Raw genomic sequence first — 66439 nt, forward strand, 5'->3', positions numbered from 1 at the left:
CCTCCCTCATACTCCCTTCCTTGCTCCCCTAATGCTTTAGCTGTTCCTTGTAGGGAACATGCTCCAGTTCCTTGATCATTTCAGTTGCCCTTTTCTGTTCCCTTTCCAGCACTACAGTATCTTCTGTGAGCAGGGAAACCAGATGGGGGCACAATATTCTAAATCTAGTTGCCTCAGAGATTTCTGTCATAGATTTATGGAGCTGTTGGAGTCTAATGGCTAACAGTTCCTATTCTCCAGTTATGCTGCCACATCTTGTGGCATGATGGGCCTTCCAATTGTCACAAACACAACACACTAGAGCACGGCGTAGCTGCTGCTCCGCTCCCAGACCGGTCTGTGTGATGAAGGACCAGGAATGCTGCCGCTTCAATTCAGGCCACGTAGGAGGTCAAAGGGAAGCAGAGAGGGGGTGTAATGGGTGGGTACAATGGGGAGGAGATGGGATGGGAGGAGGGAAGTTTGGGCTCAGGAAGGGGGCAGGATTGTCAGCAGCGGCACCTGCCAAATGCCAACCACCTTCCTGGGCCTGATCCACCTTCATAGGTCAACACAGACTTGCACAAGCAATATCATTGGTTCAGCTCCACATTGATCCACTGGGCCAGGAAGAGGTTGCCCCAGGCCAGGCCAGCTTTAAGCCAATTGGTCCAATTGATTCCAACTGGGCACCACACCTAAGGGCCCCCTCACTAAGATAATCTAGTCTTGTATGTAATTTTATATTAAAATGTACTTGGATCCATTTGGTCCATGAACTCGCACTCATTTTTTAAGCACACATTTCGATTGCTTTCCATTCTATCATAAAGATATAAAGTCTATGACACATTTTATTTATATCTCTCTGATTGTACAGACCTTGGCTGTGAAGCTGGGGGCATGGCAAAAAAAATGTTGCCAATTGGGCCCCCTCCCCCAGCTCCGAAGGTTGGTCCTTGCCCCAAGGCAAGAGAACAAATGTTCCCTTACTCTGAAGGGAACTCCCAAGGCCAAAACTCCCTGACAGAATACAGCGGGCACCATGTTGGCACCTCTGCATTGCAGCACGGGGAGTTACCCATGGATTGGGCAGTAACAGACTAAACTGAGAATCAGAAAATTCTGGGTTCAAACCTTGACTCAGAAATAAACTCACTAGATCAGCCATTTTCAACCACTGTGCCGTGGCACATTGGTGTGCCATGAGTGGTCCACAGGTGTGCCACAGGAATTTGGAGGAAGGTCATTTATTAGTAGGGGCAATGAAGGATGTGAGTCCTCCACTGGCAGCATGGTGTGCCTTGTCAATTGTGAAAAACTTTATGGTGTGCCTCGACAGTTTTAGTGCCTTGTCAGTGTGCCATGAGATGAAAAAGGTTGAAAATCGCTGTGCAAATCACGCATTCTCCATCTCAGCCCTTCCCCCCATTTGTTATATGGAGATAGTAACACTGACCTTCCTAACAGGGTTGTTGTAAGGATTACAAGACAAAATGTATCGGAAGCACTTTGTACAATGTGAGTGATATATAGATATTATTGTTTACAAGTCATGCCAGTCACATAATTCTCCATTCAGAGCAATTGATACATGCCTTGCCTTCTAAAAATTTCAGCCTGGCATAGTATTTGTACCTAAAGTAGATCTATCACCTGTCTTTAATGTGGTTAATCACCTGTCTTTTAACCAATTAAAAATTGAAAAATTGAATGCACATTTGAAGCAAATGTGCATGTTAAACACACCATTGGGTCCTTTGTAACATAGATTTCCCTTCTAACAATATTTGTAGCATAGATTTCCCTTCTTTTTAAAAAATTCCTTGTTACAGTTAAAACACCAGAATGGAACACAGCCATAAAAATTAAGGGTACCTTTAACGTGCAGTCCTACTGATTTAAAATGTTCCTAACCATTGAATGAAATGTAACTGTGGTTGATTAATCTATGGATCCAATGTATTAAATCCATCTTGGAGTCCAAATTAAAAGCCAGATACTCACAGCTTGGCACAGTCATCCAGGGGTCCAAGTTCCAATGCAGTTTGACTGGTACTTCTGCTTTCAAGCTGGCCATCTGACTGGCAAATGATGCAAGGCAAATGGGTCTTTTGCACCATAGAAATGTGGAGTTAGATAGAATGATGGTGCCCTTTCCCTGCATCATGGTCCTGTCATCCAAATGGAAGTGTTCCAGTTCAGTACTGCAAGGTCAGGGCTATGTGCTCTATGGACACAATCTGGTCCACAAAGCAAATTTCGAACAAAAACTCCAGGGGCAGTCTGAGTTTCAGAAAGAGAGATCAGGTGCATTTGCCCAGAGGAGTGAAACCATGTGTCAGAGAATTAATGCCTGTTTGCCGGTAAGGAAATATATTCTGGAAATATAGCCTGTTTATTTTTACCAGGGTCCAGATGTATTACAGCATGCACACTTGTTTGTGAACTGTGGAGATTGTTGGCAAAATGCTTTTGTCAAATGTGAGAGTGTGTACATGACTCTTCCCCCCTCCACACACACACTGAGCACATCACTATGGGGCGAGTATCACAGAGACACCTAGTGGTTAAAAATATAAATGTATCCGATGGACATAAGATGCACATTGTTCATGCTTGAGGAAGGAGATGAAGATTTGTGGCTGAAATCCTATCAGCTTCCAGCTACTTTCAGTTTGGTTTCCTGCTTCTGCTCCATTTTTTTTTTTAATTTTAGAATTTTTCTGAGGTTAATTTCAACTAATTTCTTCAACTAATTGAATATTTCAACTAATCTTCTCAGGTGATGCACTCAAGTTATTATTTCTCCACATTTAAAAATGTCGAGGGCTGCAATCCAACCGGGAATTGAGCACCCTTTATCAGACCCACTGTTTTAGGGAATTTGGGAGTATAACAGTGTGCCAGATTGTGGCTAAAGCTTCTCAATACACTGTAGCTATTTTATTTATTTATATTGTATTTATCATTGCATTTTTTTCTCCAAGGAGCTTGGGACCCTCACAACACCCTTGTGAGGTAGGTTAGGTTGAAAGGGTGTGACTGGTCTATGGCCACCCAATGAACTTCCTGGTTTCATGGGGATTGGGTGACCCCAGTCCAACTCCTGCAATCTAGCCATTGCATCACACAGACAAAATAAGGATCACAAGTAGTATTCATATTCTAGCAGTATTCCGTTTCTGCAAACATTCATGCAGTTTATTTTTTTCAAAGCAAATGTGTCTGATGTTAGTGCTAGCAAATTCCCTGCCTCAAGTTTCTCAGGAAATAAATTTATGTTAGTGGATCAATTTCCAGCAAAAATCATGTAGCAATGCAGCCAATCAGTGACCAGCCGTATGCTATAAGGAGGTTTTTTAACCAATCAGCCTACATTTGAATATTTTCTAGCAATTCTTTGCAATCGTTAGACTGAAAAGAAAAATTACAAATCAAGTTGCTGAATGCCTGTGAAGACCAAACATTCACAGAAACCCCAGTCTGAATATTTATTCTAGGAACAGGAAATGTGTATACTACACTCCTTCAGAAAATAATTAGACAAATTTGCTCCTCGCAAGCTGTTGGTTCAGGAAAGTATGACCTTATGTGAGCTGGCACAGTGTGAATTTTAAGTAAGGATGCCAATATTTTTTCCTGGTTCTTCTTCTGCGTATTTATTTATTGTATTGTTTTAGTAGTAGTAGTAGTAGTAGTAGTAGTAGTAGTAGTAGTAGTAGTAATTTACATTAGCCCTCCCTCTAACTGAAAGCTCCTCTAAAGATGACTCTATCAGGTCTTATCTGACACTTTCCTCCACTCCCAATAACTCCCCCACCAAAATTGGTACCAGGAACACACAGCAACCGATAATAGTTATGGTGGGGTGGGACTTCTTCATTGGGCCACAGATCTAAGAATGGTCCCTAGCTGGAGATCTAAGAATGGCCCCTGGAGAGGACTGTAGAGACAAGGTGGCAACAGTTTTCACTGAAGCCTAGTTGTTTCTCGTCTGCTGCTGTTTGTTCTTAAAATACCTCCTCTGCCTGTGAAAAGAGCCACCAGGAAGGTACAAGGAACTCCCATTGCAGGAGGTACCAATTATGGCCAGGGGCTTCTCCTCCACTGGCAGCCAACGAATGGCCTCCATACCCATTGTTGCCTTGACAGGATGGAAAGCCCAGAACTATTTTTTCAGACCTTTTTCCAGGCTAGAAATGTACCAGACAGTGATGGGATATTCAGTCCACTTCTGCTACACAGTTTTTTTGGACCATAGTATCCAAAAATGTAGTGTTCATCTCTACCCTGTGCTACTTACTGCTTTAAATCTTAGGTAGACACATGAAACATACAATCACTGAGTGCAGTTTGATTCTTTTTGCTGCTGGCATCCTGTTCTTCTCAGAGACAGGAAACTGGGCAAAAGACATACACCACTGGGCTAACATTACATAGCTTTCCCTATGCATTTAAGAACAAAAATTATATAAAGCTGAGTTGCAACCATCCTGATCCACTACTCTTCTCCTTTTGGAATAGGTACACACACATTATTACTGATCAGGACCCCCCTCAATGATGCCAATCTTTTGAATCTTTTGAATCAGTTAACGTTAAGACTATTTTAACTAGCCATGTCATTTGTTCTTTAAAGGTAAATGTTTCAAGTCTGCATTGTTCCTAGTACAGCCCTAGAAAAAAACCTTCCTCTAAATGTATTTGTTTTGCATATTTTTCACTCCATGGATTTTTTTTAACTCATCACTGGAAAAACACTGTCAGATTTATCCATGTTTAATAGCATTTATTAGTCACTTTCCTGCTTGCTCAGCATTTCTCAACCAATTGGGTCTCATCTCTGGTAATTTCCATAAATAGCAGCAGCTTTGTTCTAATATGATTTATGTACCGCTTCTGAATCCTATCAGTGCGTATTCCCTTTTCTCAGCTTGCATCACATTTGCATTGTGCAGGCAGATATGGCACACCAAGCGAAAAGAAAGCAAAATCAGGACTAGTGAGGATCTGGGAACCAGAACATTATAGAAGAGTTCTCCTTGCCATCACTTGGCATTTCATCAGTGGTACAGTCAGATGACAAATATCACTTCTTTGTCATCTTATTTGGGATCACAGTGGTGTTATCCCATTATCAATGTTGGCCTTCCATGGAGTCAGCAGAGGAAATTGTGGTGGGGGAGGCTTGGGGGGGCAACTATCTGTTGTTGGTGGGAGTCCCCAAGCAGCAAAATAATCAGGGGACACAAACTCCCCAAACTCCTTAGCCCCCATGGGGAGTTGGTCATCCGTGTGCTCCACGCATGCACTATGCTGTTTTCAACCACACCTGTCTTCCATGTGGTTGCAATCATGTGACCATGCTTGAATTTCCATGTGAACTCCACAGATGTCTAGCATCCCATGCAATAGGAGTTCATTGTGTTAGATATCTGAACACATCAATCACGTGGTAAATGCTCTGCCTCTATCACCTTTGGTCTTGATTATAGTGGTATGCTTTAATTGGCTCAAAGACAAGAATAATGAACATGTTAATCAGTGAGGGGCATTTTTAGTTATTGGGGGAGCTGCAAGTCAGTTTTTGGCTATTTTTATTGGCGTACGTTACTGTGATATGGAATTAAAAAGAAAATATGAAAGACGGTCTTTCTGTTTATCTAACAGCAAAGTAACTCATACTTCATTCCATATCTAATGTTTTAAAAGGAAGACAATGAAGCGATTGAGAATAGATTCATTGGTCAACATTCTTCGCAACAGCAGCAGTCCTGGTCTTGATTCTAGAGTTGCCTTTCATTGAAGCTATTCCTCGAGATTGTTTATCCAACATGGCGTAATGTTGGAAAGTCCTGGACACTCTGTTAAAACCTAAAGATTGTTTTCAGTGGTCATCTGGAGATTGCTGCTGCTTCCTGGAAACGCCAGGCATGATAAACCCCTAAAATGTTCACAGGAGTGGACAATCCTGTAAATACTGCCTAAATTTATCTACAGAGGAATGCATAGAATAAGACTCACTCTCACACACATGTGCACACACACAAAATTTACATTTACTATGAGAAAAAGAATCCTTGGGTCAAATGGGAAAGATTTCATTTCAGAGAACATGCTCTTGTGTTGGCTCCCGCCCTACCCTCATGATACTCTTCCTTATTGTATGTAGTTTTATCACGTCCTCTTTCATTTTTATCCACATTTTTAAAGGAAACTTTTTAAGGTTCCTTTCATAGGAGGGGCACTCACTCTCACTGACCTTTCTGCATGCCCCGTGTTATTCTAGTTGTACAATTATCTAATCCTTTCTTCTTTAACTTGCTAAACCAGTTGCTCCAATGATTACTTGGTAGAACAGCTATTGAAGTTTGATAAAAATGCCTGTCTGTGTTAAAAAAGAAAAGAAAAAAGTAATTCCTTTTATCATACAGAATGCAGTTTAATGACCTTGCAGCCCAGCATTCAAGGGAGTGCTTCAGGGAGGATGTTCCTAAATGTCCTTCCACCCTGCTTTGCCATTTGGTTTTCCTTACTCTCATTGGCCATGCAGTAGCAATTAAAAGCTCTGGTTGGGTAGTAGGATGACCCACAAATGTAGGCAGTACCTAAGCAGGCTTTTATCCAGGTTTAACTGCCCCATGGCCAAAAGACAAAGACCATTTGTGCTTCTGCATCTCTGCAGAAGGGATGCTGTTCCCTCCTTGATTCATGGGCACATGTCTCATCCAGAGGCCATATGCCAGGAGCAAATCTCCATTTGTTTTATTGTTTTATACGTTGAGTGTGCTGGAGTCTAGGACTTCTAGGTCCTTCTACTTTTTTATCAGTTAAGGGGGAGGCCTAGGGATTAGCTGCTGGCCACCATTAAGGTGGACCACCCTAATCATCACTATTCAATCTCCTGAGGAACCACACAGTGGGAGAGGCAAGCATCTTCCACTGCAAGGGGGGGGGGGATTGTTTTTGCAGCTCACCAAGGAGCTCACTCCTTGTCTGAAACCCTGGATCAGACTACAGAGAACAAAGACTCAATCATGGTCTTGCACTGTGGCTAGAACTTAGAGCAGGGACAGGCAATTTAGAGCCTTCCCCTTCTCTTCTGTTTACTTATCAGAAGCGTGGTCTGCAGTCTGCCTGGTCTTCACCACTTTTGTTTATATGAGCAGAAGTGGTGCAGGCTAGGAATCCAGAAGGCAGCGCTTCCATTTCAAATAGAAGTGTCATGGACCAGGTAGGCTGCAGATCATAAGAAAGTAAGAACATAAGAACAGCTCCACTGGATCAGGCCATAGGCCCATCTAGTCCAGCTTCCTGTATCTCACAGTGGCCCCCCAAATGCCCCAGGGAGCAAATGCCCCATCATCCTGCTGGCAATCCAAATGCCCCATCATCCTGCTGGCAAGTACACTGGCACCACGAGTTACAGATGTCTGACTTACAGATGTCTGAGTTATGGACTGCTCCATCAGCACTTTAGCACAGGCAGAGTATGCCCTTTGTAGTGCTGTTTCAAGGTACATAAATTCCAACCACTAGACAGACCTCTGAAACAGAACTGGTACCCATGCTGGGGACTTAGTGTAAAGGGATGGGGTGTGTACAAATGTGTGCTTCCCCCTCCCCACACCCATGGGGATGAACATTCATGTGCATGCTGAAGTATCATGGGGGAATTGAGGCAGCATGCCCCCATTGCTGCCAAGAGGCATGGCCCTGTGACATAAATTCAAATTCAGACAGCAAGCTGACCCCTGCACTTATTTTGGGGGGAGCTAGGAGAGGAGATATAAACTTTCATTTAATTTGTGACAAATACTGCTTTGTTACCTTTAAAAGAAGCATCTAAATATTTTTACTATTACAAATAATAATAAATACGCTGCTGTGAGGTATCTTGAAGAAAGTTTTATCAGGCACATGTCCTTTTTAGTACTGTATGTGCCTGTGCTTGTATGCCTATATATGAATTTTTAACATTTACTATACTAGTAACGAATATACACATTAGTTTAATTTCCTAGTTTTTAAGGGCCGTAAAGTCGGCTATGGAGTTTGTAAAAGCCTAGCCACTGAGATAAATACATCTTGTGTGTGTAGTGGGACTTCCTCCCTAGAACAGTGTTTCTCAAACTGTGGGTTGGAACCCACCATGTGGGTCGTGAGCCAATTTCAGGTGGATCCCCATTCATTTCAATATTTTATTTTTAATATGTTAGACTTGAGGCTACCATGGTATGTTGCATTTGGGGAAATGTGACAGATCTGTACTTTAACAGGCTACTATGTATATGTTTTTAACAATGATAGTCAATGAGGCTTTCTCCTGGGCAAGTGTGGATAGGAACGCACCTTAGGATTGTTGAAAATGTTCCTGCTTGATGATGTCACTTCCAGCAATGACATCACTTCTAGGTTAATGACATCACTTCCGGTGGGCCCTGACAGATTCCCATTCCAAAAAGTGGGTCCCAATGCTAAAAGTTTGAGAACCACTGCCAAAAGTGCAGGGGGGGAACCAAACACCATGTGTAGGCTGTCACTCTTGATCCTGCCGCTGGGGACCGGCACATTCGCACCTGGAGAGGCTGATGCCAGAAACAAAAAAAGGGGAACGAACGAGAGCGCCTTTCGAAGCTGGCAGCCAGAGGGCGCTGCAGAGCAAGGGCCGAGGCGCCAGGCGGGCGGGCGGACGAGGCTGACTCGGCTGCGGCTGCCCGGAGGAGCCTCGGAGCGGCCAGGCGCATGAGAGCGGCGGCGCGGCAGCTCATGAAGGTCTTCGTGACGCGGCGGATCCCCTCCGAGGGGCAGGCTGTCCTCGCGCAGGCCGGGCTGTAAGTGCGCCGAGAGCGGGCCGCTGCTGCAAGCCTCCTGCTGTGGGGCTTCTTCCCTTCCGGCTGCTTCTCCTTCCGCAGCCGAGCTGCGCCCTTGGGGAGCCTGTGCTTGGGCTCCGTGCGCTCAGTGGCGTAGCTGGAGGGGGTGCAAAGCTCTAAGTTTTGCAGGGAGCCTCACCGCCGCGTGCAATCTGCGGTGAGGCTCCCTGCAAAACGTCGTGCTTTGCACCCCCACTGCATGCACTTGGGCGGAGTCGGGGCCTTCGTGCGAGTGCTTGATCGGGGCTCCTGTCCACTTTTCTTCCTGCCACCTTGGAGGGCGCCTGGGGTCGTGCTCCGTGGGGGCGGGCTGGGGCTGCCCTTGATGAGCCTCGGGGTGCAGGCAGTGCCCACCATCACGTTGAGGCTCACTGCCACTTGAGTCCCCTTCTTACAGTGGCGATCCATAAAGTCTGCTCTGCTGCACTGCGGGGGCTGGGGTGGGGGGGCAGAGTACTGTGGTTGGTTGGAAGGAGACAAAACTTTACTGGGGTAATGATTAAGGAGGGGGAAAGCATGTATGAAAGCAAGATGTGCTTGTATTTCTGCACAACGTTGCATATACACAACAGGGACCAAATGCCTACACCTGTGGGCTGTGCAAAAAGTGTTTCGCAGACTGTGGGTCGGGACCCACTAGGTGGCTCGCGAGCCAATTTCTGAACTTTTAACAGGCTACTATGTATATGTTTTTAACAATGATAGTCAATGTGGCTTACTCCTGAGTAAGTGTGGGTAGGTTTGCAGCCTAGGATTGTTAAAACATTTTCCTGCTTGATGATGTCACTTCTGGTCATGACATCACTTCCAGCGGGTCCTGACAGATTCTCATTCTAAAAAAGTGGGTCCTAGTGCTGAATGTGTGAGAACCTCTGAGTTAAAGGATAGCCACAAGACAATCTGCACTCCCCCCCATGCAGGTGGGCACCCGCCCTTCTCACACCGTGTTGTTATTGCTTTGTGGAAAGAGTAAGAGTAATCAAAGAGTAACTAATCTGTGATAAGTGATCAACTGTAGGTGTCCTCCGACTATATTTTTTATATACCTCTTATGTAGAGGTGGGAGAGTATACAAGGTCTGACAAGGCTTTGGGGAAGAGGGTGTTGCATGGTCCTCTGCACAGGGTAGACTGAGAGTGAGAACTTTGTTCCATAGGGCCATATCTGCTGAGTTGAGCTGGACTAAAAATGTTCTGGGTTGCAAATTTTTAGAGCAGCCTAGAGTCTGTTGATGCCTAGGAATTTGAGGTGGCTTGCTTAAACAGAGAGGCACAGGGGGCTCTCTCAGACAGTTGGGCACTGGTCACTTGGAACTTCTTTCAAAGAGTATTTCCATTATATATAGAGTCATACCCAATACTATACCCATACTATTATAGAGTTATACCCAATTCTGTCCTGTTCCACTCTTCAACCACTTGGTAGTAAACTGTGACCTTTGTCACTTTGGCTAGAGGGGGCTCAAGCACTGGATCTTCTGTACAGTTGTATAGTTGTCTCCTTCAAAATGCAGTGTCCACTTTGAAGGGTCCTTATATTTGGCTTCCTGGACAACTGAATGTGTAATATCTATTGTCTTACCCGCAAACCTTGGTGAGACCTCCTCCTCTTTCTCCTTGGGGCACCTTTTCTCCATAGATTTATCATCAAAAGACCTATAGCACATTGCCAGAGGTTCAAGGTGCACAGTCTCTGTTCACACAGAGCTCTGGCAATACCTGTTGGGCCTCAGTGATGTACTGCATGAGCTGCACGCAAGCCCTGGCCTCAAACAGACCTGGCACATTTCTGAAGGGTTGCCCAAAAAGCCATCATTATTTCCTAGTGTCCTGTTTAAAAGGTCATGCATCTTACTGATGAGATCATGTTAAAATAGTTAGAATTCAATTGTTTTTTTGCTGGCTGATATTTTAACAACATTATGTTAACAAGAAGTTCTCCCAGATTGTAACAATAGTTAATTGTTTGTGCAAACCAGGGTACCACAAATTATGGCTTGGTTCAGTAGCCAAGCCATTATTTATGGTTGCCATGGACACTTCCAGCACATGCAGAGGATTTGGGAAAGGTTGTTTTGACCTGTACTGTGTCTGCTATTCCAAAGCTTAGTGGAAGGGGCCACTCTTCCTAAATCCTCTGTGCCATGCTATGCCAGAAGCAGATGCTTCTGTTTCCTCCAGAGTTCAGTGCAATCTAAGATACTTCCTTCAAGTTCTCTGCAATTTATGGAAGATGTTGGAGAGGGGATCAGGTGTTCTTGTCTCTAACCAACTAAGAGCAGATTTCTGGAGGCGTGGGCAAACTCAAGTGGGATATTGAATATTGATTCATAATTGGGACATAGGCTGATTATCTTCTTAAATACAGAGCTGGACAGTGATGGCTGCCTGCCAGATGAGAGATAAAACTTGTGCTGGACAAGTTGAGAGGGTACAAAGAAGTTAAGAAATTCCTGCCACTTAAAAGGTGGAGAAGGTACCTTTCTTGCAAAAGTATTCAGCAAAATATGGGTGATCTCAGATGGACAGCAGCTGTAAGAGCTCTAAATGGCTGGTCCCTCCTTTGGACAAACAGTCCCATCATAAAGTAACAATGGCCACCCTCTCTCCTTCAGAGGGACAGTATTAGCAGGAAGGTGCAATGGTCAGTCTTCTTCAAGTAGGCAGCACTAACATGGAGGGGGTGGGCCACATCAACATGAGAACAATGACTGTAGTTTCATCTGAAGTTTTAAAATGATTAACAGTTGTCCTCGGCTCCATATGATTCAATGTTTTCTTCCTCCTCTGAAGCAGCAGTGTCCAGCAGTGGGATTCAGATGAGCCTATCCCGCAGTCAGAATTGCTAGCAGGAGTTGCTGGCAAGGATGGACTTCTGTGCCTCTTGTCTGATCGGATAGACAAGGAAGTCCTGGACGCAGCAGGTGAGCATAAATGGCAGTCAGATGGAATGAGTTTGAATGGCGAAGAAAAGGTGGATACAGGGATGTTGTAGGAATATTAATATGCCCAGTGTCTTCCTGTCACTGTACTGTGGATTGGCTGAGTTTCTGCACGCTCCCCAATATGGATATAATATTTCATCCAAATGTGGGTAAGTCTGCAGTTGGTTTCTCATTCCTTATTAGTTTTAGAAGTGCAGTCTGAATAAGTTCCTGGGATGAGAACCAACTCCATCCTCATTCGTCTTATCTCCTTCCTTCTGATGCTGGTGAAGGCTTGTATCCAGCTCCCTGGGATAATCTGTTTAAACAGTCCATGTCTCTGAATAACTGTAAACCAAACATGAGGTCAAATCCCTTGATTTTTGTGTTGCATTTATGTGTGCTGGGTTTTGTTTGTCTGTTCTCCAACCACCCTTCAAAGAGAGATATTTGGACCTTGACCGGCAAATATTGATCTTACTATAAAGGCTTCCTAGGAATTTGGACCCCCTTCCCCACCCCCAGTGTCATGTGCTGTACAAACACAGAAGAAAACCCAAATGATGTTTATGGTGAACTTTAACAGTTTGCAATGGAGAGAGACCACTGCTCTTATTATTTCTTTGGGAAGCGTGAGGACACTCCAAACAACCCCCACTTATCTTTGAAGTAGATGCAGTCAAATAATAATCAACTTCCCTTTATGGTACCAGCTTTGTGCGGATTATCCCTATCTTTTCACAGTAGGGCTTTGCACTGATCCTGTTCCCAAGTCTGCCTGACATCTCTGTGTTAGATATCATTATGTTCAGATAAAGTTTATAGAACGAGGAGCCAACCCATTTAGGCCTGGTTTTAATAATAATAATCTGGGCAATCTCAGATTGTGTTAGTGTATACCTGTTAGACCCCTATTTGAATACACATCCAGTACACAAACTTCAGGCAGGCCCAGGGTGGATGGCATGATCCTGATTTCCTATCATATGTAAATAGAGAACATCTGCATAGGGCTGGTTTTTAATGCATTATGATGGTATAGGCAGGCCCTCTGCAGGTAAGAAAACTCTAGATACAGGGTATACAGTACTCTCCCTGACAGTACCTTGTTACAGTACCTTTGTTTTTCATCCATAGCAATGGGAACATGGATGTTTTTGCTTAAACTGAAGAATTCTTGCTTAAACTGAAGAACATGATTGCAGACATAGAACCTGCATGTGAGAGGGAAACTAAGGAACATTGGCAGGGAGCAGGAGAGAGCTCTCTAGTTTCCATCTAGGGTGCAGGCTCCATGCCTGCAATCACATTCTACAGTTTAAGCAAGAAGTCTTCAGTTTAAGCAAAAAACAACCATGCTGCCAAAGTTACTGTAATGGGCACAGGGGTTGCGCACAGGGATCCCTAAAATCCACGGATAATTGAAACCGTGGATACCAGATCCGCAGATACAGAGGCCTGCCTGTACCGAGTTCTGAATTTCCTTATTGTCTTTGAATATATTCTGTGTTTAGTCTTGGAAGCTACCTTTGGGAATATTTTTTCTTTAAAAGCCAGGTTTAAATATTGTCACATGATCAGTATTTTATCTCTGTTGTCTTTACAGTCTTCAAATGTGTGCAGAAGACAGGCATTTGAGCATGTGTACTTGATGTGAGGTATCTGCCCTGGAGAGCAGAGGGCCACTAGTAATGTGGCTATTTACAGGACTGATGGCAAGCGGCCACCGGTCCAAATGCCAGAAAGGCCATACTTTGATAAAACCATGTAATCACTCCCTTAATTACACCATGGAACGTAACACTCCAAGTTTGAATGGAGACTTGTTTACTCCTTAATTTTGAATGGAACTTTCATAATTCAGATGAAGTCTTCAGATGAACAGCTTCATTGGGTGTCTTGTGACCATAGTTGCCTCCTAGGGACTCTTGAGTTCCAGGAAAAACAACTTTTGTAAAAGTTCTACATGTCCTCAAGAGCAAGCTAATGAGCCTCCAACTAAATTTCAGCCATAGATAGATTGATGATCAGTTAAAATATTTACTTGGTTGACTGACTATTCAGCATAGCTATACTTACATATTGAATAATTTAAGCAAAGTGGAATTTGAAATGGCAATTTGTTAGCTTTGGATACATCTGGACAAGAAGGAAAAAAAAACACACTTTTCCACAGTTGCTAATGCGGATGAAGTTATTGAAATGCCCTGCTTACGAGTGGGCCATTCTGGATCCCACTTCTGCTATATTTGCTTGTCACTTTGTTCACTTTGTTGTATGTGAATTTTATATGATTTGCTGCTGAGGCTAATTAGGTTTGTCAGCTGCCTTTTCTTTGATTGACAGGTCTTTGTTTTCCCATTAACAATTTTTATCTGGAATATGTGGTCTTCATCTTTTATAGGGCCAACCCTTAAAGTAATCAGTACATTGTCTGTGGGATATGATCATCTTGCTGTTGCTGAAATTAAAAAACGGTAAGACTGACTCCTAGGCCCAAGTTTTGCAATACCCACATCAGTAAAAAGTAACTTGGGAGTAAAGTGTTCTTCACTTGGCATACCTTTGTGGTTGGTGTACTTTGTTGTGGCTTTTTCACTGATAATTGCACCATCCCAGAGCTTTTCCATAAAAAATCAGCCATTGAGGTTTAAATACATACATTTGAGTGTGACATTCAACTCAGTGTGAGTTCAGCTCTTATTCCTTAAAGGAATATCTGTTCCCTCATGGGCCTCCTCACATGTTCAGGTCAGGGCTCTCCAGACTCTGGCCCATGGTCCGACCCATGGAACCCTGCCTAATCCCTTCCCCCCCTTGAGGGATTCCCCCGCCTAATCTCTTGTGCTTACTGTTCCGCTACAACAGTATTATTGCCCTCCATCGCTGTACAGGGACGCTTCAGGCAGTCATGTCTGCCCAGATATCCTGCTGCACAGCCTGCAGGGAAACTAGGCAATAGACACGACTCTCCAGAGTGTCCCTGTACAGCAATGGAGGGCAATAAGATGTGGCACTGTGGCGGAACAGTAAGTGTGGGACAGGGTTTTTTTTTCAAGACATAGCGGTCTCCAGTTGGAGACCACTGGTTCAGGTGATCAGAAGGAGCTGTTTCAGGTCCCTGGCTTTTTGACACTTGAAACATTGTTACAAACATCAGAACCTCTTCAGTCCTGGGTCTTTCGCTATGGAACTCCTTGCTGAAGAAAGCCTTCCTGAAACTTTAGGTTGTGGGTGAAAACATTTATATTTTATGAAGCCTTCAAAGGGGTTAGCTAATGGGGTGATATTGTTAGACATTTTCCCATAATGTTCCCTCTTAGTGTCTCAATCAAGGCATCATGCCAAACCATGGTTACAGAATGTAATGTCTGGATTGACAAACTGCATTTCGCAGGCAAATCAAATTGGAAACCATGATTTAAAGTGGGTTTGCAAACCATGGCTTGTATTAACTGAAGTTTGCCTTGATGCTTGAATTAGTAGGCCACAGTTACAGCTATAACTCCACCTCCAGAGTCTACTGTACTGTGGGGAAAGGTGTGAACTGACTGTGCAGTCCTGTGCATGTCTACTCAGAAGTAAGTTCCATTGTGTTTAGTGAGACTTACTCCCAGGAAAGTGTGTATATTATTGCAGCCTTAATGAAGTTGAGTAGCGATGGAAAATGAAAGTCAGGTAAGCCACTGTGACCATGCTTGGCTTCTTGTAAGTTTGGAAGCACGGACCATGATTTGCTATATCACTCATTTGGTCCAGCTCGTGGTTCTGATTTGATGTTTTTAATGGTCTTAAATTAGTTTGACAGTTCTTGCCTATTTTATGTAAAGCCATCTTGGGGGGCGGGCGGTTCTGTTGTGTTGAAAAGCAGAGTAGAATAAATAAAACCTCATGTTTATTATCCTATTTGCTGTGGCCTGATATGCGGCCTGATATTTGCTGTGGCCTGATATAAATCACCAGGTCAGAGATCATCCTGTTGTTCTTCATGCATAAGCATGTAGGGTGAAGAACTGTGCCAGTCTGTCCTATGTACTGTATGTTGAGGTGCTCAGGCACTCTTGCCTTAGAAATATTTGCAATGAAGAAGTGCCTTTCAGGAATGGATATAACACTTTAAGCAGGCTTGAGCAAAATGAAATGAGTACATTTAAGCCTTGTGGATCAAAGCACAAAAGGATCTGACTGCTTCGTTTAAATTCTAGCGGAATTCGTGTGGGGTACACGCCAGACATCCTAACAGATGCCACTGCTGAACTCACTGTAGCTTTGCTCCTAGCAGTGTCTCGCAGGCTGCCTGAATCGGTGGAGGAAGTGAAAAAGTGAGTGCCTTTAACCTGGTTCTGAAGTGGGACAGTGCACAGCAGCCCATATAGCACTGTTTTGAATCTTGGGGGGTGGTGACATATCTGGTTGTTCTCATTAAGGCATGTACAAAATTGGGGATTGGGAGGGGGGAGCTGGAGATGCTTTCAACTCCTTGCTCTTGTCCTTTGGGCTACTGTAGTGTGGTGGTTACGACCTTGTTCACACAAACTACGATGAACCTGTAAAACGGTTCCCAGGCTATACACACTGCAGAGGGAAGGGTTGTTTCAGTGTATACAAAAGTGTCAATGCCTGCAGAAAACTAGGTATCGGAGAGAAAGCTAGGCTCAAACTATTCTCTCTAGCATATGGTTTTCTTTGTGCAGAGAAAGACTTGATATAGAGAAATGTTCGACAGTGTAGCACCCACCTCTGGTTGTGAAACAACACATCCCAGATTCACCCTTGGTTGAGGTGGTTGAATGGACTGTTCCACATCAGGCTGCAGATTGGAGGATTCCTATTTTGAATGCTGTCTTGTGTTACCAGCAAGTAAAAAGCAGCACAAAGACAGCTAGGTTCTATCCCAGTCTTTTCTCTACTTTGCTAGTTTTCTTTTTTGCAGGAAGTTATTTTGCATTTTGTACCATTAAACAAAAATGCAATCGGACTGCTTGAGTTAGACTAACACTGCCCTGTAATTGTGATGTATCGGGGTGCCAAAATGTATGCTCATTAAACCCTTGCAGAGAAGTTGAACCCCACCCAGTTGGCAGAATTGAGCATCTCTAAGTGCTTGTTTTGGGGGGAGAAACAACCTTGGTTCCAGTGGCTGCTTGGCAAGTGTGTATTTTCTTCTGCCCACCCAATGAGTATAGAGTTGCCGAGGTGGAGAGCTAGGGACTGGACCGGCTGTGAAATCACTCTGTGCATGGTAAGTACTACAGTAACCAAGAACATAGACTGCCTCTGTAGTTTCCGTTGTTTGTGGCTGCTCAATTCTGGACTGCTCTCAGTTCAGTTCTCAGGCAGGAGTCTCTTAAGGACATGCAGCTTTTTCTTGACTCAGCTGCCTACTGTTCAGGCTGAGCTCCAAGGCCAAATTTTTGGCCTAACTTACCTAACGTCTCCTGTCATTTTGGTTCCTCTTTGCAGTGGTGGCTGGACAACCTGGAAGCCCCTTTGGATGTGTGGCTATGGACTTTCTGGCAGCACAGTTGGGATTATAGGACTTGGAAGAATCGGTAATTCCTGTCTTGTGCTAGTGTTAAATATTTTTATCTTGCCCTTCTACCATGATGCCTGCAGATGATTTTGAACTTTACAGCTCAGAGGTGGATGAATGAGTAGGTTAAGGAATAAGAAAGAAATGAACCAACCCTGTGAACTCTATGCCCAGACTTTGGCCTCCAGTCACCCCCACACACTATTACACCTTTATTTACTGCAGCAGGTGATGGCACTACCCAGCCCGACACAAGAACACAAAGACTTTTAATTGTACCACCTTTGCAGAGTTGGGCATTCTGAGTTCACCAAGTACAAATTATCATTCCTGCAACAACCATACTTTTAATTGTCTCAGAAATCTGGAGCAAGCTGGACTTTCTACAGTCAAGTGACTCTGTAAACAATCCACTGCTCCATAGCAGAATCATTCTGATCATTCTTTCCATGCCCTCTTTGACTCTCAAATTCTACTTCAGATTTGTGATGTCAAAATGTTTCTGGACCTAGCTGCTGCCATCAGCATGACAGTGCCCATAGGTACTGGCTGAGCTCAAACAAATGTGGCTGGGCAATACAAGAGATCCAGACTCAGAGAATTTTTAAAATCTTCTGTATATTAGTTGACAATCTGTAACTGGAATAGTGCTTGCTGTTGTTGGTTGTTGTTGTTGTTGTTACTGTTAACAACAACAACAGTATTTTTATATTGCTTTTCAATGAAAAGTTCACAGAGAAAATCACATAATGGCTCCCTGTCCCATAAGGGCTTAGAATCTAAAAATTTAGAAATATTTTGAGGATAGCTGTTGTCTGCAACTTGGGAAACATTTCCCTCAGTCATCTTTAATGGGAAGGTGAATACAGATGACCATTTACCAAGTGGCCATTGTGCAGTGCACATTGTGTACTTGGCCAGGGTGACCAGATGTCAGAACTGCAAAAGGGGACATGGTACCCCACGATGTAGGACATCAAAGAAAAATGTAGGACATGTCAAAAGCTAAAAACACTCCTATGTTGATTTCATGTGGTTAATTTAAAGACTATATTACTTATTATTAAATTTAAAACTACATTACATACGTAAAATTTATTAATCACAAGAAGGCTATGCGCTGCCTGCAAGGGCCCGCTTACAGGGAAAAGGAGAACATTTCAGTTGTTTTCCAGGACAGGAGGGTAAAAAAAAAGAGGACATATCCTGGAAAAAGACGACCATCTGGTCAACCTGTACTTGGCAAACCAGGTCTGTATCATCTTGCCAAGCAGTAAGGAGAACCTCGCCATGCATCTGGTTCAGATTAGTGATGAAATGCTTGTCAGCATCTGCCCTCTGCTGTGTTTTCCCCTTTCCCTCTGCCCTCATTCACTTAATGCTCTTGCTAGTACTTCATCGAGTGGTCACCCCTATGCCAACTGGCTGACCAGTTTAATTGGTGCTCGTATTGGATTTTGATTTGGACTGCTTCTGTGGAGGAGGGAAGCCTCCGGCTTTTGTTTTTCCCCACAGATATAGTATGTGTGTTTGGAAATGCTGATGCAGTTTCAAGGCCCCACCTCTGTGGTGTAGCATCCTTGCATAGTATTCAAGTCGTCTTCTTGTGGAGGAAGGGACTCCTGCTTCAAAGGAGGAGAAATGCTTGACTATCCTGCTATGCGTATTCTTGTTTCTAGGACAGGCTGTGGCACAACGTCTGAAACCTTTCGGAGTCCAGAAATTCTTGTATACGGGGCGTCACCCCAAGTCTGATGCTGCTGCGGAATTAAAAGCAGAGTTTGGTGAGAATCATACATTATAGAATCATAGAGTTGGAAGCGACCTGCAAGTCAATCAAATCAAAGCTCCTGCCAATGTAGACACAGTTACCACATCCCCGGTAGGTGGCTGTCTGGCTTCTGCATAAAGACTTTCAATGATGGAGAGTCTAAATTACATCAGTTACCGAAGGTTAGGAACGAATAAGAAATGAGTAGAATTAGGATCAGTTGGTGAAAATCCAGAGATTCGCTAAAGTCTGTACACAGATGAATTATTGTTACAAAACTGTGACACTGGAGAGCAGTTAAATTGAGGAGAAAGCAGGAGTACCTCTCAAGCAACCCTGAGTGTGTTCGTATTCTCTCTTTTCTAGTACCACTTGCCAAGCTTGCAGAGGAGTCTGACTTTGTCATTGTAACATGTTCTCTGACGCCAGACACCCAAGGGATGTGCAACAGAGATTTCTTTTGCAAGATGAAAAGAACGTCTGTGTTCATCAACACAAGCAGGTGAGTACAGATGTGGCCCAGACTATGAAGCAGAGCAAAGGGATCAGATTTGGGGTCATTTCCCATCATTTGGTTTCCTGTCACAGGAGTGTTTTTGTGTATGATGACTAAAGTAACAAGAGTAAAAATGAGCCTACGTATTAGAAAGAGGTTCTCCTGAATTTCTGCCATACCTTTGTCTGGGATGAGTAGGAAAATGCATAAATCATTCATTTTATCCATTAAGGGCCTTTCTTTGCAATTGTACAACTTAATATAGGTAACTATAACACCAAATACAAATTAAATTATATAAATAATTCTTGATGAGAGACTTGTACCTACAAAAAGGTGAAAAGCCATTTGGAGCACAATTCTATGCATGTGTACTCAGAAGTCTGCTCCATTGTGTCCAATGGGGTTTACTTCCAGGAAAGTGTATATAGGATTTCAGCCTTAGAGAATCAGTTGGGATTCGTTCAGTGCTGCTTTGTGTTGAAGCCTAGTCTGTGTTAGTTATGATAGCTGCATGAGTTTGCTTTCAACTCTCAGCTTGGCTGCTGCTCCTTGAATGCAGGCAGTATCATGTAACTTTTCAGCAGCTCTTTCTTCTGCAACCCTCTCAGCTACCTAGTTGCAATTTAAATGCACCCACAGCTAGTGCTGCTCTCACCTCAGCAGTGCTGTAGTACTTCTGGCCTGGCTATTTCCTCTTTAAGTTGCGACATACAATTGTAACATCCCATTGAAATTCCGCCAGTGGTGAATGTACCACTGCTGGAAAGGCACCAGTATACAGTACACATGCCTTTTTACTGGTTGAGCTTTTGTTGTGAGATTCATCCTAGTACAGCAAGGGCGATCCACCCAGCAAACAAGCTTTTGCAACACAATGCCTCACTTGTCTAGCTGGATGTGTCTTTTGTACACGTTACCTTCTCGAATCATATCTTTCCAGCATTGTCATATTTTGTAATTCTTCCCTCAAATAACACATAAACTATATGGAATGCTTCATCACAAGAGTTGCAGGAGCCTAAGGCTTGTCTCAAAAGATGTCTACCCTCAAAATCAAGCAGACTTCAGATTTTTTTTAAGTGACAGATACCAGCAGAGGTATTATACTTAATATTTATATAGTATGCTACTGCTTCGTATAAAGTGCTTCATATGCTTTATCTCACTAATCCTTAATGTAGGTCATCATTATCACTATATTGCAAAGGGGGGTGGGTGGGTAATTTTCCGGCAATGCAACTCCAAGGTAAGGGAGCAAATACTGTATTACGTTGAGGAGACCTCTGTGAGCCCCCCAACTGCACGATGCAGCATATACCCCATTGGCACAGCTATGACAGTGCTGGAAAGTAGGCTAGGATTGTGCCCCAACTCAATGACCTCACGGCAAAGCTGGTACACACTCTCACCACTGCATTGTCATCACAAGCCAATAGACTTATTTAAGCTGCACTTCAGCTTTGAGAAATGGTTGGCAACCTTCAGTCTCGAAAGACTATGGTACGAGCCCACAGCACCCAGTATTCCCAGGCGGTCTCCCATCCAAGTACTAACCAGGCCTGACCCTGCTTAGCTTCCAAGATCAGATGAGATTGGGCATGTGCAGGGTAACAGTAGATGCGGCTCTAAGCATTTGGTTAATGCTTAATCAGTTTCACTGCCAGATTTCTCTCAGCAAAACTCAGAATTTGACTAAACATTAACTTTAGTTTGGATGGCTTGATAGTTCATTTCTTATCTAACGTGGTCTGGCTGCTGTCATGTGGCATAGAAAGTTCCTGTGTTGGTGTCCCACTTCTCTGGAGGTCAAGAGCATTTCATTTTGACTGTTCATGTTACTTTAATGGGGAAGTGGCAACACTGTCACATTGGTAACCTGAAGACCGTTCATGCATGCAACTATGACTGTATGTATGTGAGCATACATCAGATGTCTATGAATTGATTCAGTTGAGAAACAGTGCCTTTGAGAGGTAGCGTTAATCTTAAGAGCTCATTCACATATGCAAGCCATCAAACGTTAAATGTCTAGGTGCAAACCAGCTATCATTTACAATGTAAACCAAAATTCCTTTTTGCTACCCCACTCCCATCCCAACTTTGAACTAGAGACAACTACCACCACAGGGAACTTCAGCATTGTTCCTCCTGCACAACTTCCTCTATTATTATAGTCTGAGAAGCAGTAAAGCAACATCCATGCTATTCAAGTAAAGCATGAATTAAATTGCCATGCAAATTCCCAGTGATAAATAAAATCAACCATTTCCTTTTAGCTTATCAGCGCTTTCAGAATCTTGAATACTGTTGAGAATTTGTATGTATGCACCATGCAAAATCTGGTCTGAAATGCCTGTTTTGTCACTTCTTTCTGTTAGGGGAACTGTGGTTAATCAAGATGACCTATATGAAGCTTTGGTCAATGGCCACATTGCAGCAGCTGGTCTAGATGTTACAACCCCAGAACCATTGCCTACTAACCATCAACTCCTTTCCCTAAAGAACTGTGGTAAGCTTAACTAATTACACAAAGTGCATGAACATCTTTCAGCTGATGGGTATTAGATAATCATGCTCTATCTATTCAGCCTCACTGTACAGTGTAGGCAAGGCTCAACAGCAGCTAGATGCTTTTTGGAAGGGCATAGGGGGGTACAGGTTGAGTAGAGAAGCCAGTTGTACTATAGCTATTTGAACACAGGCTGTGAGTATTTAAGACCTGAAACACACAAGAGAAGCTGCATCTTCTGGTTTCAGAAGTTTCTTCATACTTTCAAGTAACTGCTTACAACTTGCAGCTAAAACACACAGTATTTCTTTGTGTCATAAAGCACACAATGTTTTATCAAAAACACACGATTCTTAGAAAAGAATCCTATGCACAAAGCCCTTTGCTGTGGCTTTTCTCTTGCCCTAGGCACATGGGCTACTGAAGTGAAAGAAAAACAGATACATCTAATTCAAACAAGCCTGAAGTGCTTCCTCAGAACCTACCATCCATTTCCAGCTCCAGCTCCTTTGAGAAACCTGGGCTCCTTGGCATAAACTGCCTCAGCCTGTGAGGAAAAGAAGGAAGCAAGGGAAGCCCTTCAAAAGAGCACTGAGGAAAAAAGTTCACCTGTCAAAGCATGTTCACTAGTCAGCCAAGTGGTCTGTTACAACAATAAAGCAATTCAGTGAAGTTAGTGAAACTGCAGCTGACCCTCAAGATAGCTAGATATATGTTGGCTTGTACCCTAAAAATACTCTTTCCCCTGGTGTCTTGAACAGTGATTTTGCCTCACATTGGAAGTGCCACCTATGCTACAAGAAATAGGATGTCAGTGTTGGCTGCCAACAACCTTCTGGCTGGCTTGAAAGGAGATAGCATGCCAAGTGAACTCAAATTATGAAGAGAGAACACTGGAACAGCACATATTCAAGTTGTGGTAACTTTAGTGGAGCTTCATTTGTGTTTGTCCTCTGTGGAAAGCGGTTGAAGCAATTGTTTTTTCCAAACAAAATATTAAAACAGTTGACATGGCAAACTCTCTTTGGTTTCTAATTCACATGTATTTGTAAGAGCATTTTCCAGAGCCAGGAAAGAAGCAAGTAAATTCTGGGTAGAGTGTATTCAAGTATGTAGTTTTTGGTATGTAAAACACAGCCAGAAGGTAGCAAATTTGAGTTATGAAGTGTTGTTCTCACCTCCCCCCTTCCATTTATACCTATTTCAGAAAGTTATCTTGGCATATACAGAAGTAGGGACCTCTTTTTCTCTTCTCTGCATTAAAGCACTGCTCGGCTTCCTTACTTTAATGGTCTATTACCCATTTAGCAAGAAAGACCTGCTATCATATTCCACACTTCTTTGCCCACTAATGTTTGATAATTCCTGTTCTGCTTACCCCCACCCTAAGTTCTTCTGTCCAAAGGCCTCCATAAAATTGTGATCCAAAAGCAACAATTGTATCTTTCCTCACAGAAACAGGCCTGCAAATATGTACTTGCTGAGACCTTCACTCTTTCAGATAGTCTTTATCGTGTGTGGGTCTAAACCAAAATCAAATAACCTACAAGTGCAAGCACTCCAAAAATTATTTCGAGTACAGATCCAACCTTGTTATATATGGATGTTTTATACACAGATTTGACTCAACACAAATGGCCAATGCAAATGAGAAGGAATGTGCTGATCCCTGGAGAAGGGAAAGAAGTCATCCCTTTAAAATCAGAGTTTTAAAAACTACTTTTTACTGTTACTGCTTTGTACTGTTGTAGACAGTCATGGAAGAGATTACAGGTATATCCTGCTTATTATATTTTTCAAGGGGGGAGGAATCCACAGATTTTTCTATCTCAAAACTGATGAGAAGTGCCCTTTAAATTAAAGGAAAACAGTCGTTTAACAATAACCTCCTTAATGCAAGAGGGGGGAGCAGGCTGACAATCCATCAATCCTTTATTTATTTATTTTTCACATTTTTATACCGCCCTTCCTCCAAAGAGCTCAGGGCGGTTTACACAGCTGCTCCTCCCCTCTTTCTTGTCCTCACAACAACCCTGTGAGGTAGGTGAGGCTGAAAGTGACTGGCCCAAGGTCACCCAGGAAGCTTTGTGGCTGAGGGGGGTATTGAACCTGGATCATCCAGGTCTAAGTCCACCTCCCAAACCACTACACCACCCTGGCTCTCTTTCCAAGGGTTCCTTTCCAAGAACAAAAAACACTATAGCAAATCAATTTAAAAAACAAATGCTCTGCTCTGCTCTGGTGATTTAAAAACAGCCTTGCTGACCTTTGTAATGCACACAGAGGCAATCAGTCTCTCTCCAGGAGCTTAGGCTTCACTAGGAGGCAGCAGTCTCTCCCTTCACCAGGAGCCCCAGCAAGGGGGAAAGAATGGAAAAGGTGATAATTGCTGCCATTTAGCCTTCTGCGCAGGGGGAAGGGAGGAGTGAAGCCTGCAGGGAGAATGATTGATGGACAGCAGGCTGCCCTCTCTGGTATTATTAAGCAACTGTTTTCCTTTAATTTAAAGGGCCCTTCTCATCAGCTTTGAGATAGAAAAATCTGTGGATACTTACTGTAGGTTATACCTGTAATCACTCACATGACTGTCTCTCTGCAACAGAAAAAAGCAGTTTTTTAAACTGTGATTTTAAAGGGGTGCATTTTTCCCCTTCTCCAGGGATCAGGACACTCCTTCTCATTTGCAGGGGCCATTCGCATTGAGTCAAATCCATGTATAACAAGACTGGACTTGTACATTCGGACATGACTGAATAGTAACTCCTGAAAAGTCTACTATACAGCAAGCGTGTTCAAGAGATGCATTTTGAAATAACAACAGACAGATCATTTAAGACTTAATGTTTTAACACATGAAATACAAATTGGTTAGAAACATTACCAGGCAGAAACACATGGACACACTTCACGTATTCAGTACAAGATTTTACAAAAAACTATGAAACACCTAGGAGATTTTGCTGTATTCAAAGTATATACACACATACATCAGACAGTCTAAAACTTACTTGCATTGGACTCAAGGTAAGCACCTTCATTACACAGTGTATGTTACTGCCAAACAAGTGAAAGTACATTCAGAACCCCTAAAACTATGTTAATCTATAAACACACTTCAAAGCACTTGGAGGTGCAAAGGTGATTTTATCTTCAAGATATGCAGTCTTCAGCAATAAAGAGCTCTTAGTAATGTTGTTCACACACTCCATGTATCGACCTATGTTACAGATAAATGCTTTCACATCTTGTTTTTTTAAAAAATCATTAAAAAGTTTGCCATTCAGCTTTCCATGGTTGAAATGTGCTAACTAGGCTAGCTACATTATTATTCTTTTCACCCTTTTCCTACTCCAAGACCAAACATGATACTGCAGATTGTATCCATATGTGCAATCCAATCCTAAACAAGGTTACACAGAAGTAAGTCCCGGAGTGCAATGGGGCTTACAGGTGTACTTAGGACTATAGCCTTAGTATTACCTCTGTGACAGAATTAGAGAATTACAAAGCACTTCTTAAGTTGTTTAAGCCTCACAACACCCCTGTGAGGTAGGTATGGTACAGGTATTAAAAAGAACTAAACCTTTTTTTTGTGTGTGTGGCACAATCACACTTAAGTGTTCCCCTCTTGTCTTCCATACATTATTAAAATTTGTATTGGCATCATGGGACAGAGGGAAAGAGTTAAAGCAAAGTGCTGGGTAGATTGCTGCTCTGCCAGCGTAGGCAAGTAGTTTTGGAATGTTTGTACAGATGGCTTGACTGACTAAACCTTTTGCCACATTTTAAACAGGCATACGGCTTCTCCCCTGTATGCACGCGGATGTGCTTCTTGCAGTCTGTCAAGGTCAGAAATGTCTTGCAGCAAATTTTGCAGGCATACTTGCGAGCACCTTCTACGACCAAGACATTGTGTTCAGATAAGGCCTTCTTACATTTTGAAAGAACATCCGCAGATGCCCTGGTCAACTGTGGTGGGCCAGGCTGGGAAGGATGCCCATTTTCAAAAGAGGAAGTAGCCCCATTCATTAGCAGCTGAGAATTAGGAGCATTGTCCACTATTTGAGAGCTCCGAACCGAGGTCACAACAGGCATTTTTGGAGCTATGCGGCGATACCCAGGAAAGCTGCTGGCACCACCTCTTGAAGAGCTCATGACTGCCCTTGATAGAGAGTGTAGCCCCAAGCCAGATCTTGGGAAATCCATCCCAAACTGTTCTGCTGCCCGGTAGCCAGACGTCTGTACGCAGGGAAGACCCATTACATCTTGCATAGGCCTGACAAAATGAGAGTCTGTGCTCTCATTGAATGGATTTTCTACATGAGAGACTGTGGCAGAGGAATGACTGTTAGCAGGCCCAGATTCTGGGCTAATTAAATAAGAAGCATCACCATCCATTCTGCAATCACTGGTTGTGTTTGGAATGTTATCCTCATTCTGGCCGGTACCAAAACTGCTGGCTCTGCTTTTATTCAGAAAATTTGAAATACTGAAGGTGGATTTGTGTTCCAGGTTATTTGCTACCTCCATGATATGGATGTCTCCAACCCTGTCAGTACTAGACTGTGGGTCAGAAAAGCTACGGTCACTACTCTCAGGGCTCAGTTCTATCTTTTCAGCACTTACTACTCCTCCTTCCACCTCAACTGACTCACTTCCCTCTGCTTGGGAAGTCACATCACTCACTTCATCTTGGGGCTCGGGGGAACTCAAAGGCTCAGATTTCACTACTACCCTCATATGTTCTTTTTCACTTAGCGCAACCTCAGGATTCTCACACTGAAAGGTATTTTTTTGGGAAGCAGCTTCCTGATCAAAGCTAGTTTCAACTTGAGTTGCCTGTGATGCCATAGACATTTGAGAAATATTTCCCCCACTATTGTCGGACTGACTGGGCACTTGGGCATCTTCCTGGGCACCAAAAGACTGATCAAACATTATAGTATTGTCCTCTTGGTTGTTACTTATGCCATCAGGCTTAGAATTATCTACAATTTTCAGCGAGTCTGAAGAAAAAAATTCATCTCGTGAATGAACTGCCTGTGCACTCTCTGGAGTAACATCTGACATGATAGAATCATCTATGGTAGGCCTAATGCGCTGCCTAGCCCTTTCTTCAGAAGACTGTTTCCGCTTATGGAGACGTCGTATTGGGAAAGTACTCCGTTGCTCTATGTTGTTTCTGACTGATGAGCTCATAGAGTTTGTCTGTTCCTCTGTGCTTTGGGAAGAATTTAATGCGGAGCTCACTATACTTAGTCCAAGTTGTTGAAGCATGAAGGACCGCTGCATGCGCGCATTCTGCTCTTGAACTCTGTCACTTGGTGGAGACATTGGTAGCGTCCTTGTAGTAAGATAGTGTTTGCATGCTTTAACTACAGAGTTCAGATGGAGGTGAGAAGCTGCTAGCAACACATCCATAACATTGCTCTCTCCAAGCATGAGTGTGGAGGTGTACATCATATCAATGAGAGCAGCAAAGGCTTCAGCTGTCACCACTTCACTGTCCAACTGGATCATGTTCATGGTCTGATCTCCTTCTGCCACAGTGAAGAGTGCTCGAAAGTGCGTGCTGCATGCTGCCAAGACTGAACGATGTGCTTTGAAGTGCCTGTTCCCTACCACAATGACACAGTCGCAAAGTTGGCCATGAAGCCGCTGGTAGTTCAATTGCTGGAAGATTTGCTCAAAGTGCCCTGGAAAATCCATGTTCCTACAAAAGAGAGAATAATAATATGTAAACACAAGAAAGGACACATTCTTGTTTTAACTAACATAAACCTATCTTAAAACCTAGAAATAGCAAGTGTGTTTTTAAAACTTACTATACTAAAAAACCATTTTCAGAAGAATAGGAAAATGGATGCCATGCACAATGGTTTCCTATCTTAGTTTAGGGTCTTAAAACTGTTAATAAGGTCCTACTTGCAATTTGAAAGTCAAACTTTAAAACAAATGCGTGGAAGAACCAGAACTGTCACAAGAAAGTAGCTGTGAGCATGAGAGGAAAGTGTGTAAGCTATAAAAGTAGAGATAAGAGATAGCAGAAGATACCAGGAAAGGGAGGAATGCTGACAGGCAAGCCAGCACACAATAAGCTATTGTCTCATATGAATCATTTTAAAACAAAATGTAAATGCTTGGCACATTTAACGTGCTACCCAATAAATGCTTGTATAACGAAGCCCCTATGAAGATCACTAGCTTCTTGGGGCATATAAACTACATTGAGTATCCACAGATCCAGGACAATCCTGGCTAATGAAAGGGTTTTCTGTAAAGTTCAAACAAGGGAACTAGTTGGCCTTTGTGCTACACTTCTGTCACTGTTTCTTAGTACAGTAATTATTTCTAGATCAGCCTGGGAGAAAAAAATTCTGGAATTATCCTAGAGACAGCAAGACAGATTTAATGCAGATTTGCCAAAGGCCAGTGGAACTAACAGATCTAGAAAGACAATGCACATTTATATCACATTTTGCACAGGACAGCACAAGCTCCCCACTCTGAGGAACCATGCATCAATTCCTGTGGTCAAATAGCCTGGATACATAGCAGTGCACACTGGGACCACAGCCACTTGCCTTGGAAGCAACCCAAGCTTATAAGCAATAGCAGGGATGGTGAAGAACACAGAGAATGTCAGGAGCACAAGACAGGGCCTTGCCCCCTTAGTGGCAAAGTTTCTTAGAAAGATGAATCTGACAAAGTGGGGTGAAAAGATGAGCTGTTACGTTTTTGAAGTGGAGGCATTTTTCAGACTTTGGATGGATAAGATTCCAGACTTCAGACTGTTGCCTTAGAAAGCTGCCACTAGTCAGAATAGGCAACACTAGACTAGATAGATCAATGGCCTGTCTTGGTTTACGTCTACTCATGTACAATTTTATATGTTAAGATGCTGTATTCTACAGAAACATCAGTCAAGGTGCAATATAGTTAGTGTGTACAATGTCAGTCAGAAGAATTCTACACAAATTCTAGTATTATTGTTAAAGTGCAGACTGTTCTGTGGCTGTCATTTCATTTTTCTTGATGTAGCTAAATACCTCAAATAAAAATAAATTTTAAACTATAAGGAAGTGAAAATGCATTCTAGGTGTTCTGTAATGGAAGTTGAGATAAAATATGCCCACAAAATTCAAGTATGTCTGCGTGCATGCTTTTACAAACAGGATGGGCTATCGACTTATTTGAAGTATACAGGTGGGGCCTCCGTATCTGTGGATCTGAGTTAACATGGGTTTCAAAACGGTCCGTAGAGGAGAAAAAATGCCACTTCCAGCTCCCCCGGACCTCAGAATGCCTTAAAAGGCATTTTAAAAATCACTTCTGGTTTCCTGAGAGAAAACAAAAGTGGGGTTTTTTTTTGCCTCTATGGGCCACTCTGAAGCCTCCTGAGGCAGCGAGCAGATGCACAATGCCTCTCCAGGCTTCATAGCTCCGGTCCCCTTTGGAGGACATAAGGTGCTGAAAATCACAGATTCGCTTATCTGCAATTTTACGTATTCATGGGGTGTTCAAGAACGGGTCCCCCACATATACTAAGGCCCTGTCTGTACTTCAAAAAAAATGAAATGACAACCACAGAACAGTCTGCACTCGAATATTAATACTAGTATTTGTGCAGGATGTTATTTACACATTTTAAAGTCAGAGTGAAGAATGATTGTTCTCTGCAAAAGCAACAAATGAATAGCTTCAGTCACAACTAATGAAACTAGCTCATGATTTAGTGGAATGTGTGCACTCTTTGTTTACCAGCAAAATGCTGCTAGTTAGGCATTTTAACCTCTAATTACTGCTACCTTTTAAAAATTGCCTTGGGTTTAGAATCGTGTGCCATAACTAGTACATGGAAGTCCGCCAAACAATCCACCAAGATGCTTGAATAAAGTTCTTAAACAAAAACACCACATAACTTTGTGATTAACTGTGGTGTGCAAGAAAGCCAGCAGAAGGGTACTTACAGAGACCACAAGACACACACAAATCTAGCTTGATTAGCAGTAATTACTTCTGTGGTGTCACCAGCTATAAAAAGGTGTTTCTCACATATCTCAGTTCTACATCCAGCTGTGGATATTTATACACCACCCTTCTAAAAGAATGCAACAAAAATTAAAAGTTCTGAACTTCAAGTACTCTAAATCAGTGGTTCCCAAATGTCTTAGCGCCACAACCCATCTCATCCTCTATGCTGGGTTGTGATGTGATGCTACCTATAGCACCACAATGCCTTAATTGGAAGCCCCCAGAGGTCACACACAGGTCATGCTAGGACCGTGACCCATTCCATTGGCCACTGTGGGTCCTAGAATACCCCATGGAAGCAATGTCCAGCTTGCAAGTTGTACCTGCAAACCAGAAGTTGCTTCCAGTCACTTCCACAGGGCATTCTACGGCCTGTGGAGGCCAATGGAGTGGGTCACAGGACCAGTACAACCTGGAAACAGCCCCTGGGGGCTCTCAATAAGGCACTGCGGCACCACAGGCCCACGGTTTGGGAAATGCTGCGCTAAATCAATAAGAAATATGAAGGCATTTTAAGGTAAATCAACATAATTTGATAAACTGAATGATGCTTCCATAGTGGCTGCTGGCAACTGAGATGATAAAAATAGACAGCAAAAGGTCCTCAGCTTCTCATAGGAGCCTAAGCAGATGGCACAAAAAGGTCCATCTAGTCCAGTGTTTCTCAACCAGTGTTACGGGTACCACCAGTGGAACCTGAAGTGGTGTCTGGTGGTACTTGTGGAACCCCTGGACACCGGCTGCCCATCAGCGAGACCAGGAGAATGATGCAACAAACAGTGGTAGGAGGATCAGCTCAGCGGGTAGTTTCAAAGCATACTTTTCTGCACTCAAAAAAGCCCTTCTGTCCACCCTCTTACTGGTATTTGTCACATCGCATCTGGCCTCCCAGCCCAGAAGTAACTGGTGATGATGTCATCACCAGTTATTTCCAGTGGTACTTTGAATAGGTGGACCATGTGAAGTGGTACAGTGGAGAACAAATGCTGAGAAACACTGATCTACTCCAGTATCCTGTTGCTAACAGCAGCAGCAAGATGCCTTCAAGAACTACTTTCAGCAAACGCAACTGTGTGCTAGTTAATCTTTCTCATTTCAGCAACAGGAATGACAATTCCATACAAACAGGAGTGACAATTCCATACAAACAGGAGTGACCTCTCATGAGTGTTTTTGGAGAGAAAAGGAGCAGGGGAGGTGTTGAATTCCATCTTAAACTCATGTCCTTAAGTTGCTGAATGCTTCATGGCTGCTACTGTATACTACAGCAAGAAACTATGTATACTTGCACAAATATCAATTTCATTTAACATGTTACTTGCCAAAGTTGCAGCAAACATTCCTATTTTTCCCCAACTTAGGTGTAACAGATAATTCAACATGAAATCATGCATAATTGGAGGGAGGACAGAGTGGGCAAAAGCATGGAGGTGGCTTTCAGTCACCTGTTAGGTAAGGAAAGTGGCCCTCTAACTTGTTAGGAATTGGACACCTCTGCTTTAGAGCAGGGCTCTCCAGACTCCGGCTTGAGGGCTGGATCTGGTGTCCTGCCTAATCCCTCCCTCTTGTGAACGGAGCTTTCTGTTCCACAGGGAAACCTCCTTGTCGTATTGCTTATCTCCCCAAACTGCGCTCCAGCAAGCCACTTGCGAGTTCTGTCGCCCCAGCAAGCTGTGCGCCCAGATTTGCAGGCAGATATGGCTGGCAGGAACACAGTTTGGGGGAGATTGGTAGCAAGGTAGGCAGGCTCCCTGGCAGAACAGAATGCTCCATTTGCACTAGGAAAGCCTTTTCAAATGCACAAATTCTCCAAATTGGAGACTGCTGCTTTAGAGAAAAATAGTAACAGTACAAGCACTCCAAAACCACTGAATTGCCTCTGCTTTGAAAGTAGAATGCTCTATCTGCGACACACTTACCACAAGGACACACGCTAAACATTACAGTGAATATTCAAAATCATATTTCTAGTACCAATAAGTTGTCCAAGCCATCTGTGTTACTATCACATGCAATATTTCTAAATATCAACAGTGCTTTTATAGAGATATATACCTAACCACACAAAATTTAACACAAGTACAAGTCAGTCTTATCAAGTTTATATCCCACCTTTCCCTCTGAATAAACAGAGCAGTTGAATGCAATAGTCATTTTAGTACAAGTGTTGTATACAACAAAACTGCATTATCTACTTTTACAAATGCTTTGGCATTTCTAGAATCTAACATATAACTATCTTTTTCAAAGCTAATGAGTGGTTTCCTGCTTTGTTTGAGGAACAAACCTCAAGCTTATTCAAGTATACAGGTTAAGCCTCCTTATCTGAAGATTTTCCACCTGTGGATCTGGCTCAGTGTGGGTTCCCCAGACGTGCATTGAGCCAGACTTGGCTCAATCTGAAACCTTCTGAGATGACCAGAGCACTGCTCTGCGGGCTTCAGAATGCCTTCAATAGGTTAAAAAATGCAACTTCTGGTTTTCTGACAAAAACTGGAAGTGAGCTTTTTATGTCTTTAAAAGGCATTAGGAGGGCCAGGGAAGCTTTGGTCACCCTTTTGGAGGGATTAAAGGGGCTGAAACCATGGATTTAGGTATCTGCGGTTTTTGGTAATCATGCCCCCCCTCCCAAGAATGGATCCCTCGTGGATACCAAGGCCCCACCTGTATTTTTACCCTACCGTTCTTCCACTTACATGGATGCACCACTGATTTTCATGAGAATATTGTTATCTATCATTTGTAGTTTCTAAAATTATCCCTAGAAATACTGTTTTGTGGTATAAATGCAGCATCCTTAACTTCTAGGAGAGCAGACTCTAGTTTCTAGGACAGAGGATTGGGGGGGGGGAGAATATTTTGTTCACTGCCTTTGTCAGATACAGTACTTCCAAGATTTGCTCTATGTTTAATAAAAGCTTTATACCTTTGTTTCTATTAGCAAACAACTAGTAATAATTATGTTGGAGGTTAAAATGCACTGCCATTCACTGGTACAAAAACTTCATTTCATAATTAGTATATCAGAAAAAACAAGCAACGTAGCAGAAACTTATTCTGAACAATAATTCATTCTCCTTTTTTGGGGGGGAACTCATTAACAGAGCAGCATACGTATCAAATATTTTCTATGACAGAGCAATTAAACATGACTGTATCCAATCACCATAATACACACAGGTACTGAAGGAGGTAACAGGTATACTCATGCAGAGTTAGGCTGATCTCCCCATTTCCACACATTAGAACAGGGTTGGGCAAACATTTTGGCAGGAGGGCCACATCATCTCTCTGACACTGTGGGGGGGGGGCAAGAAAAAAGTTTACATTTCAAATTTGAATACATTTACAAAAATGAATACATTAGAGAGAACTTACATAAATGAATGAATTGTACTGAGTTTATTTATAATACACATCAGAACTATAATACAAGCATGTGGAACCACATGAGAAATAAGACTGTTTGCCACACACCTCTTGCACAGTGAAAACATACACAACAAGACAGAAACACATGGAGATGTAAGTTTTTGCCATTGAGGGGGGATTAAAATAACACCCAGGGAAAAGCAGAAAACACACGGGGACTATAAAAGACTTTGCTCTAACTTGGCCTGCAGCTTGCATCTGGCGGGTCGAGACTGGCAGTCACTGGCCAGCAAGGGCTCCCACAGTCTCCGATGGGCCAGAGGCTCGTTAGAGACTGGGGGCTCCCTCCAGGCTGGATTGGGGGACCACGAGGGCAGCAAATGGCCCCCGGGGCTAGGGTTTTCCCACCCCTGCTCTAGAACAGAGTGTAACTGCTTCTATCTTCCTGGTCAAGAATAGTGGGCAGTGTTCTCTTTTCAAAAGGCAGCATCACCCTACTATCTCAGGAATCTGAGATAGCTACTCTTTTCTTCTCCATTTGAGGACAACACCAAAAAGAAAAAAAAGACAAAAGCAGCCATTTCTTCCCTACAGAAATGGCAGCACAAACAGAAACACATTATTCTGGTATTCATTTCAGACACAAGGTAACCACTACTCATTCAACCAATGCAAAACCACTACTCATTTAAAAATCTAAATGCAGACATACCCAAGTTCATGGACTGTGAAAACTAGATTTCAGAGCCACATCTGTCCTTTATGGCCCTGTTATGCCACTCATACATGAAAGAAGAGGATAAGGAAAGAAGAGGCCATAGTAAAGCTTGAAAACCATCTGACACTACAGTCGTCAATATTTCCCCCCTCATTTGGATCAACTTTTGTACTGCTCTTTACTTTTTTCTAGGTACAACAAAAAAGGAAACAAATGGTGGCGTCCAAGATTATCATCTCATAAATGTGCATGCTCAAATGATCTTTTACTTATTACTAACATTTATACTGTTTTTTTCTTCTTTATACTTCTATCATAGTAGTCATGGTGATAATTGACAAAACAAAAAAAATCCAAAGCATAATTCAAATACCTGTACGTACAGAAAAAACCAAGCAGCATCAGATTAAATAAAAAAGCAGCAAATGTTCTTATCTTTTAGGTGGTAAAGTCTACCTCAGCTGTAACCAAAAGGCAAGCAACCATGGAGCCCTGCAGTCCTCCCTTGCGGGAGCTTCCAAATTCCAAAGCCTCCTCTACTGTGTCTGTACCTCGCTGCCTGACAGCAAGAGGGCTTGTCGAGAAGGGCCAGAAGACAGAGCCAAAGTGAACTTGGCAAGGAGCAGGACAGAACTTTGACAGGGAAATAAGATCCCACTAATTGACAGGGGTGGCCCAACTGTGCCTCTTTAGCATATAAGGTAGGGCTCTCGGTAATATGTTGGCTGAGCTCCTTTAGGCATCACAATTGACCCATTTTTGCCAAGCCCACACGTTTGATCCATGTTGTGTATATGCAGCATTGGGCAAGAGTGGCTTAATTAATATAAAGAGCAAATAAGAAAACTTCCAGCTTGATAATTATTTACAGAGTGTAAACCGAGCGTCCACTTGATGAGTACAAACTGAAGAGTCCACTTGATGAGTACAGAAGTTTGATCCTCAAAGTGAGTAAACGTATCTGAGAATTTAAATGCTTCTTAAATATTGTGGCCCTCAAACATTCCCCTTGCGGCTCTCCAAGTGTACTGGAGATCTGGAAGTGTATTGTACGTGGCTCTTGTGTGAAGCTTGCATGGCAGCACCCCTGCTATATGACACCCAAGCCTGCTGTGTATTTGCACGTCAGCACTTCATTGTTACTTCCTATGCTGGGAAAGTGATGGCTTTTTGAAACCATCTTTCTGCTGCTCATAAGAAGAGCCCTGCTGGATCAGGCCCAGGGCCCCTCCAGTCCAGCCTGCTGTATCTCACAGTGGCCCACCAGATGCCATAGGGGGCACACGAGACCTGCATCCTAGGGCCCTCCGTGGCACCTGACATAAGAACATCATAAGAGCCTGGCTACATGAGACCCAGGGCCCCTCCAGTCCAGCCTCCTGTATCCCACAGTGGCCCACCAGATGCCTCAGGGGGCACACAAGGCCTGCACCCTGGTGGCCTCCCTGGCATCTGCTTCCTCATCAAGGGGGGGGGGCTGAGAGCTTTGCTCCTCTCAAGAGCCCCTCCCTCCCTCCGGCCACACAATGGAGGCCCTGGCCCTGACCCCTCAGGCTTAGGAGAGGTGGGTGCCCCCCCAGCAAGGCAGGAGACGCCCCTCCTCAGGCCACTCACCAGTCCATGCCCCGCCCTCGCCGAGAACCAGGGAGAGGAGAGGGGGCGTGGCAGCGACAGCCTCGCGCGCGCTCCCACCGATAACAGTCGCCTAGCAGTCGACGCCTGGCCGCCCCTCGGACCACCACGGAGCATGCGCGCCTGCGGTCACAGCGGGGGGGCCCCTCCCTCCCTCTACAGACAGACAGGGCCGCATTCAAAATGATTAGCCGACCGACACCTCCGCCAGTCACCCAGCTGAGGGGCGCGCGCGCGGGACGTAGTCGTCACGCGCGCGCGCGCTCTACGCTCGCCCTTGTACTCAGCGCGGAGCGCGCGCTCACGTCGCGCGAACAGCAACCCCCCCACCGCCCGCCCAACCGTTGCAAAAATCGCCTTGCTCCCCCCCCGCCCTTCTCTCACACACAAGCGCGCGCCACGCAGCCAATCACGATGCAGGGCACCCCGCCGCCACCTGCCACGCCCCCTTCGCCGCGCGCTCCCCGCAGAACACTCGCATGTCATCGCCCAATCACAGCGCAGCATATACCCCACGCTCACTCTGCGCTGTTCTCGCGCTCGCGGCCTCACCTACGGTGGGGAACAGGCAGCTGCGATGGGCCCCCTCCCGTCCCGAGCTCCCCTGTCTGCGGGAGGGAGGGGCGTCCGTTGTTCTTGGCTCCGCCGCCGTCCGTTTGTCCTTCCTTCCGTTCCTCAGGGGGCGGGCTCAGTCGCAGCCCAAATCTCCGCCTCCGCGAGTTGTGCCATGGTTCCCTTCAGCTCGCTCCCACAGGAAGTGACGTCACGCAACAGAGCAGCCAATCCGCAGCCCCCGCTCGGAACGCCGTCCTCCACTCTCCGCCGTGCGGCCAATGAGTTTGCCCGGAGGACGCTCGTGAAGCCTCACTGGTGGCCTCGGCCCAGCAAAGCGGAAGGAACAGGCTGCAGCCTCATCCGATCTTACCTGGGAGTAAGCCTGTTGGCTAGAATGGGACTTACTTCTGAGTAGAGAGGCCTAGGCTGGGGCTGTCAGTTTCCACTTGTGTCCACACCGGCACTGCTGCAGCCGGGGTGAGACTTTTGTGTTACAGCTCCAGCCTAGGCCTGCCTACTCAGAAGTAAGTCCCGTTGGAGTTAATGGGGCTTACTCCCAGGAAAGTGTGGCTGGGGTCGCGCTGTTCGTCCCTTGGGCTTCTTCAGTGCCACTGCGCCTCGCCCACACACTCGCAAGCCCACCTTCGCATCCCTGAGGACTAGAAACTTGCCCCCCGGGTTTGTGTGGCGGGGCTTGAAAGCGAGCGCGCCGGGAAGCAACGCCGCGCTTGCGTGGGCACCGAGGCAGGAAGCAAGACCGGAAGAGCCGCACGACTCGCTTCCAACTCCTCCCCTTCCTGAGCACCAGCCCGGACTGCTGCTCTGGTGCGGCTGCTGCTGCTTTACCATGGCTGGGGAGGCCGGCTGGTGCTACCGGGGGGATCCGCAGGAGGGGCAGAGCGCCGCGCTTGGTAAGCCCCGGGGCTGGGGGGAAAGGCGGAGGGGAGCGAAGTCTCCGCGTTCTTTTGGCACTTCCGCGGCTTCCCACCGCCGGGTGAATGTTGCCGGCTTCTCTGCTCCACGTGGCTGGTTGTTTTCTTCCTTTTTTCAGCCTGGAGACGCTGCCGGCAATAGAGGTCGGGCACGTGGTCAGTGTGAAGAAAAGGGGGTCTCCTCCCCAGGAGTATGGGGGATGGTGGAAGGGCCACTGTTCTTTTCACTTGGTAGTGGAGGGGGCGTTGGCTTTGACATCAGGGGTGGCTCCCCTTCAGTCACTTGGGTATGGGAAGCACGTTCAAAGAATCATGGCGATGGGATTACTAGACATCAGGCCAGGGCTAGGACAGGGGGGTCAAGGGGGTAGTTTGAACCCAGGGTCCAAAGGGGGTCTAGGAGCCAAAGGAGGGGCCCAAAAATTTCCTGGGATCTGACGTTTTCCTATCTACTCAGTCTTGTTTCCCACACTGGATGCTAGAGACACTACCATGCCTGGGGATGCTGGGGATGCCACATGGGTGGGTAGACCTGGGCTCCAAAGACTTTTCCAGCTGTCTCTACCCTCCCCCCACCTTGCTTCGCCCTTCCCTGCCCCCCCTGTTCTGCTCACCCGTCACCACCCTCCCCTGCTTTTTCCCCCCTTGCAAAGGGGCCCAAAAGAAACTTTGTACCCCCTGACAAAATTCCTTTCAGAGGCCCTGCATCAGGCTGACAGTGCAAACCTTTGAGCACCATCTTCAGTGAGTGCTCTTTAGCATTGCTGGGAGGAAGTTATTGGCCACAATGTAACACCACACATGTTCAGTCAGTGTGTTTAGGGTGAGGACTGAACCCTCCTCACTTAGATATGCTGGTCTATGACCATAATAAAGATTTGATTTAGCTATGATGGATTAGCTTTGTGTCCTAACATTCTTTATATTGTTCTGTATTTGGCTGCTCCTTGCTGTTCCCTTACAGTGCAGTTTTCAAATGGGAAACTGAAGAGCCCTGAAAATATGGATTTCACCTTGTACAAAAGCAAAGATGCCAATAACCCAAGAAAGAAACATAGAAGAATATTGGTAAGCAATCTCCCCACAGTACAGCCTCCATTTTTGCTTCTGTGGAACATGAATGCTGTAGTCCTGTGCCCGCTTACCTGGGGGATAGTTCTTTTGAATGCATTGGGGTTTGCTTCTGAGTAAACATACATCAGAGTGTGCTTATTTATTAACCTTAATGCACAACTTACCTTTTCTGTAGGAATTTTTATCCTGTCTTTTAGTCCTCACAGTAGCTCATAAATACACAACAAAACATCATGTTTATATGATGTATAAATATAATATAAAAGCAATCATGAAAACATCATAATTAAAACAAGACAAGGAGCAGTAGGGGTAAACTAGCTCAGTGGAGGTAATTGACATAACTGAAATGCTTGGTGAAATAAAGAAAGTCTTTGGCAGGTGACAGAACACCAACAGTGCAGGGGCCAAATGAGCCAACAAGGGATAGGTTTACAAACTGGGGGCTACAATGGAGAAGGTGTTGCCTTGCATTACTTGCAACTGAGCCTCCAGTGGTGGTGGGGTTGTGGAGCAGAGGCTCAGAGAATGAACGAATGGAATAGGAATTCTCTTGACTTGAGAATGGCTCCCTCTCTTGAGACCTTTCGGCGAGGCCTGAAGACCTTGTTGTTTAACCAAGCCTTCTGACGTTATGGCCTTTTAAACATCTTTTATATATCTTTTATTTGCTTTTTTACAGGCCCAATTCCTCTAAGAACTGCTGTTTTATGCTCTTTTATTCTGACTCTTCTGATTACTGTTTTTATGGGTTCTGCTAATGTGTTTTTAATATGTTTTTATCTGTTTGTGAAATTATGTTTTAATCAGTTTAATATGTTGTTAGCCGCCCTGGGTCCCTCTGGGGAGAAGGGCGGGATAAAAATAAAGTTATTATTATTATTATTAATAGGCAGTTGTGGGAGGAGATGGTCTCTTAGATAACTTAGGGCGCAATCCAAACCTGCGCTGGAGCAGGCAAGCCAGGAGGCTTGCGCTGCATCCAATGCAGGTTCATGGCTGCAGCGGCTCAGCCAGAGGCAAGGGGAAGCTCTTCCCCTTACCCCTGGGTAAGGGCTGCTCACCCCTATGGGTCTCCTTGGACCTGCGCCACCTCTGGAGGTGGCTCAAGTCCAAGGAGAGCGGAGTGGCTTGAAGTCGCTTTGTTCTCCCTGGGGATGGGGGTTGGGATCCAGCATAACCGCCAGGTCCCAACTCCACCCCGGCTCCCTGCGGGGTCACCCATTGCCCACCCTCTCCTGCCCAGAAACACCTCCCTCCCGCCTCCTCCACGCCCCCCCCCATGCCTACCTTTGCCACTTGTGTCGGCGCAGGTGTGCTGGCACAAGCAGTGGCGAGGAAGCTGCCGCAGAGGCTTCTGCTGGCCTCCATGCATCGGCTCATCTAGATGCGCCAATGCAGCTTCCTCCCATGGAGGCACAAACATGCTTTATGGCCCGTTTGCAACCCTCCCGGGGCTCCTATGCCAGCGTAAGTGCTGGTTAGGATTGCGCCCTTGGTTCCATACTACTTAGGCCTTTAAATGTCAACAACATCTTGAAATGAGACTGGAGATGAACAGATAACCAATGTAGATGGTACAGAATGGGAGTTGCATGCTTCTAAGTTGGCACCAATCAGAATCCCCACTGCTACATTCCAGGCCAGTTGAGGTTTCCAAATGCTTTTCAAGGGTAGCCCCACACAGAGTGCTTTGCAGTACTCTAATCTTGTCGTGACTATCACATGCGTTATACTGATCAGATCTGCTTTTGCTCTAAAGGGACTGATAAACTGAATACGTGCAGAGCACTCCTGGCCACAGGCACTTCTTGATCATCCAAAAGCAAAGCTGAATCCATGCCTCAAAAAGGCTGAGAAAGCTGGAAAAAGTGCACAGCTGAGCTATCGATAAGCTCATATGGGTAGAGCGCCTTCCTGATGAGACAAGAGTATTGGTCCTGCTCTTGGGAGTAGCAGTCTGTGTTTGGCTGGGGGATTGTCAGAGGTGCTGGGTTCCTTTGCTGCATGTTCACATAGAGCTTCATTGAATAGAATGGCTCCATCTGACCCTCTGCCCACTGACAAAAAAACAACATCCACATTCTTCTGCCAGAGTAAAAAGGAGGGGGCAGAAAGAGGGGTGGTGGACAGCCACAAAGGCAAGAAAGGCACAATCTTACCCATGCTTACTCAAAAGTAAGTCGTGCCCAGTGGGGCTTATTCCTAGGAATGTAGGATGACAGCCCAGGCTGGGAGAGCAAGGAAGAGGCAGGAGTGTCTTTCCATTCACTCTTAGATGCCCTTCTGTCTCCACCCCGCCCCATTCCGAACAGGGGAAAATCCTATTGTGATTATCCAATGTATTCCTACAAAGAAGTGTTTAAACACTGTGTTTGAGGGGAGCAATGGTGGGAGAGACATGTCATGTGGGCTTCTCAGAGGCAACTGATGGACCACTGTGAGAAACAGGACCTTGGACAAGAAGGCTTTTGGCTTGATCCAGCAGGGCTTTATTTATCTGGACATTTAATATGTTGTTTTCTGCCTCCTAAGAGACTCTCAAACACTCTCATTCTGTTAGAACAAAATATAATCAAAACATTAGAAAGCAATCAAAATATGCTTTTTTAAATTTCTTTTTATATCTTTAAAAGAAATTGCTTTGACATTTCCTTGTTTCAGATGCATGTACTATTATTGTTATGTCACATTTTCCTGTTTCTTTGGATATGGTTGTTCTCATTTCTGCCTTTAAAACATTTGTTTGAGTAGCAAACTAAAAATGCTTCTTTCAAAACTACAAATGTGCCTACATCTGTTGTAGTTGTATAGGTGAGGCAACTTCAGGGTTTTTTTTCCTTATGTTGAAACTATAATGGGGCAAATTGCTCTTTCCTAAATTCTCTCTTGTGAAAAGAACACAGTGAAGCTGGCAACCTTATGTAAAAACATGGCAAATTGTGTGTGTGTGGTTTTATTTATACACTGCCTTCTGCCCAGCAAGCCAAAGGGTGGCTTACAACAATTAAATAATATAGTAAAAAAAAATTGAAAATCTCAGTTGTTCATCCATGGCGTCTTTAGTGTACAAAGCCACAAGATGTCAGTATAATCTTACGAAGTCTTCCTAAAAATGATGGTGATGAGTATTGTAAGTGGGAACTGTGCTGCATGTAAGAAATTCAGTTCTGTCATTTGCTTGTCCATTACCACACACACACAACCTTATACAGGTCCAGCCTTGTTATACACGGATTTGACTCAACACGAATGGCCCCTGCAAATGAGAAGGAATGTGCTGATCCCTGGAGAAGGGAAAAAATGCATCCCTTTAAAATCACAGTTTAAAAAACTGCTTTTTACTGTTGAAGAGAGACAGTCATGCAAGTGATTACGGGTATAAGCTAAGCATATTTTTCTATCTCAAAGCTGATGAAAAGGGCCTTTTAAATTAAAGGAAAACCGTCATTTAATAATGCCAGAGAAGGCAGCTGGCTGACAATCCATCAGTCATTCTCCCTGCAGGCTTCACTCCTCCCTTCCCCCTGAGCAGGTGAACTAAGGCTAAATGGCAGCGATTATCACCTTCTCCATTCTTTTCCCCTTGCTGGGGCTCCTAGTGAAGGGAGGGATTGCTGTCTCCTAGTGAAGCCTAAGTGCCTGGAGAAACACTGATTGCCTGTGTGTATTACAAAGGTCAGCAAGGCTCTTTTTAAATTATCAGAGCAAAGGAACTTTGTTTTTTAAATTGATTTGCTATAGTGCATTTTTTGCCACCCACTTTAATGCATGGAACAGAACCCTTGCGAATAATGAGTCTCAACCTGTATATTCAGAAGATGTTTTGCCATCTTTTGCTCCCATTCAAGGGACCATCAAGGTGGTTTACGGATTAAAATTCACAATAAAACAACTCCATAAAGCAGTCGTTCCTAAACTTTTTCGACTGGCAGATCCCTTGACCTACTGGGCCACTGGCTGTGGCTCTGCATTAGGGCTACAATCCTATGAGGGTTCCATGGCTCTCCTGGCTGACAGCCACAGCTCACAGTTTGGAAACCACTGCAATAAAGTTTCAGCATTATAAGCATAATAAGTTTAAATGCAAGGCAGAAAACCAGCAACAGATAAACCAAATAGGCAGAAAGATAAACTCGGGAAAGCTAAATGAATTTTTCGCCATCTGCCTAAGGGCCCAATCCTATCCAACTTTCCAGCACTGATGCATCTGTGCCAACAGGGCATGCTCTGCATCCTGTAGTGGGGGGAATGTCACAGAGGCCTTCTCAAGGTAAGGGAATTTTTGTTCCCTTACCTCAGAGCATGTACTGCAGCTGCTTTGGAGCTAGAAAGTTGAATAGGATTGGGCCCTGAAAGTGTCTGGGCCAGTTGGGCCTTACTGGGGAGGGGATTCCAAAGCTGGGGGGTTCCCACTGAAAAGATCCTGTCCTTTGTCCTTCCCAAATGAACCCCTGATAGCAATGAGATGTAAAGCAATACCCAGTGATAGATACAGAGTAGAATACTCTGTGGCAGGTATCCTGGACCCAAGCAATATAGTCTACATTGCTTTGATTTCAAAACTTAACATGTTTTGACAAACATTTTGCCAACTGCATGTTCTGGTGTAATAAATAAAGAGCTCTGGCATTTTTGTTAAAACCTCAAATAACATTTATCTCCCTAACTTCTAATTACGGTAAAGGTTTTACCACATTAAGGGCCCAATCCCATGCTTCCCTAGCAGCTAGGACTACAGTGGCTCTGAAATGCTACCACTGTATCCTATGGGGCTAGGGAAGCAGCTGCAGGTTTCCTTGGGGTAAGGGAAGGAATGTAAGGGAAGAAATGGGGTTAACCTATGGTGACCCCAATGGATCTACTCAGATCTGTGCCTGCCTTTGAGCAGGCACAGAACCGAGGAGGCCCATGTCAGGTTTCCTGGCTTAGGAGGGAGCATTGGATTCAGTGGCAATGTCTGCCACCATCTCTGCCCCGTTCTGCCTCTTTCCCGCCTTCCCCCAACCCCGAATAAGCTTACCGCTGATCAGTGATGCGGCAGCACTGGCTGGCCGGTCATCTTTGCAGCTCTGAGACCCAGCACTGGCCCTGTGCTCTCACTGCCAGCGCCGGAGAACCTTACAGCACTTTTTGTGACACCCAGAGCCAGCAGTGAGTATAGAGCATGCAAGGGTAGTCCAATAGGATTGTGCAACTATTACTCATTTGTTCTAGATAGTTTCTTCTTCATGCAAAAAAAAAATATTTTCGTTGCACGGACAGGTGTCATGAGAAAGGGACCCTGAAACTCCCTGTTTCTCTGGTAATGTTACCGTTGCCACTTTCTGTAATACTGAATTTGTCAGGTCAGTGCTTGGTCCCCATCAAACAACACTGGCAGAGTTGGATTTCTTCTGAAGAATTTTTATATAAACTTTACAACAGTGAGGTCAATACTAACATGTATTCTACAAGAGGTTTGCTCCTCAGTGGAACTTTCCAGATGGTCTTCAGAGAATGCTGCTTCTTTATTTATTTATTTAATTTATTTATTTTATTGCATTTCTACCCCACCTTCCTCTCTGAAGAGACCCAAGGTGGCTTACAACAGTGTTGAGAAATACAAAGAACATAAAATCACAATTAAAAACACAGATTATACATTGAAATGTACCCCAGCCCTTCCCAAGCATCTGCTCAGCAGCTTTTCCTCAGAGTCACTTTCTCTCTCCCCAACATTTTTTTCCAGTTGTCTCTTTCAAGTGCTCTTTCCAAACATTCCAGCTGCCGCTCCAATTGCTTTTCCCCAACTGCCATTCCACCACACAAAGTTCCTTTCCCAGAATGTCTCCCTGTTCTTCTCATGCTTTTTTCCCTTCCTGGATGTACGACATCAATGCTGTTCCCCACTGTCCCCTAGTATCATAGTAGACGACGCACAATGATCCCAATCTCTCTGCCCCAAAATACACTCTCGACAACAAGATATAATCCTAGCCCACTGACAGCGATTCTGTCACTGGGGAACAGCCATTCTTTCTTCTGCTAGTGCTTCCATTGCTCTTAATACTTATTTAAAATGTTTATGCTCCACTTTCCCACTTTGAGCATTATAAATTAAAGCGATCTGCATAAAAAGCAGAGAAGACAGATCCAGCAATAGCAAAATAGGCAGTCAATAAATGATGAAAAATTTCTTCTTACTTGCCAAAAGTGTAAAAGAATAAAGTGGTTATAACTTGGTGTGTTAAAGGTTTTATAATTGGGGCACCCTCATAGGGAAGTCCCCATCTCTAATAGCCATGTCCACCTCTAGCACTGAAGGCAGGGGCACATAGTGCAGGGCCTACTGCAGTTGTGAATAGAATGTGGCTGTACTAGTGTCACATGGGACCTGACAGGGTCTGTGACATCACTAGTGACAAGTGGCTTAGCATTGACATCAACAAAAAGAATACACATTTTGTGAAAAATTTTCTTCTTTTTTAAAAAATGTTCTTAATATTTGTTATTTTAAGGGTTGGGAACTCGAAAGACAACATTTGGCTCCAAGCAGAGATTTGGGAATGGCAGTATTGGTCACGTTTCCACCACAGCCGCCTCATTAAGACACAGCAGCGACAACTGCAGTGTAGATGTTCAACCAGTTTCACATTTATTGGGCTCAGTAAACCATTAACCAGGAAGGGAATAGAAGGGAAAATAGGGAGAAATTGCATGTCCGATTATTGGGCAACCTTGAAAGTGTTCGCCTGAAGAAGGCTTCAAATTTGTGAATCTGCATCATAAGGAGAAAAAATGAGCTTTCTGGGGAAGGATTTAAACCATTGTAAGAAGCTACCTTTACTTCGGATATCATCATCCACACCTTACTCTTTCTTTTCTTTTAGAATGCAGAAACAGAGCGGCTTTCTTATGTAGCAAATAATTTTGGTGCAGGAGCCCTGAAATGCAATACCCTCTGCAGGTATGTGTGCACACGTGCTTTTATGTCTATTGCATATAACAAGGCATTGTTTTCTTCAGATTGCGAGCACAGACCTATTTGCAGATTTGAAATTCCAAGCATGAATTGAATCAGGGTAGCAAGAAGGCCTACAGCAATTTCTGGTTAAAAATACTATTTGAATTGCCACTTAGAAACTTCAAAAATGCACACTGAAATACTATCCTAAATATATAACATGCAAATACAAAATCACTTGCTGACCCTTACAAAACCTGCGAAAATGGTATAGCCAGTGTCCCCAACTTTTGAGTCCATCAGTATGTTTCTTCCATTAGATACTTTGTTGGTGTGTTAGACAAGAATTCTGGATGTATGGAAGTCTACAATGCAGAGCTGTTCAATATGCAGCCCTTGATTTCAGGTGAGTAAAAGATACTAAATCTGCAGTAGCACAATTTTTGGATGGTATTGCAGAGGTGCTAGTCTGCATTTACTAATTTTTCCTGATATTTTTTTTTATAGATTATGTTGAAGATAAAAGCCTGTCAGAATATTTGAGTAAATCCTACAGAGAGAAGGTATTATTTGTAAAGCAACCATCAAGAGATAATAATAGTAAAACTGTGTTAGATTTAATCAATGTTAAGCTTCTGCCATTATTAGACTCAGATTAGCATTATAAATGTGAAACATTGTTTGTGTAGAGAGGCAGCATTTTTTTTTCTTATATACTGTAGAGTATTATTTTTCTGAACTTTTTAATCATTTAAATTGTTGGTAGTTTCCCCACAATGATTTCTGCCAACTGAAATGGCACATGATCCCTTGTTAAAGCATGTTGGGTTATTCTGAAAGATTGAAGCCCTCATTCCTATTTTTGCTGTCAGATGAAAGCATGATGCAACTAAAGATGGGTATCCCCATGCAAGGGCTTCCAAGAATATTTGCCTGTGGTCAATTTGACAATCTTTGGTCAATTACCAACATGCATGCCAACCTAAAGCAATAAAATCTCAATTTGGGCCTCGACTACAAGATTTGGAGGCAATCGGCAAACTAATATCACACCCAGTTTGTTTTTAGTGAATGAATCTTTACTATGTTGGTTGTTTTAACAAGGTTGTTACCAAAAATCTGTTCCTGTTCATTGAGGAGCAATGGTTGCATTTCATTCTAGCTTAAAAGCTGTTTTTTTGTGCTGCTGGATTTAAGCAGATAATCCAACTGTAACTGGAAAGAGAACTGGCACAGTTCTGCTTTCTTTCCCTAAACTGATGCTTGGCAGTTGACCAGGAATAATTTATTCCCAGACTGTATTCTCATTATTCCATTGACATCAATGGACTGAAATACATGACTTATTATTAGCTCCTTGTGTTCTTATTAGCTGCCTGAAATGTAAAGCTTCCCTGCAAAGGTATCCCAGTGAGAATAACCTTGGTACCTGTGCAGCAATCCTGTGACACTTTTGCAGGTCGATCTGTGCATTGAAGCCTTTGGAACCAGTAAACAGAGGAGAGCCCTGAACTCTCGGAGGATGAATGAAGTTGGGAAAGAGGTGTTAAATAAGGCTGTGATCAAAGCAGCAGAAGATGTTATAGAGACAAAAGGTGTTGCTGGTAAGTAATGATAACTATGTGGAAGGAAAAACAAAAGCTGCAAGCCAACCTGAAAGGTCCCCTGAGGCCTACTTACTGCATGAATAAATGTTTGCACTTTCTTTGTGATGAGAAAATGAGTTGAAGACTGGTGGCTTGTGGGGTGGATCTGGTCCCTAAAGTACCTGTGTCTGGCAGCCTTACCAAACTTTAATTAAGGTGCACTAATAGTTCCCCGTACATTTTGCTTCTGAGAAAATGGATTTGCAAACATTGGGAGAGATACGGCAAACGTTAAATCTCTCTTGAGTTTCTGATGTCTTTTGTCCTAGTTAATAGCTATTCTGAGACTTTATTATAAAACCTGACCACCCTGCAGGAGTGGCTAGGTAGAAAAATACACTTCCAGCACTTTATCTAGAGAAAGAATTGGCATGCACATAACTATAAAATGTTGAAATGCCATGTATTTTTCCAGTAATGTTAGGTCTTGTAATCTGTCTTGCCATTGGCCTCCAACTGGCTTCATTCCCCTCAGTTCCTTGTCCTCATGCTTTATACAATATAATCCTGGCTCTGTCAACAAACTCTGAAGAAAATCTTCACATCACTTGAAACAAAATAAATGTCAGTGTTATAGGTGTGCTGCCATGTTTACTTTTTTAGTCTCTTCTGTTTTGCCAGTGTAGATCAGCAATCCTGGTCACCAACTAACTCCTTGCTTTCCTAAGGGCTCTTTTTAAATGCTCTCAAAGGTTGCTCCAGACAACTTTGCCCTTAAGACTCTACTTTTCATAAAGAGAAACTATAGTCATTCATATGTTTATAAATGGCATGTGAACTTTCCTGTGGTGTTACACATTAAGTTGCAAGTAGTGGGTTGCATGTTCACAATTAGTTCCCTTTGTAAAATAAATGCCATCCATGTTGTGATAGAAGACTAGGCAAAACTCTTCTTTCTGTCCTGCTAGTTTTCCATTCCCCATCCCCTGATGTTGATGTGTTATAAACTGGGAAGACTGTACCACAATCTGCTTTTGCACATTTGTATCAGGTTTTCATCTCTTTTCCTGGTTGCATGTCTGGATGCAACAGACAGTGGACAATGGGAATGGAACTAGGACAGACTTTTGAAGTATGATGCATTCTAGTCAAAGCCAAAATGCCACTGGGGGGAACCACTGTGCTGCCAAAGTACAGGGGCTACTGCAACTCCTTTGTACTCAGTACTTTTCCTGCTTTTCATTGTGACATTCCATTTGCTTTTAAAGCTTTGGTCAGTGATGCAGCAGTGGATGCCAAGGCAGATGTCTCCCTGATCCTTCCCCCCTGCCATGAAGATGCTGACAAACCAGAGGATGTTTACAAGTTTGAGGACCGTATCTTTTGGGGGGCAGAACAAATTCAGCTTTGTTCCAATTCAAACAGACCCTGACGTTAGAGGAAAAAGAATGGGTGTGGGTGTTAAAGGATGGGAGAATGGTAGAGCTGTTTGTAAATGGCAAGAGGAGAATTCTTGATTTAACCATGAATATTTTTCTCAGCTTCATGTCTTGTTGAACTTCCAAGTCAGATCTCTGTATGTAGGAGCAGCAGGAGTGCTAATATGTGGGTTTAGTAGAGGGGGCGGTGGGAAAGGAATGACACAACAGTGTAAAGAACTGGTGTGTAGGGTAGAGATGCAGGCATTCCTTAATTCTGAAAACAGTAAGTCTGAATCATCGCACAGAGAGCAGCAATTTCTCCCCTTGCCCTACCTAAATGGTACCCTTGCATGGCCTTGCCTAGGGCTAGAGAAATGTTAAGATAGCTTCTGCAAGCTTCATCAGCCAGAGCTTACCATCCCTTGTTTCTCTATTGTTACAACAGTCCTACAGTTGGACTGGACTGAAAATCCAATTCTAATCTCTTCTGAATTTTTTTTAAAGCAGGTGCTCTAGAGTGACTGCTGTGATGCTGTGGCTGTGATGCTGTGCATTTGTTGCCTCTCATTTCACAAACCTGGATGAGAGACCATAGCAGAAAACATGAAATGTGCTGGAGTTGACTCATGGCTGTGCTGTTGTCTCCGCTTTGCGGTGAACAGTGTAATTGAGGGCACATTATTCATCAGTGTGGTTCTAATTTTGATATGCTGATGAGCTGACGTCAGCAGGGTCAGCCTATGACATTTCGTACTCTGAGTGAACAATACGCACTCTCCATCATTCACAGGTGGCACAAATAAGCAGAATGTTCTCAGGTCCACTTGAAATGAATGGGGACTGTGCAGCCCTGCTGGATTGTGCCCCAGGAATCAGGTCTGCCTGTCTCCTGGTCTGATGCTCTGAATGGCATCCAAGCCATCCTGCCTCACTGGTAGGGTTCCTTCTTGATGAAAGGAACTGAGACATAGTTAGCCTTTTGAGATACCAAGAGAACCCATTAGGTGCTTGTTAGTGATTATTATCCTGAACACACCTTCAGTTATTTCTCCTGCTGAATACGAGGCACTTCAGGCTCCAGCTGCAATTTTTACAAACGTCACTTCAGCTGAAATTGCTAAGATGATAGAAGAGAAGAGGTAAGTGTGCTCTGAATATGCTTCTGGGACAGGAAAGTCATTGCTGTTGTTTTCTGAGGATTAAAATAGACGTGTTTATTAGCTGTGACTTGTACACTTGAAAGGTGTACGCTGAGCACATGAAGGCTGTTCCATATGTGCATGTTTGTCACCTGATTATAGTGCATGAAGGAGCCATAGCACATCTAACAGCACAGTGAGAATATCCGTGTCTCTTCCAATGCAATGTTTCTCAACTGAGAGCCCATCCTCTCAGTTGAGAGGTAAGCAGGGGCGTTGCGGGGAGGAGGCGTTCCCAGGAGGTGGGGAAAGGGTGGGGAAGGAGTACCAGGGGGAGGGAGGGAGGCAGGACAAGTGGAGCAATGTTCCATCGGATCCAAAGCCTCTGTGTTGGGCTCATCACCCGACACGAAGGCGCTTGATTCACCGCCAACCTTTTTGTTGGCAGTAAATCAACTAGCCCCATTGTGGGGCTACTGCGTTTACCTGGGGGAAGGGGACAAAAGTCTGCTTCTCCCAAGGAAGCATGCAGGATGTGGCAGCAGCCATTTTTGGCACTGCCGCAGCCGCGCACCCCAGGCAGCTCAGGATTGGGCTGTGAGTTGCTTCCAAATCAATATTTCTCAACTGAGTTGGTTCATGTGAGTCATCAGATGGTATATATGCCTGTGTGAGAAAAGCCCTCTGACCTTGTTTCCTGGAATTAGTAACACACTCTGAGGGCACACTTCTGGGGTGGCGTCTTTCTTTGAGGCAGTGCTCAGGTCTGATTTCCAGGGAGATGCACTGATATATACCTCTATCAAGTTCCCTAAATTTATCTTAGCCAGAGCCCCTCTCCACTTACTATTCTCTCTTATGTTCAGTGAATTCACCTTTAGCAAACCCAGCCTTCCTTGCTAATTGAAACTGTGTCTTTTTAAAAAATTCCTTCTGGGACTAATGCAGAGGACATGACAAGTTACGCAAGTGTAGGTAGGGATCTGGGTACGGGATAAAGGATTGGCAGTAAACCAAGCTAGGAATTAAAAGTGTGCTTATAAGACTAGAACTGTAAGCAAGGGTCAGAGACGAGATGCAGGCAAGCTGATCACAAAGCAGAGGTACAACAACTGGATAGTCATCTTGCTGCTTAAAGCCATGTTTCTTGGTTATAATTATAAGAAGGTATCAGCGTAAATAGGTAAGAGAGTAGGGAACACAAAAGAGTCAGGACAGTATTTTTTTATTGAGCCAGCTTTTGCTAATGTAGCACACATGCTTTCGAGCTACCCAGAGCTCTCTGGATTAACAGTAGTTGAAGAAGCACCCTCTTTTGCCTTCTTGTCCATCTTATCTTTTGTTTTGTTCAGCCACTGTTCCTTTGTTCTGGATGAACTAAAGTCCATGCCCCTGGATGAGAAGAGCCGTGACCACAAAGCCCGATGCCTTTGGTTTTTGGATAACCTTGTCAAGCTGAGTTTACAAAGAGTGGTCAAAAAGACATGTAAGGTTTACTGCCCATCTGATCCTGGCTTTGCACTAGAGATGCTAAATGTTTTGAGAAAGTTAACCGAAATGTACTTGCAGTTCTAGGTCCTATGGGGCCTGATTGTCCACATAACATCAGCAGTAAACTTGTGAAAACCTTCACTGTGCTGTCCTATAGCAATGGCAGGTAAGACTTTTGATTTAACCATTTATTTATAGAGCCTAGCAAAACTTATAATTTGCAAAATTTATAATTTGTGAATTAGCTGGAAAGCCTTGATTGCTCTCAGGTCAGATTTCATAATGCAAGCACACCCCAACAATGGATCAAAAGTAGCTGTAAAAGTACAGGTCTAGCCTATTTATACACAAATTTTTTATACAGGGATTTGACTCAAAACGAATGGCCACTGCAAATAAGAAGGAATGTGCTGATCCCTGGAGAAGGGGAAAAATGCATCCCTTTAAAATCAGTTTGAAAAACTGAAGTCCTTTAACAATAGCCTCCTTAATGAGAGGGGGGGTACCTGACTGACAATCCATCAATCCTTCTCTCCCCAGCGGACCCCTCCCTTCCCCCTGAGCAAGTGAAAGAAAGGTGATCCCTTTGCATTGGTGAAGGTAGGGGCTGAGTGAAGCACTTGATGGATTGTCTTCTTAATGACTCTTATCTTAGAGTCAAAAGGTCAGCAAGGCTGTTTTTAAATCACTGGAGCAAAGAGACTTTGTTTTTTAAATTGCTTTGCTATAGTGTGTTTTTTGCCATCCACATGAGTGCTTGGAACTGAACCCATGTGAATAATTAGTCTTCTCAAGACACAAGTGTTCCTTCTTGGTTACAAGACTAACAATTCTAAAAAACAATATAAAGAATTTCCCTCAGTTTCCATTCATCCATTTTCTTTGCTGATGGTGCTAGAGTTTGGATTTTTCGAAAGACAACAACTTTCTTGTGTTTCTGTCTTCCCTCCCACCCTGGCAGTTGTAAGACTTTCTTGAGCAGCCTTGTTTTTATAGTAAATATTTTGCCTTGGTGGTTCTACAGGAGCGATTTCTCTGCCCAATTCTATGAACTGTTTCTCTGGTTATTGTGAGAGTTGTGTCTATTCTGTATTTAATAATAATTTAAAAAACCCAGGCCAAGTATTGGAGAGCTAAATTTTATAGTCTATATAAATTATGCCTAGTCTGCACATTTGCCATTGTCTAGCCTGTTTCTTTTTTGTTAAGGGGAGAAGCAAAGAGCAGTGTAAAGAAATTCTGTCCCTTTGCTCCTGCAAATATTATTTAGCTATCCCTCAAGCTGCTATGATTTCATCATGCATTGAATCCTTTGCAGATTGAATCCTGGCTGTTCCACATCCCCATGTTCCGCACTTACATGGAATTCCAGCATATACACAACTCTGTTGTGTGATAACCATAGGATTCCAGTTCTGCTTGTCTTGAAAACACTTGCCTACACCCACATGTCCCACAGTCAAGATGTGTTAAGAGATAACATAGGTGTAGGAAAAGTACCAAAATACGCAAAAGAGTAAAATATGTTAGATAAATTATACAAAATGAGAATCTTTATTCAAGCATGAAAACACACATGGTAGTATTTTGTTTCTCTTCTTAGTTTTCTTTGCCATTTGTTTTTTTAGAATTCATAATCAAGTTTCTGCTTCAATGAAAGCTAAAATAGCTGCACACACCATTGCCCTGGCCTTGCATATTAACAACTTCCAAACAGATTTGACGATCTTACAGCGGGATCTGAAACTGCGTGAAAGCAGGTAAGACTGTTGCCATTCTTGCGCTCATTGTCAGAACATCACAATCCTAGCTGAGTTTCCAGTTCTGTCTGGAGAACCTTAGAGGCTTGCCCCCCATTGATCACAGTGTGACTTGGCTTCTGCTTTTTAAAATATGGTTCTCTGAGCACCCATGATTCCCCCCCCCCCATTACTTTGAGCTCAGAGAACACATGCTTGTAAAATATTTTTGGGACTCTTCTTCTTTGTGTATGAGCCATTTATTTGTTTTGCCAGGTATTTCTATCCTGCCTTTCTACCTTCAAAGATACCTCCAAAGCAGCTTATAACATTTTAAAAAGTACAATACAGTAATGCCTCTCAAACCAGAGCTGGTCTGTTTAGGAGCTGATGTTTTAAGCTCCTCTTGGCCTGGGCACCTCTTCTTTCTTTCCATCGGGGCACACAGATCTTCAGCAGACCCTAGGAATGTTTCTGACACAATAGAAGAACCAAAGAACAAGACCCAGGTTAGAACTTGGGTTGGGGTAGTGGGAGTGACATGAAGCAGGTAGGGACTGGTTCAGTTCTTGAGAGTTCTTGACAGAATTCACCAAGCTTAGGTTTAGCGAAAAACCCAGGAGATTCAAAAAAGCAGAGACAAAAATAGACACAATCTCAACTTCTTCCAGCTCATAAGAGTTTACCTGTTTTCCTTGATTAACATTCTAAAAAATCCACGCACACACAAGCCAAACACAGACATTTTTGAACCCAGAAGCAAACCAAATAGGTGGCTTTAAGGCATTAAAGATTTTTGGAGAACATGCACAAGCACTAGCCAAGCTTTGGACAAAAAGAATCTTCTACAATCCCAGGGCTTATCTAACCATGCTCCAGGTACAATATTTAAGTTGTGAATGAGCCTTCAAGGCAGCCCAGGCCCTCACTGTCTAAACTTTATGGTGAGGTTCTTTTTTAAATTACAGAAAGAGTGCCTCGAATATCTATAGTTTTATGTGGCCTACAATTGCTTTGAGCTCAAAGTAGTTGGAAGGGAGATGTCTGTCTCCAAAGACTTTCTCACAGATCCCTTTGCAAGTGCAATTTGCACATTGCTAATTAGAAATGGAAAATGAACTCACCAAGGGAGCTTGGCAGGTGGGGAGCCTTTTCAGGCTCAGAAAAATCTCATCACGTCTTTTGGGGCACAGGCAACATCGGCTTGGGGCTGCTTATGAGGCTTTTTAGAAAATTTTCAAGATGCCGTTATTTGGGTTGAGAACTTTCTTGGAATGGCTGGACAAGCTCTGGAACTGCAGAAGTTTCTTGTTGCCCAAGATTTAGGAGCTTTTATTCAGAGATTCTGAAAGTATGTTTTTTAACTAATCGCACCTAAAACTTAAGCTAAAGGTAGTGATTTGAAAATTTAAAAAATATTACCAAAACCTGTTTCTTAAAACAAAGGAAGAAAAATCTGTTCACCTTCTTAATATGTTTAGAGACTGAAGAAGAAGGTGGAGGGGTTCTCAGAATATAATTTGTCATTGTTGCAGCAACAGGTTGAGGACGGAGAGTTATTTCAGAACTCTCCAGTTGACTTGTTAAAGATCTGACAGAGTGGGGGGAGAGATCCTTTGCACACCTCTGTGAAGTAAGCAAAGACAAGCTTGCCCCTCTCTGGTTTTCAGAGGCTCCTGCGAAGCTCTTATGAAACAGTGTAAGAAGTAGATTGTAATTTGAGACACAGTTGAGAGACAGCAAAACCCAAGTCACCTAGGCAAGCAGCAGGATTAGTCCTCATCCTGAGAGGATTCATCGGTGTGACTTCAAATCAAATGTACACAATAGTGTTTTTGGGTATGCATTTGTACATAATTGTCTTATTCAGGGGTGCCCAAACCCCGGCCTGGGGGCCACTTGTGGCCCTCGGGGGCTCTCAATCAGGCCCTCAGGGAGCCCCCAGTCTCCAATGAGTCTCTGGCCCTCCAGAGACTTTTTGGAGCCCGTGCTGGCCCAACGCAACTGCTGTCAGCAAGACGACGACTGTTCGACTTCTCACCTGAGCCGTGGGACAAGGGCTCCCTCCACTACTTGCTGTTTCATGTCTGGAATGCAGCAGTGGCAGTGAAGGAAAGGTTGGCCTTGCTTTGTGCAAGGCCTTTTATAGGTCTTGAGCTACTGCAAGACCTTCATTCATTCATATAAGTTCCATCTCTAATATATTCATTTATGTAAATTTATTCAAATTTGAAATATAAATTAATTCGCCCCCCAGACACAGTGTCAGAGAGATGATGTGGCCCTCCTGCCAAAATATTTGGACACCCCTGGTCTTATTTATTAAATTTCTATTCACCTTTCCTGCAGGGAAGTCAGGGTGGTGTCTATAGTGTTCCCAGGTAGTCTCCCACTCAGGCACTGCCCAGACCTAAATTTGCTTTTCAGCCATGCTGCTACCTCATGTGTCTGGAGGCAAAATGGCAGTCAAGGAGCTATTGACCCTTTTTTCTGATGATGGATGACCTGGCCCATACTGACACAGACCAGTTGTGCTTCCCATGAGATCTCTGCAGCAAAGTGCCCATGGGTTTCAAGAACATCCAAATCAAATATTTTTGTATAGGATTGAACACATGAAAACAAAATTGGCTGCCAGGGAAGGTAACCATGGATGATAAATAGAAAAAGGCAGGGACAGATGAACAGTAGAGGTAATGAGAGAATGCCTCTTCGCATGGCAGGGCATCCTTTCCGCATCAGCACACAAACACAGCCACCCTTTAGAAACCTCGTTGTGAAGCCCTTTCCTCTGGACATTGTCTTCCTTGCAAAACTGAGTGTCATCATCTGTCCCCACCACCACCAGAGTTTCAGCACTCATCCTGTTTGCTCTTGGCCCTTGTTTTTCTTCTAAGAAGACCTTTGTGGCCAAATAATTGCTAGTTATTTTGGGATATTGTAATTCACATTCCTTTGGAAGCATTGGCACATTTTTTACAGGCCCTGCTGCTGTATTTTTAGCAGCAGCCTGACTTGCAGAAATTTAGTAAGTAAAGCTTTCCCCGACGTTTTAGCTCCATGCCAGGAAAAGCTGCTAACTGTTTTGTGCATCAGGTAGCTTTTAAAGGTACAGGAGAAGAACCAGTTTTGTTTGTTTTTTAAAAAATGATAGCTGTTCCACTGAGGTCAGATAAGGGATTCTGAGGGGGTTTTTTCAACAAGAGATGTCCTTTTTCAAGACGTAATGATTGGAGATCTCTCTCTCTCGCTCTCTCTGTCTCTGTGTAAAACTCAAAAGTGTAATAAAAAAAATAATTGGATCTAAAGGCATTTTAAATGAGAATGTTCAAATGAAATGCAGTTAAGTTCTAGAGCAGGCCCTGTGGGAGACTATGATGCAGTGAAGAATTCAGTCGGAAGTGTAAATTGAACAGACTGAAGTATCCACCTGGGAATCCTTGACCTGCTGTTTGAGCAGCCTGGTTGTTACTGAGTGGGTAGCTGGAATGGCAGTTTGCCCTCCATGAGCAATTTGAGATCAGCCAGGCTTAAACTGCTCTTCCCACCTTGCGCGAGATGGAAATTCCAAGGACGAGGCTGGTGTTGCTGGAGTTCTCCAGTGTGATAACCTCATGACTATGGCAGTGTTATTGAATCATCTGAAAAATCCCACCTTGAGAGCCTTTTCTTACAGAAGTGGCTATTTGCAAGCTATGAATTATTCCTTTACACTAAATCCAGTAAAAATGAGGCGGCAACTCCTGAGTGAACAGCTCATTTCCAGTTATCTTTTTTTAGCTATTAATATCCGGAACTTTTCAGCTAAACATCTAAGTCAGATTTTGAGGCAGTGAAAACTTTTATAGCCATGATGGAGTCGTAGGATGGAGTCATACATTGCGAACATTGTACATGACACTTCAGAGTTGTTGTTTAAGGCAAGTCTCTGTCCCCAAGGAGTTTACAAGTCAAGATTGACTGCGGGAAATAATGGAGAAATGAGAGTAGCAAATAGCAATGCACAAACGGCAATTTCATGTTCTTAAGATTGATTACAGTTACAGAAGAGATGGGACTTAAGAAGGAATTTGAAGGAAGATGGGCATAGCTATATATATTTTAAGAGGAGGATTTCCAAGCATCAGGAGGAATGAGCAGAACTGGATTAGAATGGTGGAGGAATGAAAGTCAGAGGCAGGAGTATCATGAGAAATGTGGAGCAGCAGATTCCAGAGAGGGTGACTTTTTTCTTTGTCCGGTATATTTTTGGACAGAACAACACATGCAGCAACAAATGCTGGGTTCTTCACCCTGTGGTTGCCCCCGCCACACAGAGCAGTGGTGGTGGTTGTGGGGTGTTGCATTGGCAGGGGTACCTAAACCTTTTTCTGCTTGTTGCTTTTTGTCAGCGAACTTTCCCGGGTGCTACCATCCCCTTCATCTGGTTGTTCTGAGACATATTTGTCAGTTGTGGGAAAAAGTGGTAGTGTATGAGGTAGGGAAGAGGGAGGGAGGTTGCAAAGAAAATGGCAAGCCCCCTCCCATCTGCTGCCTCACTTTAGCATATGCTGTTTCCATTCACATTTGCATGAACCATGGAGATGAGAATCCCATGTTGGCTGCCCAAAACGTAGTTCTGCTCTTTGTGTAGCTTAAAGAGTTTTGATCCCATGTGGAATCATTTTTTTTAACTTTTCAGTTCAGGAGTTGACCTGTGATATCCTAAATGATGAGATGATGTTAAGACCAGTTTTGGTACCTGATTGGAGCAGTAAATTGGGCCCGTACATCTGTGTAACTAAAGAAGTGTTGCCTGTTTTGTTTCTCAAAAAAGGCTGCATAAGGAATTGTTGCAATATATATATATATATATATTGTTACTGTGCAAAAGGGTACACCATCAATGCTAAACAAATTGTACTCCTGATCTATGTGTCCCCCTTCTTGCCAAACATGACAGCTCGTGAGGGAGCACAAAGAACTGTAAAGGGAAAGAAATTTTTTTTCCTAGTTGCCCTTTCCCACTTGTGCAAAATAGGTATTTTTCTGATGGGTAGGGCGCAAGGTAGGCTGGTAGAGGTCACATTTGAGCAAAACATCCCCTTTTCATTTTTTTTAATTGCAGGATACTTGACATTGCGAAGGCAATGAGACTGAAGATCACCAAAAGCAAAGGCCTTTTAGGACTTGATGAGCACAAAATGGGGCTACTCACTGTGCCCTTGCCTGTGTACAAGATGCCATCAGTCCGGAGGAAACGCAAGATGAAGTAGATGACTGTGGCTACTTGCTGAGAGTTGACACCCTTCATTGTTCATCGCACATTCAGCCAGAGGCCGTGATCAATTTTCTGATTCTTGTTACCACCTCAGTAGCTTTTTTTCTGCTGGTGGTGCTTTTCATCGCCCTACCATCCAGTCATCTTGTCTTGGACGATGTTCTTAATAAACATTGCAAAAGGGCTGTATGGACACTTGCTCTTATGGTAGTTTGAGAATGTTGCTGGCCTTTGACTAAGCAAATCTTGGTGTATGTTTTCCATGTGTTAGAGGTGCAACTAGAAGAGATGGCAGGAGAGGTTCCTGGCTCTCCTGCAGGTGTTTTGAAATGCTGAAAGCAGCCTGTGTGTGTGTGGGGGGGGGGGCTGCTTAGGATTGGGAGCACAAAACCATTGGAGCATTCAACCTTCCCTCCCCCCCCATGTATCAAATAGCATTTGAGAATAAGGCAATTTCAATAGGGAAAATGGAGCAGGGGGGGAGGGGAGAAAGTTAATGTTCTTTTTCCAACTCCAGTGAAGCCTTATGTTTTGTGCTGTGGCCAACGTTTGTCACTCCCAATTTTCACACAGACTCAGGTTGGGCAACCCTTTCACCCTCAAGTCAGGAAGCAGAGCCTTCTGTGGTGACAGGCTGTGGACGTAGCTGCCCAGCATGCATCTGTATGAAGGCTGGCGGCAACAAATGTTGGTTTTGGCATGGAATGGTAAGGCTTCACCACTGCCATGCCCATTCAGATAATCTTGGAGCACAGTGTGGCACAGTTTGCAGACTGCTGATCTAAACAGTAGAATAAAATGTAAGATAGTCATACAAGTCTCTTTGCCACATCTAGTTAATCTTCGGGTATTTTAAAATGCAAGCAGTTTTTATGGAAGTGTATGAGAGTGTGCCTCAGGGTTCTTGGGGACCTAAATCCGGAAATGCCTCTCTCTCGCTCTCTCATGCATACAGCTGTTAGAATGAACAAGCAGGCCTGTCTTGCCCAGTGGTCCATGAACACCCAGCCAATGTAACTTTATAGCACAACTGAGTCAGTTGTTTGAATATCAGAGCAGCAAAAATACAGTTTAGTGCTCTAAATTCCACCCTTACTTCTGGATGAAAGGGCTCTAATCTGAAAAAGGCAAAGCGCTTCCACAGTTCAATTCACTCAATTCTCACAATCATCTTAAATGGTGAGTGTAGTAATTGGCCAAAGAAATGGAAGGATGCCCAGGTCACCTCTCTCTTTGCACTTAAAGGGAAAATGAATTACTTCTTTTATGGAGCATGCACACACAGCAGTGACCATACTACCCCACCATGGGAGTCAAATATAATAGACTACAGTTATGTATTGCTGTCTCTTATTTTTATGTCCAGCAACTGGCTTCCAGAAGCCATTCACCTGTTTAAGTTTTGTTTAATTTTGCTAGCTTGTGGAAATATTGTGTGATTAGCTGTTTTGAAACAGGAGTATTTGGGAATGAGTGGGGGAAGGAGTCTGTCCTACACTGCAGGTTCAGAGAACAGAGTTGGGTTCTAACTTCCCAAATTCTCTAGCTGAAAAGATTTATGCTTTCATGTCTAATAGTAGTTGTGTGGTGATAATGGCTGTGGTAAGAGCATCTGAGTGCCAGGTTATTTCAGTGAGTAGTTCAGCTGTGGGAAAGATTTGCAGCCAAAGGTTTGACATGTTACCAAATGGTTAAGAACATAAGAAGAGCCCTGCTGGATCACACCAAGGGCCCATCTAGTCCAGTTTCATGTACATTATATAGGCCCACCAGATGCCTCTGGAAGCACACACCAAAATACCTTGTCAGTGAGACACCAAGAACCAAGCCAGTACATGATCTAGGAGCATCTGCTGCTGTAGTATTTTTTCAAAATAACCAATTTTGATCAGCACTGAGAAGGTCAGACCACTACTCTAAAGAAAGGTGGATCAAAGTACAGGCGCCTCTCCTTATCTGTGGGAGATGGGTTCCAGCTCTCATTGCAGATACTGGAAACCATGAACAGCAGTAAAACCTACATGAAGCCTTTCATAATCCTCCCCTCCCATTGTGCAAATGACTTACCTGGGTTGTGACTGCAGCCTTCCTGTCACTTCTATTTGGCTGTTTGTGTGCTCTCTTCAAATGCTAACAGGAAGTGGGTTGGAAGTGAGTTGAAAACAACACAATGCTAAACTCTGTGAACTCTACAATAAGCGAATTTTTTTCAGCCCTCCAACCTGCTTCCTGTTAGCATTTGCAGACAGCACAGCAACAGCCAGACAGTGACAGGAGGGCTGCAGAGACTAGATAAGTTATTTACATGATGGGGGGGGGTAATGTGAACTGCTAAATGAAACTGCAGATATGGGTTCTGTGGATGGGGGGATGGGGACACATACACACCTGCACAATACATTGGCCCAGCTTCTTCCATGAGGGCCCTCCTAGCCCGAGACTACTTCTGCTCCACAATCCTATTGGGCCAACTCCTTGGGCCTTTTTCCCCCAAGCAATTTCATCTAGAGCTAATGTGTATAAACTTCCTATGCTATCAAGTCTACAAACTGTCCTGCAACATTACCTACTGGCAACACTTCACGAGCAAAACTCACCCTATGCAAATAGAATACCAAAACGCAGTCTATGTGGATAGGTTTTTTCACTGTATTTGTCATGAATATAAGAACAAACAGTTACCCATTTCCAAGGTGTGGGATGGAGACGGCATGCATTCCTCCACTCCTGTAATTATCTTGTCACACAAATGATAGCTGATTCCCTCTCCCACGCATGACAGAATCTGTTTACAATGTGGTGGAGAACGTGTGTGTTTTTATGCCAGGTCCACTTCTGCTTGGCATTTGACAGCTGCTTTCTGCCATCATATGACAACATTTGACAAGACAGTTAAAAAAAAAATTCATGTTAGGTGTCATTTCTCATACACATCTCCCTCCCCCTTTTCAATGAGGAGGCACAGTAGAAAGAGCTTATTGTGATCTCTGTTCTGCACCCCTTCATTCTAAAAAGGGGGGTTGAGTGCAAGGATGAGAGATGAGAATTGACACCTAGCTTGATTTTATGTGCACCGTCAAAGTTTGTCATAATGGGTAGAAAGCGGTTGTCAGACTTCCAGCAGTGGAAGTGGACCTGGTATAAGCCATTGTAAACCCCACTGTAAACAGATGCACACAGTGAATAGGTATAGGGACCCACAAATGCTGGTTGAAGGACACTACTGAATTTGATTGCTGCTTCTAAGGCCCCAGGCACTATTACTGACTTACAGCCCAATCCTAAGCATGTATACTCAGATCTTATCTGATCTTGGACGCTAAGCAGGATTAGGCCTGGTTAGTACTTGGATGGGAGACCACCTGGGAATACCGGATGCTGTAGGCTTATACCATAGTCTTTCGAGACTGAAGGTTGCCAACCAACCATACTCAGAAGTAATTCCCATTAGTGTCAATGGGGCTTATTCTTGGGAAAGTGTGGCTAGGACTGGGCTGTTAGTTGCCCATCTAGGACCGCTGCTGTTAGGGAGGCAAGGAATGGGAACTAGAAAGGGACTAGGCTTGCCATGCCCATGCAGCAGCTAGGATCCTTCCCCAGTCAAGCCTTCATCACCCCTGCATGACAAGCTGTAGAGCTAACATTTCTTCCCCCTATCCAGCTACCGAAGGTAGAGGAGCTCATTGTCCTTGGTATCTGATCACCTGATTCTCACTGCCACCCCCGCCCCCAAAAAGGGAAAAAAAGCCAGGTAAACTTTAGTGTGTAAAATATAGCACTTTATTTTCCAATATACAAGGTTTCCTTAATAAAAATTTACACAACTTTAAAAAAAAATTCTTTAGAAAAAAGGTAACAGGGGTTATAATCCTACACAGAATTAAAAACTTCAAAATGTTCTTAGAAACAGCGACTGCCTGCAATGAAAATTTAATTGCTTAGAAATGAGATGTCTATGGCCCCAATTATCTAATTAGTTATGACTAAATCTCATTGAAAACAATGCCTCTCTTGTAACATTGCAAACACTTATCTGGCAGTAAGCCCCGCTGATCTTAATGGAACTTTTAAAAACTAGATCAAACGCAATGTTAAAACTAATGTTAGCTGGGTTGGGGGCTCTTCTGTGACTTGCAGAATGCCTAGATAGGCATATTTTGTTGACTTACAGCCTGATCCAATGCATATTCACTCTAAAAGAAACTCAAGTAAGTGTGCAGAGGGTTGAAACCATAGCCCACAAAGAATATCTACGAAATCATATAATGGTTTACATCAGGGATAATTTGTGATTTGGACGATGTGCGTTCCAAGGGAAATGGTTTGTAATGAATATGCAGAAAGGAGCCTTCTATTCATTTTAGCATATTAGTCTCATATTGGTTGATTTTGTGCCCAAACTGGGTGGTTTCTTAAAATGTAAATCTAGGAATTCTCCTTGGGCTGACTGTATTATTTATAGTGCTGAATACTGTCAAAGCCCATTGACTATACAACAGTTTTACCTTGAAAGTCACTATTATTAAGAATATTTATATACCACTTTTCAACAAAAAGAAGTGGTTTCCATAGCTATACAAAATAAATAAAATGATTCCCTGTCCCCAACGGGCTCACAGTCTAAGAAGGATGCCAAAGACTCCAGCAACAGCTGCTGAAGAAGATGCCATACTGGGGTGAAGAGGGACAGTTGCTCTGCCCCTGCAAAATAAAGAGGACTCCACTTTAAAAAGGTGCCTCTTGACCCAGTAAGGAGGAGACCAGAGTTCTTGTAATCTCAAGAGGATTTCCTATGTTGTGCAATCAGAAGATATGGCCCAACTGACAAATCACTAAGATGTAAAGAAACAATTGTTTCCTGTTAAGTCACCCCACTGAGGGGTTAACAAAGTCAAGCAACTGTCAGGGCCACATCCATTATGAGTCTCCCTTACCAAGTGTCAACTCTGCCATCTTAGATCTTTCCTGGTCCACAGCCCATCCACGACACAGGCAGAGTACACGATTTCCAATGTGCCTAGGCCTTGCATCAATAGCATGTGAACCCCAGAGTGCCCTCTGGGTGCTTTCCCAGTTCATGTGCCTTCAGCTCTCCTTGACCATGCATCTACTTCCTCCCTTCATAATTTAAGAGGCTCTCCTAGGCCAAGTTGCCTCCAGTGCTGGGGCTGACCCCAAACCTACAAAAGTCAACACGTTCAACAGTCACTGCATATAAGCTTTGTTATCATTCTATTGATACAAAAACACACCCTTGACATCTGCAGCCAGATTCAACTGAAATTTTGCCTTTAAGAAGGTGGATCGAAGGAAGGTTTTACAAAACAGGAATGGAGCAGTCAGTGTGATATAGTGGATAATGTTGAGCCTTGATTGGGGGGTAAGACTACCAAGTGGCTGGGGGGAAAAGACACCATTCAGCCTGACCTACTTCTGCAACTTAAAGAATAGTTCCTCTTTCTGTTCCATAAAGATGAGCATTATCATCTGCCAGCATCTATAGACAAAGGCTAAAATTGCTTAGTTGATAAATTCTGGTCAATTGCAAATCTCCCCCAATTAATCCGTCAGGAGTCATTCATTCATTGTCCAAAAACAAATGAGTGTGTTTTTGTTTAGAATGTTTTTTCCCATGGGCAAAGTTAACCAGACTCAATCAAATAGAATCAACAGGCAAAGATGTCTGCAATCAGATGACACCCTTACTGCAGACCATGTTGCTGTTCAAGACATAATAGGGGCCATCACAAAAGTGTTGACAACTCAGAGAGACCCAAGTGCAATCACATACACACAGGAAGAAATCCATTCGAGTGTATCCACTAGAGGCAATCCAGTGGGAGCCATTGCCAGGAAAGACTGATGTAAGCCAGTGGTTCTCAAACTGGGACGTCATGACAACCCAGCCAGAGAGCCCTGGCCTCTGCTCCCTTAAGGGGTGTGGAGGGGGGAAGGCAGTGACGCAATCTGCTGGATCACGCCACTTTGGAGGGGCGCAGGGACTTGCTGTCACTTACCAGAGCATGAAGCAGCCTCCCGGGGATGCGGGGAACCCCCTGTGCCAGCCTCTGCAGGGCTCCCCACACTGCAGAGTCAGTAAAAGTCACAATCTCTTCCGGTTTTGTGAATGCAAAACTGGAAGGGGTCACGATTGTGATTTTGAGGGTCTCCACAGCATGGAGAGCCCTGCGGATGCTAGCTTGAGGGCTTCCCGCACACCCAGGAGGCTGTTGCAGGCTCTGGTAAGTGACAGCAAGCCCCTGCGCCCCTCCAAAGCAGTGCAATCCAATGGATCACGTTGCTGCCTTCCCCCCGTCCCTGCACACACTTACTGCAGCCCAAACTCTTCCTGAGAGTTTGAGAACCACTCATGTAAGCAAACCACTGATCACTTCCGCTCTAGAATATCTTGGACCAATTGTCAGGGCATTTAAAAAAAAAAAAAAGGACAAAGGGCGCAATCTTAATCCCTTATGTCAGTGCTTTCTAGCACTGGCGTAGCGGTGCCAATGGGACATGTGCTGCATCCTGCAGTTGGGTGTCACTCACAGAGGCCTCCTCAAAGTAAGGGAATGTTTGTTCCCTTACCTCAGAGCTGCACTGCCCTAAAGTCAGTGCTGGAAGGCACTGACATAAGGGGTTAGGATTCTGCCCCAAATCCCTCATCTAACCAGGTAATGAGGCCTTTCCCTTGCTACGGTCAGCTTCCTGCCATCAAGTTCTGGAGTTTTGTCTCAGGCAGGGCAGCCACTCCACCAGCAGTTGTTATATTTTTAACAATGGGGTGGCAGACAATTTCAACAGGCTCAGTGTGAAGATTCCAACATGAAAACTGGAAGTAATACACCGAAGATACTGCTAGAACAATGTGTGCCAGAGCAAGGCACTTTCCCCATTTCTTCCTTTCTATGGAAACTCCCTGAGGCTCACGCCACCATCACAAGCCTCTGTAGTGGACTGGGGGACCCTCACCCACAACACAGCATACAGGGAAGGCCTTCAGGAGGAGGGAGGAATATGCCACTGCTAAGGGGCTCAGGGAGCTTCAGAGAGGAGGAGGGGATGAAGAAGGTGCCTTTCCTGGGCACATGTTGTGTCAGCACCACTCAGGATGCCATCCAGTACTGGGAAATGCTTCATCTATTATCTGTCATAGAGTCATTAAAAGCTCAGGAGTGCTGTAAGAAAGAAAGAAGGCTACTATTCCCTTCCTCATAAAACACTGACAAAAGATAAAACATGTAAAGTCACAACAATCCATTTTTCACCCCATTGATCTATCCAGTCAAAGTACCAATATCCAGCATTATTCAGGGAGCTCCAAGAAGGTTTTTTTTTTCCACAGAAAAGTCTGTAAAGATCAGTTTCCTCTTGTAAGCAGGCGTATTTAGAGATTTTCTAAGGCACAGTGTGCAGCCTATTTGTACACTCTGTGTGATCCTCGCACACAAAAACATTGCTATAAGCCCCAGACAGAAATCACTGCCAGCTTCCCACAAATCCATTTTCTTGGTCTTTTGTACAGTCTTTCTAAATGTCTGTGCCACCATATTTTGACACTGTTAGCCAGAACTCTTGCAGGTCACCCTCTCCTGTTCGAAATCCTTTGCAATGTACAAGATCAACAATAGGCTTTTGCTGAAAATTCAATGCAGCTGCTAATAAAGCAGCCTTGAAGGGATCATAGATATGCTACTTGGTGTTCTGGAAGAGTCAATATATATGATTGTATGATAAAACTCCAACCCAGGTCTACTCTGTATTCCTATGTTGTCATGGCACAGGCTTTATACCACTATAACCTGTGCTGCCTTCTCAGCACAGAAGAAAACAACTCCCCTTTCTAGAAGGAGAGGAAGATTAATTTCAAGCTATGTCAAGGCTTACTCACTGGCGAATACCAAGGAGACCACTGCTATGGCTAGACATTCGGTATTACTGCAGCGTCCAGACCAACTGGTTTTTTTGCAACTACTAAAAGAGAATGGGTGTAAAAGAAAAAAACCCAAAACATTAAAAAAAAAAAATAGCTGGCGGCAATGTGCCCTTCCTGAAGTCTTATCAGAAGTGGCACACCTTTGGGAGGGCCAAATCCTCTAGAATGCCCCACATCTACAGCACAATCCTATGCTTGTCGACTCCAAAGTAAGCCCTACTGAGTTCAATGGAACTTACTCCCGAGTAAGTGCATATACATTTAGGATTTGCAGCCCTGGTTCCTCCTCTGAAACTCCCTCAACATCGCTTTTCCAACTTTTCCATCATTTTTTTTTCCTGAAGTGCCATTGTCACTCCAGCAGCTCCTGGACCAATCTCCCTCCTCAACAAATTCTGAGCACAAACCCAATTAAGGAAAGGGACAAAGAAGTTTGAGAAAAGGGTGAGGATTGGCCTGATGGCGCTTGATGTCATAAAGGCACTGCTTGGCCTTTATGGTCCCAATGATCGGC

At 43.8% G+C, this 66439-nt stretch overlaps 3 protein-coding genes and 1 pseudogene across 4 annotated transcripts; 2 read left to right on the top strand and 2 right to left on the bottom strand.

Moving 5' to 3' along the window:
- The first annotated feature begins 8655 nt into the window (after positions 1–8655).
- On the top strand, positions 8656–23108 carry GRHPR (glyoxylate and hydroxypyruvate reductase). Its single transcript, XM_066615251.1, has 9 exons — positions 8656–8816; positions 11648–11778; positions 14183–14255; positions 15984–16100; positions 17242–17330; positions 18991–19095; positions 19449–19584; positions 21960–22090; positions 22852–23108. The coding sequence occupies exons 1-9, from the start codon at positions 8728–8730 to the stop codon at positions 22971–22973; spliced, it is 993 nt and encodes a 330-aa protein (XP_066471348.1). The 5' UTR covers positions 8656–8727; the 3' UTR covers positions 22974–23108.
- On the bottom strand, positions 21087–21206 carry LOC136642288 (5S ribosomal RNA; annotated as a pseudogene).
- A 1811-nt stretch (positions 23109–24919) lies between the features above and the next one.
- ZBTB5 (zinc finger and BTB domain containing 5) lies at positions 24920–36767 on the bottom strand. 2 transcript variants are annotated; one of them, XM_066616497.1, is made up of 2 exons: positions 36399–36767; positions 24920–27803 (listed from the first exon to the last, which is right to left on the bottom strand). In XM_066616497.1, the coding sequence occupies exon 2, from the start codon at positions 27797–27799 to the stop codon at positions 25775–25777; it is 2025 nt and encodes a 674-aa protein (XP_066472594.1). In that variant the 5' UTR covers positions 27800–27803; positions 36399–36767; the 3' UTR covers positions 24920–25774. The 2 variants fall into 2 exon arrangements, with proteins under 2 accessions (XP_066472594.1, XP_066472593.1); XM_066616496.1 differs by lacking the exon at positions 36399–36767 and adding an exon at positions 35829–35880.
- A 116-nt stretch (positions 36768–36883) lies between these two features.
- On the top strand, positions 36884–58184 carry POLR1E (RNA polymerase I subunit E). Its single transcript, XM_066616498.1, has 12 exons — positions 36884–37312; positions 38298–38401; positions 45280–45356; positions 45674–45759; positions 45861–45916; positions 46813–46957; positions 48208–48315; positions 49403–49499; positions 50852–50985; positions 51069–51156; positions 52619–52750; positions 57837–58184. Exons 1-12 carry the CDS (start codon positions 37249–37251, stop codon positions 57982–57984), a joined length of 1239 nt encoding a protein of 412 aa, XP_066472595.1. The 5' UTR covers positions 36884–37248; the 3' UTR covers positions 57985–58184.
- Positions 58185–66439: the final 8255 nt, after the last annotated feature.

This window comes from Tiliqua scincoides, chromosome 2, assembly GCF_035046505.1.
Source record: "Tiliqua scincoides isolate rTilSci1 chromosome 2, rTilSci1.hap2, whole genome shotgun sequence".
Classification (NCBI taxonomy): Eukaryota; Metazoa; Chordata; class Lepidosauria; order Squamata; family Scincidae; genus Tiliqua; species Tiliqua scincoides.

What these genes read in the sequence shown, in the direction of transcription:
- GRHPR (XM_066615251.1), top strand. Translation starts at nt 8,728, where the DNA reads ATGAGAGCGGCGGCGCGGCAGCTCATGAAGGTCTTCGTGACGCGGCGG. An exon ending in TATAGGACTTGGAAGAATCG is followed by an intron (nt 17,331 to 18,990) that starts GTAATTCCTGTC and finishes TCTTGTTTCTAG; the next exon opens with GACAGGCTGTGGCACAACGT. An exon ending in GGAATTAAAAGCAGAGTTTG is followed by an intron (nt 19,096 to 19,448) that starts GTGAGAATCATA and finishes TCTCTTTTCTAG; the next exon opens with TACCACTTGCCAAGCTTGCA.
- POLR1E (XM_066616498.1), top strand. Translation starts at nt 37,249, where the DNA reads ATGGCTGGGGAGGCCGGCTGGTGCTACCGGGGGGATCCGCAGGAGGGG. An exon ending in GGGGCAGAGCGCCGCGCTTG is followed by an intron (nt 37,313 to 38,297) that starts GTAAGCCCCGGG and finishes GTTCCCTTACAG; the next exon opens with TGCAGTTTTCAAATGGGAAA. An exon ending in TGTTTACAAGTTTGAGGACC is followed by an intron (nt 48,316 to 49,402) that starts GTATCTTTTGGG and finishes ACACACCTTCAG; the next exon opens with TTATTTCTCCTGCTGAATAC.